Source organism: Hyperolius riggenbachi, chromosome 10, assembly GCF_040937935.1.
Source record: "Hyperolius riggenbachi isolate aHypRig1 chromosome 10, aHypRig1.pri, whole genome shotgun sequence".
Lineage (NCBI taxonomy): Eukaryota > Metazoa > Chordata > Amphibia > Anura > Hyperoliidae > Hyperolius > Hyperolius riggenbachi.
In genome coordinates this window covers 219089717-219145100 of record NC_090655.1, presented here as the reverse complement: position 1 = coordinate 219145100, position 55384 = coordinate 219089717, and the positions used below count along the sequence as shown (strand labels likewise).

Below are 55384 nucleotides of genomic sequence, written 5' to 3'. Positions count from 1 at the left end.
TAAAATAAAATTAAGACAAACATAACAAATTACTAAGGTTTTCAGTATCAATTTACAACTGTTTTGTTGAACAAAGATTGATAGTTTGAAACAGTTTTTATGTTAAAGGGTACCTGAACTCAGAAGTCAGAACTTCCTCTCTGCTCTAAAAGATACGCAACAGCATAATAGCCTTTAAAGAAAAACATTGCTGTTACAGCTGATACAAATCCTAAAATAAATCTCCAGTGTTTCTACTTCCTGCTTACATGGAAGAAGACATATTGTCAACATCCTGTGCTTTCAAATGAGCTTATCTGGCATGGCAGTCAGGTGACACAGGGGAAAGATCAAATTACAACTTGTGATTAGTCACAGATGAGGGGGAATTTGACAGGCTAAACTCTCTAAATACATACATGGTGCATTTCTCTATATTTTCCTTCTGTCCTGTGCAAGAGTTCAGGTCCACTTCAATGGACTACAGACGTTTTATAGGTTAATGGTGCACCTAGCTGTACAAAAATCGGTCATCGTCCAGGTTCATCCATACCGACCACATACTCTGCCCATTCCACACACCCTCTTTGTAGGCGCTTCCCCAAGGCTGTGTACAGGACCCTCAGCCAGGAGCATCAGTAGCATCCTTGGTATCCATGATTACAAATGTTTTCAAATGGCGCATACCCAGAATCCTCCTTGGGCTGTGGTGCAAAGCTGAGAGGAAGGTGATAGAAGAGGGCATGCAGTGAGCTAGAGTATGCACCCTTCCAGATGACCTGATGAAGAGGCAGATCCCCCAAATATCTAGTGAGTGACCCAGCTGAACAAGGAGTCGGTGAACTGCAAGTTACGTCCCCTTCTTCGTACATCTATTTCCAATCCGCTGCCCATGGTTAGGCGGCTTGTTGAAGGAGGTTCCTGGGTATGTTAGTATGTGCTGATTGTTTATGCACACATTGTAAATGCAATCAGGTCAGGTCAACATCTGCAACGAGTTTGTTTGCTCTTCCCGTGTCTGTGTGGGTTTCCTCTGAGCACTCCAGTTTTCTCCCACATCCCAAAAACATACAGATAAGTTAATTGGCTTCCCCCTTAATTGGCCCTAGACTACGATACATACACTACACTATACATACATAGACATTTGACTATTTTAGGGATTCGATTGTGAGCTCCTCTGAGGGACAGTTAGTGACAAGACAATATACTCCGTTCAGCGCTACAGAAGATATCAGTGATATATAAATTTTAAATCATCATTTTAGCAGACTTGTAAAAATAAACTGAGGATATGGTGGCTGGATAGTGTAATGGTTAAGGGCTCTGCCTCTGACACAGGAGACCTGCGTTCAAATCTCGGCTCTTCCTGTTCAGTAAGCCAGCACCTATTCAGTAAGGAGTTCTTTGGGCAAGACTCCCTAACACTGCTACTGCCTACTCTAGTGCGCTCTAGTGGCTGCCCCGCAATCGATTTGAGTCCGACTGGAGAAAAGCGATATACAAAAAAGGAATTATTACTTAATGAGGGCGCTCCCTTCTCTTCTTCCTTATGGCTGGGTCCACACTTGTCAGTGCGTAAAAGGTTAAGTTTTCTGTCATGTGCGTTTTTGCATTTGTAGTGCGTTTGCGTTTTTTTTTTCACAACAGGAAATGGAAATACATCAGAAAACATTTTTTCAAAAAAGCATGAAAAACGCATGCATGCATACATTGAATGACCATTGACTTTATGTGCGTTTTGGATGCACTTTTCAAAAACATGCAACAAAAGCTGCAGTTTAAAAAATGTATATTATAAAACGCATACAAAACGCATATGTGTTTATGTGCATTTTTTGATGCGGCCCATTGATTATCATTGCAGGCAAAAACGCTGCGTTTTCTGCAACACTGTGCGTTCCTAGCCTACATGTAGTACTAGCCCAACTAAGAAATTGTCTGAAATCCCGGTACTTATCCGTTAGCCGGGCGCATCCGGCAGGTGGCGCTGTTGATGTTAATTCCAATCATAATTACTTCACGTAACTGTGAATGTAAGCGCCGGATGCGCCCGGCTTAACAGATCAAGCCGCCGGCTTGCTTCGTGTCTCGCTCTCCTCCCCCCCCTTCCCCTCTCTCCTATAGAACACTGGAGAGGGGACACGAGTGTCCCCCCAGAGTCGTTCGTTGCAATGTTGCGACGAACGACTCTGGGGGGACACGCATGTCCCCTCCCCAAGGCTCTATACGAGAGAGAGCAAGAGGGGGAGGAGAGCGAGACACGAAGCAAGCCGGCGGCTTGATCTGTTAAGCCAGGCGCATCCGGCGTTTACATTCACAGTTACGTGAAGTAATTATGATTGGTATTAACATCAACAGCGCCACCTGCCGGATGCGCCCGGCTAACAGATAAGTACCGAAATCCCTTTCTGTTTTCCAGTACAGCAAGTTACAAAACTTGAGTTGCGTCTTTTCTATGTTACTTAAGTTTTACTTACCATTGGTAGTACACATACAATTAATGATCTCCTATATTTATTTTCACTTCAGGATCACTTTAACATGTAATGACAAGTTGACTTATAAAAAGTCCTGCTAGAGCCTCTTAATGGCTCCTGGACGTTTTTATAAGTCAGACAGTGCTGCTGCTGCTGGGCGCGTGCACACGTGTGCTCCCGCGCGTGCATTCCCGTGCACGTGAAAATAGTGAAAAAAAAAACCACCAAAGAAAAAATATACCTTTGGCCCAGTGCACACCGGGCGGATCTTTATGCGATCCGCCGGCCGCATCTGCCTAAAAACCCGCGTGGCTAATGTATCTCTATGGGCTGGTGCACACCAGCGGTTTGAGGTTTTTAGCAAACCGCAAACGTGCCTCTTGCTGCACGTTTGCGGTTTGGTTAAAACCTTAAAATCCGCGGATGCGGCCGGCGGATCGCATCAAGATCCGCCCGGTGTGCACTGGGTCTAAACTCTGTCATCCACACACAAAACCGCTAGCGTTTTGTGGATCTGCTAGCAGTTTTGGTGTGCCCCAGGCCTTTATTTCCAAATACTATATTGTCACCATACTTTGTACTAGGGACATAATTAAAATCTTGTGATAACCAGGACAAATAGGCAGATAAAATGTGTGGGTTTTATGTACAGTAGCAGTGTTTATATTAAAACTATAGGGGATGAAATTGGAGAAATAGTGTATTTTATCATTTTCATTTTTTTCTTGTTTTTCCCTTTAAAATGCATAGAAAATAAAGTAATTACTGAAAACAAATATCAACCCCAAAAAGCCCAATTGGCAGTGAAAAATACAGGATATAGATCATTTCATTGTGATTAGTAGTGATTAAGCTATTGGCAAATGAAAGAGATGAGCACTGAAAGGTAAAAACGCTTTGGGGTGAGGTGGTGAAAGGGAACCTAAACTGAGAAGGATATGGATTTTTTCCTTTTAAAATACCAGCTGCCTGACTCTCCTGCTGATCCGGTGTCTCTAATACTTTTAGCCACAGCCACTCAACAAGCATGCAGATCAGGTGCTCTGACTGAAGTCAGACTGGATTAGCTGCATGCTTGCTTCAGGTGTGTGATTCAGCCACTACTGCAGTTAAAGAAGTCAGCAGGGCTGCCAAACAACTGGTATTGTTTAAAAGGAAACATCCATATCCCTCTCAGTTAAGGTTCCCTTTAAAGTAAACCTGAGACAAACATACGACAAGGATTTATATCTACGTGTGGCTTCCTCCGGCCCTTGTAGTCCCTTAGCTCCCTCCATGTCAGTCTGGTCCCCTCTGTTCTCCCGCAGTAGAGTCCACAATCTACCTGCTTTGCTAGCCACTGCGGGTGGTGCTCCTGGGCCACCGTCCCCGCCTGATCATGTTCCTGTGGCCATAAGCATTCTCCGCAAGCATAAGCGCAATCTTGGCAAACTGTGCTTGCGCAGAAGGCTCTCAGCCATCGGAGTGTGATCTGGGAGTACTGACTGACTCAGAGTGCGGGGGGAACGGAGGGGACCAAACAGACACAGAGGAGCGGACTACAGAGGGGTGGAGGAAGCACCAGGTAAGTGTAAATTCTTGTCATGTGTTTGTCTCAGCATGTGGTGGTCCCCATTTGCAAAATCTTACCAGTTCCTTTCCATTCCTCTTGTAAATGCATGTCTGTCCTTCATACACACTGGTGGACCTAGTGGTGAGTCATTTACTAATATAAACAATGGAAGTGACATGCCAATATCATTAAACAGAGCAATTTTGTAATGTAGAGTATATTTCACCATTGATCACAACCTAACTTTAAAACATTTTAAAGTGAACTTGAATTGAAAAGGATATGGAGACTGCCATATTTACTCAGTTTTAAATGATACCAGTTGGCAGTCCTGTTGATCTGTTGCGCTGCAGTAGTGTCTGAATCACACACCTGAAACAAGCATGCAGCTAATCTAGTCATATGTCAGTCAGAAAAATATTCAGCCAATCAAGCTAGTTATGGTGGCTTTTACTAATGACTGATATCTAAATTGTTTTCTCATGTGAGGCTAATTTCCAGCAGAGCATATAAGGCTACTTGCACACCAAGACGTTGCGTTAGGTGCTACGTTAAGGTTGTATAACGTGCACCTAACGCAACGCCTGGTGCTCTTCGATGTGGACGTCAGAGTGAGCCGCGTTGTGCAGCTCACTCTGGCGTCCGTGATGCGTACTCTTGGACGCATGCGGCATCACATGGTCCCGCCGGCCAATCACCGCACAGAGCAGCCGCTCCAGGAAGTAAACAATGCACGTCACAACGTGCAGTGAATATTAATTAGCCATGTGCCTGGCCGCTCTCCGCTCCTCCCCAACATGACTGAGCATGTGCAAACAGTAACGCGGCTTAAGCCGCTCTAACGCCGTAGCATGCTGCACTTTCACTACAACGTGCAGCGTTACATGTAACGCAACGTGGGCAGTGTGAACAGCCCACTTGTATTACATTGCTGTGCGTTGGGGGAGCGTTACAAGCTGCACTAACGTGCGCCTGTAACGTCCCTGTGTGGAAGCAGCCTAATGGCTGTTTACAATCTGTATTTTTATAAAAAAAAAAAAAAAATATAGATGTAAAATCTATCAGAACATCAACAGATCATTCAGAAATGTAACCATGTATAACAAGTGCCTTGTGGTTATATTTGGTATTTATAATATAAAATGAAAAATAAAAAAACAAAAAACACTGTGCTAAGACATCAATGACCAATACAAAATTTTAAGTACAAACCAACTAATTTTAATAGTGTCTTTCTTGGCAGGTTTAGAGAGACTGTGCTTTTTCAACTAATCAAATTAAAAAACAAAATCATACAAAGAACCTAAAATGACATTATTTTCACTTAAAGTACCTATTATAAATATTTGCATAGAAAAAAAAAGCAAAAGGATTGTCCTTAGTCTTGGGAATATAGCACACCTCCAAATAACAGCGTCACATTGCAGTAGTCAAACTCCACCTAACCGAGGACTTTGGGATAGGATCAATAAAAAGACCCATCTACTTCAATCAGTTATTGCAATAAATCTGTGAATACTAGCTTCCCTTTGCTTATAATATGCTTTTAAATATTGCTGCTACTAAAAAATAGGTGTATTTTGAGGGCAACTTCATGAGATTTTTTCCTTCTATCTCCTGCTGTGTTATTTGTGATAGTCAGCTCATCTGTGTCACAGCTAGAGTCACAATAGTGTTTAAAGGATACCTGAAGTGACATGTGACATGATGAGATAGACATGTGTATGTACAGTGCCTAGCACACAAATGACTATGTTGTGTTCCTTTTTTTTCTTTCTTTGTCTGAAGGAGTTAAATATCAGGTATGTAAGTGTCTGTCTCAGTCCTGACTCAGACAGGAAGTGACTACGGTGTGACCCTCACTGATAAGAAATTTCCCCTTTTATCTCTTTCTTGCTCTCAGAAGCCATTTTCTGCTAGGAAAGTGTTTTATAGTTGGAATTTCTTATCAGTGAGGGTCACACTGTAGTCACTTCCTGTCTGAGTCAGGACTGAGTCAGCCACTTACATACCTGATATTTAACTCCTTCAGACAAAGAAAGAAAAAAAGGAACACAGCATAGTCATTTGTGTGCTAGGCACTGTACATACACATGTCTATCTTATCATGTCACTTCGGGTATCCTTTAACCACTTGCCGACCGCACGCTTATACCGTGCGTCGGCAAAGTGGCAGCTGCAGGACCAGCGACGCAGTACTGCGTCGCCAGCTGCAGGCTGATTAATCAGGAAGCAGCCGCTCACGCGAGCGGCTGCTTCCTGTCAAATCACGGCGGGGGGCTCCGTGAATAGCCTGCGGGCCGCCGATGGTGGCTCGCAGGCTAAATGTAAACACAAGCGTAAATAATCCGCTTTGTTTACATTGTACGGCGCAGCAGCGCCGTAAGGCAGATCGGCGATCCCCGGCCAATCAGCGGCCGGGGATCGCCGCCATGTGACGTCCTGTCACAGGCTGCACAGGACGGATAGCGTCCTGTGCAGCCCCGATCACTGGGGGGACAGGTAGGAGAGGGAGGGGGGTGAATGTCGCCGCGGAGGGGGGCTTTGAGGTGCCCCCCCCGCCAGCCACACGCAGGCAGGAGAGATCGGACCCCCCCAGCACATCATCCCCCTAGTGGGGAAAAAAGGGGGGTGATCTGATCTCTCTGCCTGCACCCTGATCTGTGCTGGGGGCTGTAGAGCCCACCCAGCACAGATCACATAATACAATGCTGGTCCTTAAGGGGGGGTAAAGGGTGGGTCCTCAAGTGGTTAAAGTGGACCCGAACTCTTGCACAGTACAGAAGGAAAACAGAGAAATGTACCCTGTATGTATTTAGAGAGTTTAGCCTAATCCCCCATCATCTGTGACTAATCATAACTGTAATTTGATCTCCCAGCTCAGGAATCTCATCTGCCACAGCAGAGCAGCTAATTTGTAAACAACGGATGTTAACCCCATGTTTGCTTCCATGAAAGCAGGAAGCAGACACACTGCAGATGTATTGCAGGATTTGGATCAGCTGTAACAAAGAAATGTTTTCCTTTAAAGGTTTGTATGGTTTTGCTTATCCTTGAGAGCAGAGAGGACATTCTGAGTTCAGGTCCGCTGTAAAGGTAAAGGTCGATGTACATTTATAGATGACTATCAGATAGATCCCTCTCTGATCAAAATGTGATCAGAAAGGAATCTATTACTATCGCACAGCGGGGTTGATTCACAAAGCTGTGATAACTCTTATCACGGTCGCGCTAGCGTTCTGCGCGTGCTATAACGCGCGTAATTGTTTTCGTGCGCAATCGTGAATTTCCACGCGTGTGAAAACTGTTACGCGCGTTATAGCGTGCGCAAAACGCTGGCGCAACCGTGATAAGAGTTTTCAAGGCTTTGAGAATCAAGCCCACCAGGGGTGTAACATTAGACCCTGCAAGGGATGCAGCAGCAGGGGGGCCCAGAAGCCACAGGGGGCCCTGTCCTGAGCAAAGAGAGAAAAAAAACTTTATGCTCTCTGTACAGTTGTTCTAATGCATCTGCACAGCTACTGATCACTGTTTCGCAGTAGGGCCTTATCCAAAGTTTCGCAGAGGGGCCCAGTGATTTCTAATTACGCCCCTGAAGCCCACTGTGCAGTAATGTCCTCCCCCGGAAACTTGCAGAGTGTTGCAGCAGAGCTTACACTCACCTGTGTGCCGGGGCACTCCACCTGTCTTCTCTCCATCGCCACCAGGGAGCAGCGATGGAGGGAGGACACCGGAGGCACACGCCAGCGGACAGGAGAGTTTGTTCTCTGCTGCCACACTCTCCATATGTCGGGGAGGCATGAAGGAATGGAAAGCTGTCAGTCATCCTGAAATCTACCCCCTGCGCACCTAACTGCCACCTTATGAAAGAGATCTTCCTAGCCTGCGTGACCGTTTTTGGACGAAAGTAGATCAACATCGATCTTTGGCAGATTTGACCATTATGATCTAATCTGCCAGGAATATCGAGCAAGTGCATTTGCACCTTTACTCTATTATGATTGAAGCCTCAACACAATCTCTGCTCATCTCCCGACTGATGAATAGCTGGCTGGAGGGTCTGAAACTTGCGCAGGTCATAAGGAATAAAAATTGATAAAAGAGAAAACATAAAATAAGTATAAATCAGAAATGAAATTCATACTAAATGCCCAATCCAAGGACACTCCACAGAGTTCATAAATGGGAACCCGTGTCCAGTTTAGAGTATAATACTATTTCCACTAAAAGATTGCTACAATCGTGTAAAAGATCTATACAAGTCCATATTTTAATTTAATGCTATTACAAATGATCTTTCCCTTTCAAATGACATCCACTTACAATTGTCTAAAATTCTCAGGACCGTCATCCTTCATAACCATCTAACATGGCAACAGTAAACTGGTGTATACAGTTCCCCCAAACTCCCATTTTCCAGCAGAAGTACACCTTGGTTGTTTTTACCCTTGCACATCTGAGCAAATCGATCACTGCAGCAGGCTGACAGTCCCATCTAGCGTTTTCTGCTAGGAATCCTTTGGAATAGCTTAGTTCATACAGACATGTAGAATTTGTAATCCTAGCTTTGGATAGCGAGGAAAAGGTGTTAGAACCTCTGAGTTTTTTACTGCTGTCTATGTCTCCATAGTAGAGATTGAGTCTTCACATCCTGTTCCCGGGATTTCAATGGCTTTAACATGAATCTTGTGAGTCTTGAGGACAGGAAATGGAAATGGACAGTAACAAAAAAGCTATTGCGAAAAAAATTTAAAATAAATGCATGTTTATGTATATGTGCAATTGTTCCAGAATAAAATGTTCTAAAAAATACTTTTTCCTATGCTGCTGTCACTTACAGAAGGTAGTAAAATCTGAAAGATCTGACAGGTTTTAGAGTAGTGCATCTCCTCACGGAGGATACTCAGGGATTTCTTTATTTTCAAAAGCATGGTCCAAGTGCCAAAATATGGTGCAAGCAAGTAGCTGGGCTTCCAGATGTGTCAGTAGTGAAAGGGATGATTTGGCAACCTGGGTTGCCAAATCATCCCTTTCACTACTGACACATCTAAGTTATACAAGTTCTGGGGCTAGTAACATTAATTGCCTAAACAGCATCTAACTAACCACAAGACCTGTATAATTCATATTTAAAAGAATGAGTTGGTAACACTGACCTATACTCCTTATCTTAAATGGGACTTTCCTGAAATCCCTAAATATATTTTGTATCTAAATGTTATTAAAAATGTAGGTTTGAAGACTTACTGTCTCAGGTGAATGATGACACGTACAAATCCATTGACCGCGTTTTGTTCTCTGCAGTTAGATGTGGTTTTCTCGCGTGCATGGCACATTGGTGCAGGTTTTTTGGGGGGCACAGGGTGAGCAGAATAATGGCTCTCGTTGCTGCCGCGCAAATTCGGGATGGTGTTAAATACTATTTCCCCTCCAAGTCGTTACCAACTCATTCTTTCAAATTACTTCTTCCTGCCTCGTAGGAAGAAGTAATTTGGAGTCCGGCAATCGCCGGACCCTCAAATTACCCATGCGTGGACCATACCATCACTGCAATAGCCGCACCAAGCTTTAGCACTACGTGGCGCGCGCCAAATAACCCTGCCTCGGTTTTTTTCACCCACACAGAGTTTCACAAGTTATTAGTGAGAGTTCTGCAACAGCCCCACCGCAGAGTCCTGGGCCTTTATGTAATTCACTTTCTCCTGAGTTTTTACAAAGGCGACATCTTCACACCGTATCATAAAATGCTTTTAACGCCACCAGCAAGCAAGAAAATACTCAAAATAACGATGATAGTACTTTTTCAACAACTTTTATGTACTTTTCAATGGTAAAATGCTTCAAAGTTATTTTAAAGAGAATATGAAAATGATCTCCTAAGAGATAACTCAGGAGAAAAAATTAATTGCATATGGGCCCGGGATTCTTCATCCTTACAGGGATAAAAAAACAAAAAGGAGCACAGCCTAGTTCTATGTAAGGTTGGGGCTGTTCATGCCCATGTTCATCTCATCATGTCTCTTCAGGTACCCTTTAATGGGGAATGTTAATGCTTCTCCATGGTTTCATCCCAAGCTTTAATGTATTGCCGTTTCTGTAGCCAATTTAGGGATTAAAGTGAGTGGAAAGTCTTCAAGCCATCCCCCGTCACCACTTCCCCTCAAAGCTAATACTCTTTCTTTCCCCCAACCTATGCTAATCTACTTCCTAACCTAGCATAGCCCCCACCCCAAAGCCAGGCCTTTGGGGCTTTTCAAGAAACTCCAGCTCTGGTGCTAAAGACTATCATAGCCAAAATCTTTCCTCCAATCAGAACTAAATATATCTGCAAACTTAGCATAACGCCTTCTAAAGCTAAAGGATGATCCCGCTGCCCAACTACAACTTAGCATAAAAGCCTAACCCTCTGATGCCAAATACTATTTTCCCTCCGAACCAAACATATTCTCGCATTAGTACCTAATCCCCCTCACCCTATAATACCTAAAAACCTAATATGCAGTCAACCTGTCAAAAATACTTCCCTTCAGAAGTCTGAAGATGCAGTCAGAAAAAAACACTGCATTAAAAAAAAAAAAAAAAAAAAGATTAAAGCCAAGATTACAGTCCAATGTGTACTTCTGGCACAGGCCTCTTGGTGGCGCATGCGTCCCTTTCTTCATCTCAGCACCTGCACGTCTTTTGGTGTAGTGGTGGAATCTTCATACATTGCAATGGTTCTGGTGCCAAAAGCACCAGGTACCGTGATTTTTACAGCTAATTTGGTTCAACAGACATATATAAACAATAACACATCCACGCAAGTATACATTGCGGAAGATAAGAATGGGGGTTTCCAACCTGCTCTTTTAGCAGTTATGCAAGGTTTAGTTTTGTGCCCGCCTACCCACACAAAGCTGTACAGTCAGATTTCTGTGATAGGACATATGCTTTAACCACTTCCTCTCAGGACAGGAAGTGAGGTGATTTCTCTCAGATGTGGACATAGACAGCATTAAAAACTTAAGAGTTACTAATTCCTTTCTGCTCTACCCATAAAGTAAAATAAACATTCATCCTGGAGCCAAGACTGAACTTGAATACAGGTTATCTGTTATCCACAGATTGTAGTCTCTGCAGATAGGCTCAGCAGATCTCTTTATGGTACTTTTGGGGAGAGATGTAGTCTGGCAGTCTTTCCCTCTCTGAAAAATATGTCAGGTGGAGATGGAAGCTGAGAAGACTAAGCTTTAATTTCCACAGGCTCAGATTTAGGACTAATTCCCTATGCCAGAAGTTGAGGGATTAAGAAAGACAAGCAGTCCAATGAAATGTGGTAGATGATGTCCAGAAGTCAGGTTTGACCAGGCTGCCCCTTTGAATTATCTGCACCAGATGAACTGAGTCCTAGATGGACACAGGTACGATGAAGTGTCTCATTCATACTCTCCAGAGTCTTTTGTTGCACCATCTCTATGCGGTTTTTCTCTTCTAGAGCTCCAGCAATCCTCTCCAAGAAGCTACTCTGCACCGAGGTGGCACTTGCCAAGGTCTGAGTGAGGTGGCAAACATCTTCATGAAGGGCGTTTAGCTTCCTCATCAACATTTTCCTGTGCATGATTTGCTCACGTAGAAAGCGTTTTTTACCTCGTTCATCCAATTTGCCGGTCTTGTCCTCTTTAGCAGTAGACTTTTGTCCACCAGTAGAGGAATGCCTTGGCCGAAGCACAGGACCACTTTTTGGAGACGTGGCACGTTCGCCAGAGACCTTGTGATGCCTCTGCTCTCCATTTTCTTCTAAGGATTCTGGAAACCCCGTGGTGCTATCCTCGTCGGCCTGAGAACAATGCCCAGTGTCCTGTTGTTCCTCTGTGCTGGGTGGACTTGGAATTGGACTGTCATGCATGTCAAAATCTAAGGAAAATAAAGCACACAAAGAAAATGATAACCATACAAGAACAACTCCAAAAGATAATTTTGATGCTATTATAAATGGATGTTTGTCTTCAGTTAAAATCAGGCTGACCTCCGTTTTACCCTCATTTTCCATTCACCAATATAGTGGGGCATGAACTCATTTTACAAGGAATAAAAACAGAAACAGAAAGCAAACTGATATCAAAGCCCCTATATACAAAGAGTTAATGATCCATATGGTACAAAAAAAAAACACACACACACACACACACACACACACAAAGTTGTAAAAATGCAATAATAAAGAAAAATACTCCAAAAATTATCTTTAGTGCTACTGTACATGGACATGAGAGATTTCAGTCTGATTTTGCTTCAGGTTGACCTCAGTTTGACCACAGTAGCCCATTCAATAAAGTAGTTGGGGCATGAACGGATTTCAAACTGAAACCAAACTAATTCCAAATCCAATCTACAAAAAGTACCTAAGATTATTTGAGCTCTTGAGAACTTTAGAGGTTAGATATGTTTATTGCACTCTCAAGTCTTCACCTCTGCTACAAGTGTATTAGGTCCTTCCACTCTGCTTACTGGAATTTGAATGTGTTATATATTATAGAAAATGTTACAGGAAGCATAGGGACATCCTAAAATTGGCAGGAACACCTGAAAGTCCAAAGTAAGATTTAAAACAGCCAGTTAGATGCAGGACGTTGCAACATTACTAGCAGATATAAGAGAATCCAGGCAGTGACCCCACCAACAATTAAAGGTCACTACTGCTTTGTCTGCCCGTTATTTGAGCTCATGTAGTCTTTGCATCTAATTAAACAGCTCAACGCATAAAAATACTTCTCAGAAGGACTAGAGGCGCTTGCAAGTCAGTCTGTGCAATCTGATACCTATACAGTATCATTTCAATAACTGGAGATAATTTAAGATTTTATCACAAATGCTTAACCACTTCGCCACTAGGAGGATTTCCCCCTTATGGACCAGAGCAATTTTCACATTTCAGCACTCCTCCCTTTCATTCGCCAATAACTTTATTACTACTTATTACAACAAAATGATCTATAGCTTGTTTTTTTTTGCCACCAGTTAGACTTTCTTTGGGTGGTACATTTTGATAAGAATTATTTTATTCTAAGTGCATTTTAATGGGAATCATAAGAAAAAATGGAAGAGATTATTTCTCAGTTTTCTGGCATTATAGTTTTAAAATAAAATGTGCTACTCTGGATAAAACCCACACATTTTATTTGCCCATTTGTCCCGGTTAGTACAATGTTTAAAATATGTCTCTAGTACAACGTATGGCCACAACATTTTATTTGGAAATAAAGGTGTAATTTTTTTTTCAGTTTTGGTTCCGTCACTAATTACAAGCCCTTATTTGCAAAAATAACAGTAATGTAATCTCATGACATAAATATTAAAAAAGTTGAGTCGCTAAGGTAACTTATTTATGTATTTTTTTAAAGTTTATTTTTTCAATATATACAAATGTTTTATTTTGGTAACTATGGGAGAGTTAGGAAGATAAGGGTTAATTTTAAAGCGACTCTGTAACAAAATTTAAAGCCTTATTTCTTCTATCCTATAAGTTCCTATACCTGTTCTAATGTGGCCTGTCTTACTGCAGCCTTTCCTACTTGCGCTGTCTCTGTAATAAAACTCATCTCCTTTCCTCTGTGGTGTCTGTCGGGCAGAGGCTGGAATGTGTGGAATGTGCAGCACTGCTTGTCATTGGCAGAAGCTTTACACACCCCCTCCAAGCTCTGCATGAGTCACACAGTAAGCTAGTTCTCAGCCTATGATACTGTGGTTAGAAGACAGTCTTTTGTTTGTAAACACTGCCTAAAACTGTTCATTACAAACCAGGATTGCAGCAGGGAGTGGCAGAAACAGCACAGAGGGGCACAGGAGAAAATAAGGAATAGAATGGTATGCTTTTTAATGTAAGAATATTAGAGTACAGATTCTCTTTAATGGGGAATTTATGTATTTTTATGTGTAAGGGTGTAATTTTACTATTTGGCCTCTAGATGTCCCCCACCAATTTATTCCTGTGTACTGTGAACCGTACACAGGGAATAGTGTGTGTGCTTACACTTTCATTTTCTCAAATACCACGGCAGTGGTCATTGATCACAGGCACTTTGATTGGTGAACTGTGTTCCCATTCACTGATCAGCATTCAACTACTCTGCTGGGGGGGAATTGGGGTGTCGCAGGCGTGTTAGAACGTGGAGACACATATCTAATACCCTGTTTGGGAACTGAAGTCCTGCGGGCGTAGATATACCGTCTCGGGCGGTATAAGTGGTTAAAAAATTTAGTACTTACCTTAATAGTCCAGAGGCTTTGCAGATCCTCTTCCATCCATCACAGGTTTGCTTTGTGACCTTCCCCCGGCAGAGCGGAACTGTAGTATTTATCGGCATTGTGTCACTGCAGCCTCGCCACACACAGGCTACATATGCAGAGTGTAGGTGTACGGCGGAAGCGTTCACTCACCGCTCCTCATCGGGATTCCCCTGTTTGCTTGCCGTTAAGTGTGCAAATCACGTTAAGTGTGCAAGTCTCCATAGACTTACATAGCCCTTGCAGCGGGGAAGCGCAATGCGGGGCAACGCAGTGTGCTGGTGTAAAAGGGGCCTCAATTATTCCAAACAGCATCAGTTATGAGAATATCACTAATGTACTGCAAGTTCCAATTCTGGGGATCCCTTTACTGGCACGTTGGGTCTCTTGCATGGAACATATCAGTGAAATGCAGACAAATAATGGCCTCAAAATAGTAAGGTCATTATTTCCTGTTCTGCCTAACCTAGTAAGCTCACCTGAGTCAGAAGAGTCTTCCATCATCAGCGTGTCCAGAACCTCTCGGCGTCTCGCACTTTTTGATTTGTATATGTACGGCTTCAATCTCTCTTCATACGAGTTGAGAAATATAGGCCGAGGACCACTGATTCCGGAAATAGCACTGAAAACATAAAAACAAAAAATCTGTACACCCAACAACACAAAGGTTTCTCAAGCATTATCACCCAGCTGAAGGGAACAAAATCCTAGTGGACCTACTTACCTGTGTCTCCTCTCCAGCGTGACTTTTTTTCTGATGCTCTTCTTAATATCTTGATACCTCTTCTTACAGTGGGCCACACTCCTCCTATAGGCGCCTACGGCATTCACTGACTCCGTAATCTCTTTCCACAGACGGTGCCTAACCGCCATCTCGGTTTTGGTGGACAGTTCACTGAATAAAGGTTCGAAATGACATATAACCTTCTCCACCAGAGCCATGTTTTCTCGGTCAGAGAAACGGACGTTCCTCAGCCTTTGGGAGCCTGCTTGCGCCATGCTTTCGTCATCTTCTCCTTCATCAAAGTCATCGCCTTGGTGCTGAAAGAAGCACGACTGAGATTGAGATGTAGAGGGATATGAATTGACAGGGGTTGAGGAGATCTGGCCCGAGTCTATCAGGAAGAATGGTGAGGATTCAGCTTGAGCAAGACTTGAACGGGTTATTCTACCGATAGCAGCATTGGTGGGGTGGTTTCTGGTCCTCCTACCTGGACTGGCTGCACCTCTGAGTCTAGAAACGTTGTCACCAAACTTGCTTTTGGGGCTGGTACTGGGCCTTAGTCTCTCCACCCTCCTCGCCCAGCTGGCACGTCTAGGTCTGCCACGCCGTCTCTCTCTACTTCGGCTTCTCTCACCACCATTTAGAGCGGCTCTCTCCAAGCTCTGCTCTCTGTTTTGGTTCCATCTATCACGCCAGCTGCTGCTCCCATCCTGTGAAACATTGCGAGTGTACTGTCCTCTCCTACCTCTCTCCTGCTCTGAAAACCTTAATCTTCCTGCAGTGAAATATGTATTTCCTGGCAAAAAAAAATAAAAAATACTAAATTAGTGCTATAGAATATTATCCCTCAAAATTATACTTTACAGCTGTGAAGGTTTTTAAGGCACTGAAGTTTTCTGAACGTGCATTAGAACAGCTCCTAAAATGAGAACTTGCTCTAGGAAAAAAAGTTTAATTTAAAGGATACCTGATTTAAAAGGAATAGAGAGGCTGCCATATTTATTTCCTTTTAAACAATACCAGTTGCCTGGCAGTCCAGCTGATCTTTCATTCATCGATAGTGTCTGAATCATACACCTGAAAGAATGCAGCTAATCCAGTCAGATTTCAGTCAGTTCACCTGATCTGCATGCTTGTTCAGGGTATAGGAGTAAAAGAAGCAGAGGATCAGCAGGTCAGTCATGCAACTTGCAAAAAAAAAAAAAAAAAAAAAAAAAAAAAAAAAGAGAAAAAAAGGGGCAGCCTCCATATGCCTTTCACTACCGGGGTTTATTCAAACCACACACTCTGCATTGTATTTCATCACATCACAATACGGATGCAGTGCAGTATCCCCTGCTCTCAAAAGGCTGATAACAGAGGAGCTACTGTCTCTCGTTTACTTCTAAAATATGTCTCCTGACTCCCCCACTGGACACATACTGTCTCCCCATTACTTCTAATAGGGGCTGATGTCTCCTGACTCCCCCACTGGACACATACTGTCTCCCCATTATTTCTAATAGGGGCTGATGTCTCCTGACTCCCCCACTGGCCACATACTGTCTCCCCATTACTTCTAATAGGGGCTGATGTCTACTGACTCCCCCACTGGACACACTGTCTCCCCATTACTTCTAATAGGGGCTGATGTCTCCCGACTCCCCCACTGGACACATACTGTCTACCCATTATTTCTAATAGTGGCTGATGTCTCCTGACTCCCCCACTGGCCACATACTGTCTCCCCATTACTTCTAATAGGGGCTGATGTCTACTGACTCCCCCACTGGACACACTGTCTCCCCATTACTTATAATAGGCGCTGACACCTCCTGACTCTCCCACTGGCCGCAAACTGTCTCCCCATTACTTCTAATAGGGGCTGATGTCTCCTGACTCCCCCACTGGACACATACTGTCTCCCAATTACTTATAATAGGGGCTGATGTCTCCTGACTCCTCCACTGGACACACACTGTCTCCCCATTACTTCTGTTAGGGGCTGATGGCTTCTGATTCCCTCACTAGGCAAATACCGTCTCCCCATTACTTCTAATAGAGGCTGATGTCCCGACTCCCCCACTGGGCACATAATGTCTCCCCATTACTTCTAATAGGGGCTGATGTCTCCCGACTCCCCCACTGGGCACATACTGTCTCCCCATTACTTCTAATAGGGGCTGATGTCTCCTGACTCCCCCACTGGCCACATACTGTCTACCCATTACTTCTAATAGAGGCTGATGTCTCCTGACTCCCCACTGGACACATACTGGCTTCCCATTACTTCTAATAGGGGCTGATGTCTCCTGACTCCCCCACTGGCCACATACTGTCTCCCCATTACTTCTAATAGGGGCTGATGTCTCCTGACTCCCCCACTGGACACATACTGTCTCCCCATTACTTCTAATAGGGGCTGATGTCTCCTGACTCCCCCACTGGCCACATACTGTCTCCCCATTATTTCTAATAGAGGCTGAAGTCTCCTGACTCCCCCACTGGGCACATACTGTCTCCCCATTACTTCTAATAGGGACTGATGTCTCCTGACTCCCCCACTGGGCACATACTGTCTCCCCATTACTTCTAATAGGGACTGATGTCTCCTGACTTCCCCACTGGACACATACTGTCTCCCCATTACTTCTAATAGAGGCTGATGTCCCGACTCCCCCACTGGGTACATACTGTCTCCCCATTACTTTTAATAGAGGCTGATGTCCCGACTCCCCCACTGGGTACATACTGTCTCCCCATTACTTCTAATAGAGGCTGATTTCTCCTGACTCCCCTACTGGGCACATACTGTCTCCCCATTGCTTCTAATAGGGGCTGATGTCTCTTGACTCCCCCACTGGCCACATACTGTCTCCCCATTACTTCTAATAGAGGCTGATTTCTCCTGACTCCCCTACTGGGAACATACTGTCTCCTCACTACTTCTAATAGGGGCTGATGTCTCCTGACTCCCCTACTGGGCACATACTGTCTCCCTATTACTTCTAATAGGGGCTGATGTCTCCTGACTCCTCCACTGGCCACATACTGTCTCCCCATTACTTCTAATAGAGGCTGATTTCTCCTGACTCCCCTACTGGGCACATACTGTCTCCCCATTGCTTCTAATAGGGGCTGATGTCTCTTGACTCCCCCACTGGCCACATACTGCCTCCCCATTACTTCTAATAGAGGCTGATTTCTCCTGACTCCCCTACTGGGCACATACTGTCTCCTCACTACTTCTAATAGGGGCTGATGTCTCCTGACTCCCCTACTGGGCACATACTGTCTCCCCATTACTTCTATTAGGGACTGATGTCTCCTGACTCCCCCACTGGGCACATACTGTCTCCCCATTACTTCTAATAGGGACTGATGTCTCCTGACTCCCCCACTGGGCACATACTGTCTCCCCATTACTTCTAATAGGGACTGATGTCTCCTGACTCCCCCACTGGACACATACTGTCTCCCCATTACTTCTAATAGAGGCTGATGTCCCGACTCCCCCACTGGGTACATACTGTCTCCCCATTACTTTTAATAGAGGCTGATGTCCCGACTCCCCCACTGGGTACATACTGTCTCCCCATTACTTCTAATAGAGGCTGATTTCTCCTGACTTCCCTACTGGGCACATACTGTCTCCCCATTGCTTCTAATAGGGGCTGATGTCTCTTGACTCCCCCACTGGCCACATACTGTCTCCCCATTACTTCTAATAGAGGCTGATTTCTCCTGACTCCCCCACTGGGCACATACTGTCTCCCCACTACTTCTAATAGGGGCTGATGTCTCCTGACTCCCCCACTGGCCACATACTGTCTCCCTATTACTTCTAATAGGGGCTGATGTCTCCTGACTCCTCCACTGGCCACATACTGTCTCCCCATTACTTCAAATAGAGGCTGATTTCTCCTGACTCCCCCACTGGCCACATACTGTCTCCCCATTACTTCTAATAGAGGCTGATTTCTCCTGACTCCCCTACTGGGCACATACTGTCTCCCCACTACTTTTAATAGGGGCTGATGTCTCCTGACTCCCCCACTGGCCACATACTGTCTCCCTATTACTTCTAATAGGGGCTGATGGCTCCTGACTCCCCCACTGGCCACATACTGTCTCCCCATTACTTCTAATAGAGGCTGATTTCTCCTGACTCCCCTACTGGGCACATACTGTCTCCCCACTACTTCTAATAGGGGCTGAGGTCTCCTGACTCCCCCACTGGCCACATACTGTCTCCCTATTACTTCTAATAGGGGCTGATGTCTCCTGACTCCTCCATTGGCCACTTACTGTCTCCCCATTACTTCTGTTAGGGGCTGATGGCTTCTGATTCCCCCACTAGGCAAATACTGTCTCCCCATTACTTCTAATAGAGGCTGATGTCCCGACTCCCCCACTGGGCACATAATGTCTCCCCATTACTTCTAATAGGGGCTGATGTCCCGACTCCCCCACTGGGTACATACTGTCTCCCCATTACTTTTAATAGAGGCTGATGTCCCGACTCCCCCACTGGGTACATACTGTCTCCCCATTACTTCTAATAGAGGCTGATTTCTCCTGACTCCCCTACTGGGCACATACTGTCTCCCCATTGCTTCTAATAGGGGCTGATGTCTCTTGACTCCCCCACTGGCCACATACTGTCTCCCCATTACTTCTAATAGAGGCTGATTTCTCCTGACTCCCCTACTGGGCACATACTGTCTCCTCACTACTTCTAATAGGGGCTGATGTCTCCTGACTCCCCTACTGGGCACATACTGTCTCCCTATTACTTCTAATAGGGGCTGATGTCTCCTGACTCCTCCACTGGCCACATACTGTCTCCCCATTACTTCTAATAGAGGCTGATTTCTCCTGACTCCCCTACTGGGCACATACTGTCTCCCCATTGCTTCTAATAGGGGCTGATGTCTCTTGACTCCCCCACTGGCCACATACTGCCTCCCCATTACTTCTAATAGAGGCTGATTTCTCCTGACTCCCCTACTGGGCACATACTGTCTCCTCACTACTTCTAATAGGGGCTGATGTCTCCTGACTCCCCTACTGGGCACATACTGTCTCCCCATTACTTCTATTAGGGTCTGATGTCTCCTGACTCCCCACTGGACACATACTGGCTTCCCATTACTTCTAATAGGGGCTGATGTCTCCTGACTCCCCCACTGGCCACATACTGTCTCCCCATTACTTCTAATAGGGGCTGATGTCTCCTGACTCCCCCACTGGACACATACTGTCTCCCCATTACTTCTAATAGGGGCAGATGTCTCCTGACTCCCCCACTGGCCACATACTGTCTCCCCATTATTTCTAATAGAGGCTGAAGTCTCCTGACTCCCCCACTGGGCACATACTGTCTCCCCATTACTTCTAATAGGGACTGATGTCTCCTGACTCCCCCACTGGGCACATACTGTCTCCCCATTACTTCTAATAGGGACTGATGTCTCCTGACTCCCCCACTGGCCACATACTGTCTCCCCATTACTTCTAATAGAGGCTGAAGTCTCCTGACTCCCCCACTGGGCACATACTGTCTCCCCATTACTTCTAATAGGGACTGATGTCTCCTGACTCCCCCACTGGGCACATACTGTCTCCCCATTACTTCTAATAGGGACTGATGTCTCCTGACTCCCCCACTGGGCACATACTGTCTCCCCATTACTTCTAATAGAGGCTGATGTCCCGACTCCCCCACTGGGTACATACTGTCTCCACATTACTTTTAATAGAGGCTGATGTCCCGACTCCCCCACTGGGTACATACTGTCTCCCCATTACTTCTAATAGAGGCTGATTTCTCCTGACTCCCCTACTGGGCACATACTGTCTCCCCATTGCTTCTAATAGGGGCTGATGTCTCTTGACTCCCCCACTGGCCACATACTGTCTCCCCATTACTTCTAATAGAGGCTGATTTCTCCTGACTCCCCTACTGGGCACATACTGTCTCCCCACTACTTCTAATAGGGGCTGATGTCTCCTGACTCCCCCACTGGCCACATACTGTCTCCCTATTACTTCTAATAGGGGCTGATGTCTCCTGACTCCTCCACTGGCCACATACTGTCTCCCCATTACTTCTAATAGAGGCTGATTTCTCCTGACTCCCCTACTGGGCACATACTGTCTCCCCATTGCTTCTAATAGGGGCTGATGTCTCTTGACTCCCCCACTGGCCACATACTGTCTCCCCATTACTTCTAATAGAGGCTGATTTCTCCTGACTCCCCTACTGGGCACATACTGTCTCCCCACTACTTCTAATAGGGGCTGATGTCTCCTGACTCCCCCACTGGCCACATACTGTCTCCCTATTACTTCTAATAGGGGCTGATGTCTCCTGACTCCTCCACTGGCCACATACTGTCTCCTCATTACTTCTAATAGAGGCTGATTTCTCCTGACTCCCCCACTGGCCACATACTGTCTCCCCATTACTTCTAATAGAGGCTGATTTCTCCTGACTCCCCTACTGGGCACATACTGTCTCCCCACTACTTCTAATAGGGGCTGATGTCTCCTGACTCCCCCACTGGCCACATACTGTCTCCCTATTACTTCTAATAGGGGCTGATGGCTCCTGACTCCCCCACTGGCCACATACTGTCTCCCAATTACTTCTAATAGAGGCTGATTTCTCCTGACTCCCCTACTGGGCACATACTGTCTCCCCACTATTTCTAATAGGGGCTGAGGTCTCCTGACTCCCCCACTGGCCACATACTGTCTCCCTATTACTTCTAATAGGGGCTGATGTCTCCTGACTCCTCCATTGGCCACATACTGTCTCCCCATTACTGCTAATAGGGGCTGATGTCCCGACTCCCCCACTGGGTACATACTGTCTCCCCATTACTTCTAATAGGGGCTGATGTCTCCTGACTCCACCACTGGCCACATACTGTCTACCCATTACTTCTAATAGAGGCTGATGTCTCCTGACTCCCCCACTGGCCACTTACTGTCTCCCCTTTACTTCTAATAGGGGCTGATGTCTCCTGACTCCACCACTGGCCACATACTGTCTCCCCATTACTTCTAATAGAGGCTGATGTCTACTGACTCCCCCACTGGGTACATACTGTCCTCTTATTATTTCTTATAGAGGCTGATGTCTCCTGACTCCCCCACTGGCCACACACTGTCTTCCCATTACTTTTTACTGACAGAAATGGGAGGAGAAGAGGTGAATCTTGCAGTACATTTGTATGCCTCCTTTGCATATTTAGAGTTTATTCCTTACCTGTGTTCATCTCTGGAGTAATGTCCTCCTCATGGTATGGCTCCTCCTCCCTCACATAAATCTGTTCTGCTCCTCCTTTCAATTCTCCTTTCATGTCACCTTTCATATCACCCATATTTTCATCCTGTATTACAGGAAGCCATACAAAGAGTATATTGTTACGATAAATATTCAATACATAGTCTTGTAAGACGCAAAGTTCAAGTTCACTTTAGTAAACATAATTTATAGAGATAAAAAAATGAGGTTAACTTACCTGGGTCCTCTACAAGCCCCTGCAGCTGCCCCCCCCCCCCCCCCCCCTCCCCCAGCCGTCACTGAACAATCCTCTGATTCTCCGCAGCACCCCTCTTTGCATGCGAAAAACTAGGACATGCACAGCCAGGGCTACGCATACACAGTGGCTCGTTGCCGAGTCGCCCAGTCGGAAGAGGGGCACTGCGGTGGACCAGGGGGGTAGTAGAAGCCCCAGGTAAGGTAAACTATTTTTTTTTGCGCAGTAGAGCAGACCCGACGACGATCGGGTATTTCCGCCTACTTCGGAGCCGACAGCCGTCAGAGCGCCTACGCAGGAGCCGGGAAGGTAAATATTGACGTCATCTTGCACGGAGGGCTGCAGCGAGACCCCTGAGGGACGGAGGACGGTGTGGAAAGCCTCATTAGGATCCGGAGGCTTCCCCCACCCGAGGTGAGTACCCCCCAGGGGACGTTTTGACGTTACAGATCCTCTTTAAAGTAACACTGAAGCGATTTGTAAAAAAATATATATACTCATTTATGGAGAGGGAAGGCCCTGGATCCTGTATGGAGCCTTCCCTGTCCTCTCTCTGTGTTCTTGGTCCCTCACTCTCTCCCCCTACTCCCATGTTAAAGCTATACGGCCAACAGAGGATCCTCGGAGGCACTTGTGTCTCTGAGTGCTTCCAAATAGGCCTACAAAGGTGAGCATCTGACTTGGTACTCAACAGCAGTCACCTGTCTAGTGCTGAGCTTTGTACATTCCGAGTTCTGGAAAATGAGGCGTGGCTGGTCTGTGGCGCACCACTCCTCATGATAAGGACACTAGGGCACAGTTTTAGGAGACTGCCAAGAAAAGATGTGTTTTTTTTTTTAGGGTATCTTTTTAGGCTTGAGTCACATGGTTGGTTGTGGAGCATTTTTGTTGGTGTGTAACAGAACGGTAAAGAGTAGAGCAACCACTATTCCATGGAATGAACGAGTCCTCATGGAGAAGTTTTTAAAAGTGTGGTGTTTGAAGGCGTTTGTGAATCACCACAGTGGATCTGGCTTTCATAGATGCAGCTTGCAACTACTAAGAAGCGGTTGTTGCTTTAACCACCTCAGAAGACGTCTGTTCTGTTTCGAATTCCCGCTTTATGTGTGAGGCATACTCCAGAAGACCCAGTCTGTATAGCAGTATAACTCCACACTGATTTAGAAACCTCCACAGGCAGTTTACTCGATGAAATAATGACTCCAAGTATAATCTGTAGTATCTTTACTTGCGTTGAAAGCATACAAAGATGTTTTTTAGAGCATATTCATAGGTAAAAATATGATGCGACTACAAGCACAGCAGGATCTCCTCACTAACTGAACTCAACTGTTGCAGAAACATCTAGACAAGGCTGTTGAGCAGGGAGTTACAGTTGGGAAATGCTAAATAACTAAATCTTGCAGGGGGACTGGAATATACTAATACAAAGAATATAAATAATGTTAAATAACATTAAAGGAGGCTGTTGTGACAGCACACTCCCCGCTTGGTATCGGTAGATACCACTATATATAATACAATTTAACATTGAAAACTATAAGTATAATTAAGACTTGTAGAGAAGAGAGAAAACAGAAAACAGAAAACATAAAACATAAACATTAATTCTTGAATGCAGATCTTTGAAGAATCTTCCATCACTGGAGAAAGGATGTAACTCAGTAGACTCGAAGACATATCAGGCTGTTCCCTTGGATCGAGTAGATAAGACATCTTCATTTGAAGGCAGGAGTAAGACTGTCTCCGTGATGGGTCTAAACAAAGTCTTAACACTACCATTTCTTGCTGTCTTCACTTTCACCTTGCGAACCTTTCCATCATCGCTAGTGATTGCCTTTATAAAGTGATCATTCATATCGGGTTTGTTCTTCAGAATTTTTTTAAGTGAAGTTAGCCTAGAAATAGCTTGTTTCTTGTTATTTGGAAGTCTAATTCTTGGTGAACGAAATGGTAAAGGAGCTACCCAACTGTTAGTTTCATCCTTGAAGAATTCATTATTCAAGAGGTTTATGAACTCTTTATCCTCAATGGAAGGAACTGTCTTATTGTCATCACGAGTTATTTGGAATATAGTGTCACCAAAGTCTTGATGAGAACTGTTCTTACAACTGATTTGCTTTTGTACATCGCATGAAGTCTTTAAACTGAAACTCTCCTGAACTTGAAAGTTAAAAGGATGTTTAAGTGAATGAAAGGTGCATTCAGATTCTCTGATGCTGGTCTTGCATGAGAACACATCATAAGACTCTTGAAATGTATTTAAGTAAACATCTCCTATTATGACCCATCCAAAATCTAATTTCTGTGCATAAGGGGCATCATTTGGTCCATTGCATTGTTGTCGCACCTTATGGACTCTTGGGATATCTCTGCCTAAAAGAAGGAGAATCTTTGCATCATCATCAAGCGGTGGAATGTAACTGGCTATGTGTTTCATATGAGGATGATAAAGAGCCGCTTCTGGTGTAGGGATCTCTTCTCGATTGTTTGGCAACTGATCACATTCGATAAGTGTTGGAAGTGAAAATTCTGTGTTTCCATACTCAGATGCTACCACAAAACCATGTGCTCTTCTTCCAGATATCTTAACCAGGCCTGAGCAAGTTCGTAAAGTATAGGGCCAGGTTTCTCCTTGAATATTGAACACGTTGAAGAATTCTGGACTTGCTAATGAACGATTGCTCTGGTCGTCAAGGATAGCATACATCTTCACTGCGCTCTGTGGTCGTCCTTCTGGATATACCTTGACCAGACATATTTTACTGCATGACTTTCTGTGGAATCCTTCTTCACATACCTCAGTACATTTTGTGGATACAGATGCTGTCATTTCCTCAGTACTCTCCCCGCCATAACTTGGTGTGGTCTTTGAGGCTTGAGCAGTTTGAAGCACTTCTTTGGGAGAACTAGGATGATAAGCCGTTATGTGTTTATCACTGTTGCAGTCAAAACATTTGACAGGAACTTTACAGTCTTTAGCAAAGTGGTCTGTAGATGCACAACATCTATAACAAATATCGTGTTCTCTGAGGAAAGACTTGCGCTCTTCAAAGGGCATTTGTTTAAACACACGACAATTTCTAAGAGGGTGTGGCTTGTTATGAATAGAACATTGATACCTAGGATCATTTTCCTTGACTTGCTGTGGTTTAAAATCGGAGTCTTGAGAAGTTGAGAAGATTCCAGTATTCTTGACATAGATAGAGTTCCGTGAGTCCTTAAACTTGCCTTGAGTATCGCAATTTAAAGGTGTTGAAGGAAGAACTGTAGTATCAAAAAATAAAAAGCTTGGGTCATTCTTTACAGTAGCTATGTCTCTAATGAATTTGGAGAAAAAAGAAAAAGGTGGAAAGGATACTTTATATTCCTGTTTATATTTAGATCCTTTCTTTGCCCATTCACTCTGAATATTCGGTGGCAACTTCTGTACAATTGGGTTTACACCATGAGCTGTATCCAAGTAGACAAGACCTGGAAGGTGTGGGTCTGCCTTGGCTCTTTCTACTTCAAGAAGAAGGTCGCTTAATTCTTGAAACTGGTGGTTGTCCTTGTTAGACAGTTTTGGGAAGTTTCGAAGTCTCTTGAATAAGGAAAGCTCAATAGCTTCAGAACATCCATAAACTCTCTCTAATCTCTCCCAAACTATGTTAAGACCCGTTGCTGGATCATCGCAATGAACAGATTTCAGTCTTTTAACTTGTTCTGATGACTGCGGTCCCAACCATTTGATAAGTAGATCAAGTTCTCCTATAGGTTCAATCTCCAGGTTCTGGATTATAGTCTTGAATGTAGCTCGCCAACCTCTGTAGTTTTCTGGTTGATCATCAAATTTCGTTAGTCCAGAGTTAAGAAGCTCTCGGCGAATCATATACTTGCCAACTTCTTCAATTTCAGACTTTTCTGATTTTATTTCTGTACGTGGAAATGCGTCACCACTGCAGACAGTATGTGGCTTGTGCTGTTCCAGTGGTGATGTAGAGAATGGAGATGCAGATGCGTTTACTCCAGGCGAGGGTTTGATCTGTGTGATGTTTGGAGCATGAGAGCTTGAAAAAGACTGTTATGAGATTCATGGGATTTGTTCCAATTGGTTGTGATATTTCTTTGTGATTATATCTTGCTGAGGTCTGACAAGGTGTATAGATTTGTTCTCTTGGACTTGTAGTGTTGGACAGCATAGCAGAATCCTTCAAAGGTACAGTGTTAAACTGAGATTCATGTTTTAACGATATGCATTCTGGCTGTTTACTTGCTGAACAGGTAGGTGCAGAGACTTCAGCTGTAAGTAGGGGAGTATATCCATTGTTCTGGTTCAGAACAAATTGCAAAGTTCGTTTAGCAGGATCGTCAGCAGACTTTAGGCTAGGGTAATTAATTCCTTCTTCCTCTTCCACAGCTTGTTCGAAGACCTTTAACCTTGCTAGAGCTGCTGCTTCTTCTCTTTTCTTTTGCAGAAGTTCTAACTGGGCCTCTGTCTCTGCCTGCACACGTGTTGCTTCTGCCTGCACACGTGTTGCTTCTGCCTGTGCTTCTGCCTGCACACGTGTTGCTTCTGCCTGTGCTTCTGCCTGCACACGTGTTGCTTCTGCCTGTGCTTCAGCCTGCACACGTGTTGCTTCTGCCTGTGCTTCTGCCTGCACAAGTGTTGCTTCTGCCTGTTTGCATGCTGCTTCCGCCTGTTTGCGTGCTGCGTCCGCTTTAAGAGTCGATTCTTGTTTAAAGCAATAAGATTGTGCTTTCGCAGCCTCTGCTTCTGCACGGGCTTTGACTAACTGAATGCTTAATGCTGACCTCTGGGAGAGTGACTGCAGCGATTTGCTTGATCTAGTAAATCTGTGAGAGGTTGCTTGCACTGACAGTTTTTTTGAGTGTCTAGAAGAAATAGAGGTACAGGATGTAGTTTCGATCAAATTTGCTATCCTATTCTCTAACTGTAACTTCGCTTCCATAAACGCAACATGTCTCTGTTGATCAGCGGTGGTAAAGTCATCCAACTCTTTTGACGCTTGTTCTGTACTAACTTGCGATAGAAAGGAAGAATATTTTTCAGAGAGTTTCCTGTAATTTTCATATGTCTTCTTAAGTCTTGTAAGTGCATTGTTTAATTGCTTTCCATTACTGCCAGTCTTCTCAATATCAGATATGTGTTGCAGCGTTTTTATCCACAATTCAGACAGACTATGAAACATTCCTTCACTTTCTGCTTCATACCTCTCTCTTGCCTTTAGAGAAAGATGTATTGACCGCCTTGGTCTCTCAGGTAGTACAACATGTTTATCTGAATCATCTTGACCGAGAATTAATTCATCTTCCATGTTAATAGAATGCGCAGAAATAGACATGCTCTATGGTTGCAGATATGATGCTTATGAATCTTATCACTGGGTGATTTTTTTTTTTTTTTTTAAACTTAATAGCGATAGTCCCAAACAGAAGAAATGTACAATTTCTGAAGCAGTCTGTACTCACTGTATTCACTGTAGGAAGGCAGACAGGCAATTCTTGTACTTTTTTGCTGAACGTCTATTTACTCTTTGTAGACTTGTGTTTGAGGTGTAGCTAGGTAATCCTTTATCGTATTGCAGATCAGTCCTTTACTGATGAGATGACAGGAAATCCCATTACCTTCTTGCAGATATCATATTTTTACTGTTCTGTTTCGAATTCCCGCTTTATGTGTGAGGCATACTCCAGAAGACCCAGTCTGTATAGCAGTATAACTCCACACTGATTTAGAAACCTCCACAGGCAGTTTACTCGATGAAATAATGACTCCAAGTATAATCTGTAGTATCTTTACTTGCGTTGAAAGCATACAAAGATGTTTTTTAGAGCATATTCATAGGTAAAAATATGATGCGACTACAAGCACAGCAGGATCTCCTCACTAACTGAACTCAACTGTTGCAGAAACATCTAGACAAGGCTGTTGAGCAGGGAGTTACAGTTGGGAAATGCTAAATAACTAAATCTTGCAGGGGGACTGGAATATACTAATACAAAGAATATAAATAATGTTAAATAACATTAAAGGAGGCTGTTGTGACAGCACAACGTCAATGTCCTATGCTTCTCATAGAAACTGCTTTGACAGGAATTTGACAATTTCTCCTAAATGCCTACAATTCTGCAAATGTCTGGGCAGTTGAAAGAAGTCGAGAAGTTGTGAACTTCACCTCCACTTGTGTGAATGAATCCTTTGTAATCGCAAGTTAGTGTGACGGGGAAAAAAGGGCTTCTGCTCAATAAAAGATCTGGCTAGATACAGAATTATTCACTAAAGCATCACTTCTACCTACCTGATAATGGTGAGGGATGTTGAGGTGTTCCTGTGTGGAATCCCAGGTATAAAAATTTCCAGCACCTCTCCATGGCGGGTTTCTGTTAATTGAGCCATCTGTTGGAAACACAGATACAGTCACATGTGTAAGATACATTTCCAGATAATATATTATGCAGATAAATGGGAGAGGACAACCCCTAAACTGAGATGTAGGATAACCACAAAAAAAAAAAAAAAAAAAAAATATATATATATATATATATATATATATATATATATATATATATATATATATATATATATATATATATATATATATATATATATATATATATATATATATATATATATATATATATATATATATATATATATATATATATATATATATATATATATATATATATATATATATATATATATCTCACTTCCCCACTGCCCATGTTTTGTCTTCCCTTGACTTCCGGGCGACTCCTCAATCAACCATCCACCAACAACCGAGCATATCCAATCTCAAACTCCCAAGCCTATATACTAACTGAAGGTTGTAAGTATGCAAGAGACCACTAGCTACGCCACCACCCACCCACACTAAGCCACCGCCCACAAGAAACACAATCTTCAGTTACTAAATATAGGACAATAGTACTAATCTGCCCCCCAACTGCCTACACTAAGTCACCGCCCACCTACTGCCAGAGCACCAAGCCTAGCCCACCTTAAGCTGCTGCCCACCTGTCCAAAGCCAGAGCACTAAGCTGCCGCACAAAGCCCCTGCCTGCACTAAAGCTTGTGCCGCCCACAATAACCCATTACCGAACATCGTCACCGCGCAGTGACGCTGCGCTAAACAGCCACAAACACTTAGGCCTGCCCTGCCCATACTAAAAGAGGAATAGAGAAGCAAAGAGGAAGAGGGCAAGAGAGAATGGTGGAAAGAGAGAAAACAATGGAAGGGGAGAGAAAAAAAGACTGTCAGCATTAAAGAGCAATAACTCATTGGAAAGAAGAGAATGGGAGAATGGGAGAGAGCACTGCAAGACTGACTGAGAACCTGGGGGAAGGAGGGAGGGGGATTAGGGGAGAGAGAGAAAGAAGATGTGAGGAACGTGAAAAAGCAGAGAAAGTGAAAATAGGTAAACGTGTGACAAAGAAAATGAGAAAGACTGGGGTACTGGAAGGGGGAGTGTGTAAATATACATGAACAATAGTAAACCCCCAATTACATCCTTCAATTAGTACCGTATAGTACGCCAGTAAACCCACAGATCTTGAAGGTATTGCATGCTGGGATGCACCTGCACACGGACCTAACAACCACTGGCTGCAATGAGAATGTCACTGCCTGCCAAAGCCTGCGGTTGTGGTCTCCATCCGTGCATGCGATTCTTTTGAGAATCAGGAATTTACTGGTCACTTCTATTTGGGACTAATGATTACCGAGTTATCCACTTGGCACATAAAATTTCCCAATGACTTCTATTTGGGTCTGATGACTACTGACTTCCCCACTGGGCTCATACTGTCATTCTTTCATTTCTGATAGAGGGTGGTGGCTGCAGACCCCTCCCACTAGGTACAAACAGTCTACCCATTAATTCCAATAAGAGAGGACAGTTTCTGATTCCACCACTGGCCACATACTCTCTACATACAGAGCAGAGGCAGGAGAAAAGATTGTTGTAGTGTCTGCACAACGAGAATATTTTCTGTATACAGTATAGAGTTCATGCCTCACCTGCATTGATCTCTGGAGGAATTTCCTCATCATTAAATGACTCATCACCCCTCATGTACGCCCCTTCCACTTCCTCTTTCACTTCGACTTTGATATAATGGTCCTGTGGGATGTTGTGATGCTCCTGTGATGAATCCCAGGAATAAAGAGGACCTGTACATCTGTCTGTGGCATTCCTTAGACCGGATTCATCTGAAGCAAACACACACACTCAATGAAGAATTGTATTTATATCAGCGGATGAGTGTATCTATCATATTGCTCTTACAAGGAATTAAAATCTCCTCTTACCCATCTGATTCTCCATCTTGTTGTCAGGGTCTGTACGGTCAGGGGAAACGGCTGCCCTGTAGAAGGTCAAAATACAATACAATAAATTTTGAATATAAATGAAAGTACATGTTCAGTCACAAAAATGAAACTGTGCAGCTTCCAGTATGGCCAGGCTGAAAAATATCTTAATGGATTACATACAAGCTAATTGATTTATTGATAGAGTATAATTTTAATTGATTGTGTGTGAGGAGGGTGACCAGACACCCTAAAAGAGAAAAAGCACAGAGACAACGGGAGAAAGGATGGTCTCTCCTGAATCAACATAAAATAGTAAGAAAAAGATAACCAGATAATTCTTATAACTCATACCATGTCACCAGCATTCTGGGAAGTGCAAAAAGGCACCTTGGTGTTATTTCTTTCTGCAGACATGGGGCTTGATTCACAAAGCGGTGCTAACTGTTAGCACGCCTGTGAAAACCCCCTTAGCACGTCTAAACCAGCTTTTTGCGGGAAAACTTTATGCGTGTAAAACTTTACACGTGCACTGCACAGAGCGCAGGGCACTCCGCACAAAGTGCCCATTAAAGCCTATGGGACTTAGCGTGCGCATAGGACTTTGCGCGCGTAAAACTTTGCGCACGATCTGATTGAGAAATCCAGTGCTAACCTACTTAGCACGTCTAAAGACTTTAGACGTGCTAAGTAGGTTAGCACTGCTTTGTGAATGAAGCCCATGGAGTATTTAACCACTTAAAGAAAACCTGAACTGACAATTAAAAGTCAAAATAAGCATACACAAGTCATACTTACCTTCCATGTAGTCTACTTCTCAGTGTCTTTCTGCTGTCCCGCATCCTGTTTGTTCACTGTGATCAAGGGAATTTTCTGTCCTCCATTTTGAAAATGGCCATTACCCCATAACAGCTTCCTGGTCACCACACAGTTAAACTGTAACATCGCCCACTTGAGCCATAGGGAAACATGGACATTACCTGGTACATCTGTTTTCCTCTCAGCTATAACTGACAGCAACTGATATTTTACTGACAGCAACTGATATATTTCAGATCTGACAAAATATTGTCAGAACTGGAAGGGATTATTGTCAGAAGAAAATGGTGAGCTTCTGAGAGGAACTGATGGCAAGGTAACTATGTAATGTTCATTTGAAGTTACCTCATGTGTTTATTTTAAATGTTTTTACTCAGTACAGGTTCTCTTTAAGGACCGGGCTGTTTCGCTCAGATCTGTGCTGCATGGTCTCTTTAGCCCGCAGCACAGATCGTGTTAAAGGCAGGGCGATCAGACTTCCCCCCCCCCCCCTTTTTTCCCCACTAGGGGGATGACCTGCTGGGGGGGGGGTCTGATCACTGCCGCTCCATGTGGCCGAGCGGGGGGAGCTCCTCAAAGCCCCACTCCGCAGCGCGATTCCTCCCTCCCTCGGCGGCGCAGGACGGAGATTCGTCCTGCGCCGCCTCTGATAGGCTTCAGCCTATCACACAGCGGCGATCCCCGGCCAATCAGAGGCCGGGCCTTTACGGCGCTGCTGCGCAGCAGCTCAGTATTGAGGTAAACAGCGGGGATTTCTTCCCCGCGTGTTTACAGTTAGCCTGCGAGCCACGATCGGAGGCTCGCAGGCTATTCACGGAGACACCCTCCGTGAACTGACATGGAACGGCCGCTCGAACGAGCGGCCGTTTCCATGTAAAACCACAAACGACCAGCCGCCGCCTATCGGCTTTAGCTGGTCGTTAAGTGGTTAATTTGCTTGGGGTAAGAGCTCTGTCTGCACTCCGCTGCTCTCCATCACTAACTCCTTTGACCTCTCCCAAAACTCCAATGGCCCCACTTATCTTCATAGCCACACCCTCAACCTCGTCTTCTCCAAATCCACCACACTCACCGACCTTGACACCACACTCTTCTCCCTCTCTGATCATCACCTACTTACTTTTTTGCTCTCCACATCCTGCCTTTCCCGGCAAGGCCGGATTTATACTTTTTACGCCAGTAGGACCAGCATGTTGGGGTTCCGCTTGCAAGCAGAGCAGTGCCCCTCCCATTCCACGTGTAGCCTCCTCTTTCATGCATAACATTCATATATTGCAGCCCCTATCTTCCATCTACAACTCTTGTACATCAGCTTCCCTTTTCATGTGTTGCTCCCCATTTGCAGCCTTCTTTTTCATATGTAGCAACCCTTATTTCATGTCTAGATGTCCCCTTGAGCTTCAGCTGCCCAAGTCTCAGACCTTTGTGGCTTTTCTAGAAATCCGGCCCTGCCTCCCGCTCTCCATCTACCCCTGGCAGTTGGCAGAGCAATTTTCGCAACGCCAACCCAAATGTCCCCTCCAGTGCTCTCGACTTGCTCTCATCCCCCCCTCCAGAACCTGTCCTGCCCCAACCAAACCGCTGTCTATTACAACCTCTCTCTCACATCAACTCTAGATGAAAAGTCAATCTCTCTATTTTGTGCCCTAACACCCCCCAAACAACCAGCACACCACTCACACCCAATCCCTGCCATCCAGTTACTGCTCCGTATCACCTCTTCAAACTCCTTGAACGCCTGGTTTACAGTGTGGAGTCTGAGTCTGAGCAATTTTTGGGTACCTGGAGTCAGAGGTTTCATAAACTGAGGAATCTGAGTCAGATGATTTTTGTACCCACTCCATAGCCCTGCAAGGAGTGGGTACAAAAGGAGTCGAAGAGTCAAGAATAATTTTGGGAACTTGGAGTCAGTGGTTTCATAAACTGCAGAGTCAGATGTTTTTTGTACCGACTGCACAGCTCTGCAAGTGATTCTCCAATTTTCTTGGGTAGGACACTTATTCGACCACCTTCAATCTGGATTCCGCCCTGCCCACTACACCGAAACAGCACTCATTAAAGGGAAGGTTCAGGGACGCCTTGAAAAAAATAAAAATCCATATCCACTTACCTGGGGCTTCCTCCAGCCCGTGGCAGGCAGGAGGTGCCCTCGCCGCCGCTCCAGAGGCTCCCGGTCGTCTTCGGTGGCCGACCCGACCTGGCCGGCTGCCAGGTCAGGCTCTTCTGCGCTCCAAGGACGGGCTCTTCTGCGTCCCACGCGGGCGCGCTGACGTCATCGGACGTCCGATGACGTCAGCGCGCCCGCGTGGGACGCAGAAGAGCCCGTCCTTGGAGCGCAGAAGAGCCCGACCTGGCAGCCGGCCTGGCCAGGTCGGGTCGGCCACCGAAGACGACCGGGAGCTTCTGGAGCGGCGGCGAGGGCACCTCCTGCCTGCCACGGGCTGGAGGAAGCCCCAGGTAAGCGGATATGGATTTTTATTTTTTTCAAGGCGTCCCTGAACCTTCCCTTTAAGGTCATCAACAACCCCATCCTGGCCACATTGAATAACCTCTATATTCCATTATTTTCCTCCTGTTCCAAACCCTGAATTCAGTCGGTATCCTAAGCTCAGCCCTGACCAGCTTCTCTTACTACCTTACTACCTCTCTGGCTGCCCCATCCAGACCTCTTTTAACTGATCCTCCTCCCTCTCCACCCCCCTTACTGTTGGAGTTCCCCAGGGCTCTGTCGTTGGCCCCTACTCCTCTCCCTGCACACCTCCTCCCTTGGCAAACTAATCTCCTCAATTGGCTTCAACTATCACCTCTCTGCTGATGATGCGGCACATGAAACATGCACATGAACATGTAATGTAATATTTGCACAAAGTAATACAGTAGAATCCCTTTACAGTAAACTCCAAGGCACCAGGAAAAGTAGTACTATACTATTTACTATATCAGAAGTTTACTAGATCAGAATTGGTCATACATTGTATATTTATATTTATTTTAGAGGACTGGGTTTACTATATCAGTTTACTATAACGACATTCTACTGTATAATATACAGAGAAAAGAGCACCAGTCACCATGGTAATTCTATGGGAGATATATGAACTTATAAATGTGTATATATAGAGATTTGTATATTCTCAAGAAAGGAATATATGGACTATTTTCATATATATGTGTAATGAATAAAGAGAACATGGCTTTGTTATAAATAGAGATGCAAACTTATACTGATAATCTGTTTAATTATTCTGTTATTGATGGAGTGTAATGGATTTTATTGGGGTAATTTTATTAAAATAATTATGGCTGGGATTTATAGGATTTTTATATGATTTTAAAGGTGGATGTTTTACCTAAGCAAATACTTGTTGAATACTTTTTTAGGCACTTGCCTTTGTAATTGACCTATAGAAGCAGGCAAACGACCTGTGAAAGGCGTTTCCACCCTTAACATTGTGCTCAAATACATTTTTTTTTCCAATTTATTGGCGTTATGCATCCAGAGAAGTAAAATGACCTCTTTCATATACCTTAGAGCACAGGTGTCAAACACAAGGCCTGCAGTGCGAATGCAGCCCTCCTTGCCATTTTATGTGGCCCTCAGGGCTCGTTCACACTACAGGCATTTTTTGATATATTTTTTTTTAAGCGATGACGATTTTTAAATTCGCCCTGATAGCACTTGTGCGATCATTCTCTATGAGATAGTACACATATGAGCGGTTTGTTTCCGATCCGCTCAGGAAAGAGTTGCCTGTACCATTTTCAGGGCGATATGCCCTAATTGGAAGGTATAGGAAAAAATGCAAAACGCTCACAAAATCGCTTTGTGCAGCGACTGCGTTCACGTTTTTAAGAATAAATACATTGTACACATTAAAGAGAACCCGAGGTGGGATTACATTATGCTAGTGGGGCACAGAGGCTGGTTGTGCACACTAACACCAGCCTCTGTTGCCCCATGGTGTGCCTCAAAGACCCCCCTGCGCGCCGCTATACCCCCGCAGTGCTGGCGACAATGTTTACCTAAGCGCTGTCTGTCAGCGCTGCTTCCCCGCCTCCTCCTTATCGGCGCTACCCGCCTGTGTCCCTTCCTTCCCGCTGATTGGTGGGAAGTGACCCGGCGGGTAGCGCCGATACGGAGGAGGCGGGGGAGCAGCGCTGACAGACAGCGCTTAGATAAACATTGTGCTGGCGACGCGCTGCGTGTCGCCAGCACTGCAGGGGTATAGCGGCACGCAGGGGGGTCTTTGAGGCACACCATGGAGCAACAGAGGCTGGTGTTAGTGTGCACAACCAGCCTCTGTGCCCCACTAGCATAATATAATCCCACCTCGGGTTCTCTTTAAGAATAAATACATTGTACGTCAAAGAGTTCACTTCCTGGCTTGCGTCAGGGAGTGAAAAAACACAATCGCTCTGAAAAAGTGCTTAAAGTGGCAGACCAAGAAAAATCTTGGATAAACAGAAGCGACGAATTGTGAGAACAGTCAGAGGCAACCTACAGACCAGCAACAAAGACCTACAACATCATCTTGCTGCAGATGGAGTCACTGTGCATCGTTCAACCATCCGGCACACTTTACACAAGGAGATGCGATGCTGTATGTGAGAGTGATGCAGAGAAAGCCTTTTCTCCACCCACAGCACAAACAAAGCCGCTAAAGCACATTTGGACAAGCCAGTTTCATTTTGGAATAAGGTGCCGTGGACTGATGAAACTAAAATTGAGTTATTTGGGCATAACAAAGGGGCGTTATGCATGGAGGAAAAAGATCACAGCATTCCAAGAAAAACACCGTCTACCTACAATAAAATATGGTGGTGGTTCCATCATGCTGTGGGGCTGTGTGGCCAGTGTAGGGACTGGAAATCTTGTCAAAGTTGAGGGACGCATGGATTCCACTCAGTATCAACAGATTCTGGAGACCAATGTCCATTAATCAGTGACAAAGCTGAAGTTGCACTGGGGCTGGATCTTTCAACAAGACGACCCTAAACTGCTCGAAATCCACTAAGGCATTCATGCAGAGGAACAAGTACAACATTCTGGAATGGCCATTTCAGTGCGTACATTTGAATACGGCGCTGGTAGACTTGGGCGCAGGATCCAGCTGTTAAATGGCTGGTCCTGCTTCTGCACAAGTCCGGGGCGTTTTAATTACTATTCCCCCTCCAGGCCGACATGGATAGTGGGGGAATGAAATAATTCGGCTTCCAGCGATTGCTGGAGGCCGAATTATTGTGTTTTTTAAACAACTTCGGCTCCGTCTTCTGACGGAGCCGACCTTCCTCACTGAGCGCCGCTATAGACTGATTCCTATTACAGTCTATGGCGGCGCTGGCTGCGCCCAAAGCTAGCAGCGCTGAAAAGCACTGCTCCGATTTCAGTCCCCAGACCTGAATATAATGGAAATCTGTGGTGTGAGTTAAAGAGAGCTGTCCATGCCCGGAACCCATCAAACCTGAATGAACTAGAGATTTTTTGTAAAGAGGAATGGTCCAAAATTTCTTCAACCAGAATCCAGACTCTCATTGGAACCTACAGGAAGCGTTTACAGGCTGTAATTTTTGCAAAAGAAGGATCTACTAAATATTGATTTCATTTCTATTTATTTAATTTATGCACCTGCCTAATTTTGTTTAAAGCGGATCCGAGATGAGAAACTTACTATAACAAATAACTTGTCTATATATCTTATCTAAAGTTTAGATAGTTTACACATAGCATATCTAGCTGCAAACAGCTTTAACATTTTATGATTATTTATTCCTGTGATACAATGCCATGTTCTGTTTGTCAGAGGCTGAGGACTGGAGACGCTATCAGCTTGCCTGTGTGTAAATTCAGTCCCCTCTCCTCTACCTTCCTCCCCTCTGCCTCTGAAATCTCTGGCTAGTAACCTCCTCCTCCCCAGACTGAGCTCCCATAAGCCCTTGCTACAGTGCCAAGCCACTGTGAAAAGCTGTGGGGAGGCTTGTTTAGTTCATAGGGAATTAGAGTATCAAAACAAAAAAAAAGTATTTGGCTTGAGGAATGCCCTATAAACTATATGAAAGGAACACAATTATGCAATGAGTAAAAGTTTATCTCAGATCCACAATTATTGCACACTTTCTGTAAATCCAATAAACTTAATTTCACTTCTCAAGGTCGACCAGTCTTTCACATACATACATACATACATACATACATACATACATATATATATATATATATATTATAAATTTACAGGTAATTAATTACAGGTATGTCCCCTGCAGGTTTGCATGGATTTCTTTCAGGCACTCTGGTTTCCTACTGCATCGCAAAAACATAATAGGCTCCCCAAACCCCCACACAATTAGACATATGGCTACGGTAGGGATTAAACTATAAACTCTTCTGAGGGGACTAGAGATAAAACTATATTTTGTAAAGTGCTGCAAAAGCTGTTAGCGCTTTATAAAAAACTAACAACTAATAATGAATAACACAAATCAATATATAAACCAGTTTTCAAATTCTGAGAAGCCCCCCTGCAAAGATCCACTGCAACCCCTGCTTATTCCAATTCCTTCAGAGCTATCAGAGATACATAAAGTTGATCTTTCCTGAATAATTATTTACAAAGTTATGTATGGGCAATGTTCTCCTACTATATGGGACAGACTTATTATAAAATGTCCTCTGGTATTTCCCAGGGGATGATCTGGCCTGCACTGTACACGGTTTAGAGCTATAACAGCACACTGAGGTGGCAGCCACCAGCCCATAGCCCAGGTATGAGGACGATCATACAATGCAGAGCTGAGGCTGGGCTCCAGAAACAATGAATGCAGGGCGGTCAGAATACGCCTAGTTCATTTATATGCTATCCCAGCTGCGATAAGCATACGTGATTTCATTATATCATAAGATAAGACATACCCTCCTCATCGAACAGCCATCCTCCAGCCCGGAGATCTCATAAACATGCCAGGAGGATCCTGGGACGGGGAGAAATTCCCTATGGGCGTCAACAAAATGGCCGTCACTCGTCAGCCATACATTTTTTCCCTCACAGATAAAAGCATAATAAGGGCTTCTTAAACATTTTTTTAAAAGTTTGTATCGAATACAATAGCATGATATCAGAGCACACGAGACGGGAATGTAGACTTGGAAATATTTTTATGAGTAAAAAAACTATACTGTCTACAAGAAAATGGACGCCGTCATTCCTGCATTGAGGACATTTTAATCAAAATGAATTTTGTGCAGCCTGCCTGTTGGGTCAAGAGCCAATAGGAGAGCAGGAAGCCACAGCATGCAAATATAGGAGGGAGGAGCTTTAGTTCATTGTTCAAATCCTTTGGCGAGAGTTACTATGGCAACCAGGCAGTAGCTGGGGAATCTGTGGAACGCATAGAGCGGAAGTGCAGAAAGAGACACAATAAATTAAAGTGGCATACGTAATAATGATAAACAAAGAGCTAGTACTAATAAGAAGTACAGACTAACCAGCGAGCTAATCGTTAACCAGAAATCATTGGAGTGTGTGAGGGGCTACAATAGTCCTAAAAGCCTGTTTACTAAAATGCTAAGCAAAAGAAAAGTTTACAGCGGTTCTGGAGGTGTGTTTAGCTTCTAAGGGTACAATGGTTAATTTGCATATATTCAGCAGTGATGCACTGGGAGACATGTCATGCTCACTCCAACCTAAATTATCGCAAATTCTTTCTGTAATAATAAGAATAAAGAGTTAGGCTAGTTGAGGGGAGCCAGTGGGAACCTTCATAGACTGTGGTCACACTTGATGCCGTGAAAAAAACGCAGTTTTCTCATGGCCGAATCAGATTTTTGGCCGGCAGCCAGCTGAGAACAGTTGACTTTTGGCAATAGGGAATTGCAGGCATTGTGCGAAAAAGCAGCAGCACCGTCTTTTTTTCCCCCACTGCAAAAAAACGAACATTGCTCCCACTACACTGCAATCAGGGCCGGCCTTAGGTTTCACAGCGCCCTGAGCGTAACCAGATTTTGGTGCCCCCTCCCCCCCCAAAACACACACACTTATCCTCTTCGCGTGTGAGCGCACCACACACACATAATAAATACATACATACATACATACACTAATGGGGGGGCAGATCCCCCTTTAGTGTATGTAGGCTTAGGCTACTAGTCTTGCAGTCGCAGATCACCTTTTAGTGTATTTAGGCAGCAGATCCCCCAACCCCCCCACCCCCCCCCCCCCCCCCCATTAGTGTATCTACTCTAGCAGCATAAGCATATTCCCCTTTTAGCGTAGGGATATTGGGGAGCCTTACTTCTTGCTGGTCAGTCTTCTCTTCTTACTGTCTGCAGAGCAGTCTGCAGACTTAGTGCCAGTGTAGGTGCCAGGATTCTGGGAGCAGGAGAGAAGGACTCGTCGTCACTCAGGACATGCTGCACGCTTCTCTGCAGCAGCCTGAGGCTCAGCGCGCCTTCGTCCATCCTGATTCCTGACATATGGCTATAAGTCCTACCAGTATAGGTAGCCAGGCATAGGTGACCCAGTAAAGGTAGCCAGCTATAGATCCCTCCAGTATAGGTTAGCCAGGTAGGTACGGTGACCATACGTCCCGCTTTACCCGGGACGCGTCCCGCCTTCGGGGGGCGCTGTCCCAGGCTGCATGAGGTCCCGGGAAACGTCCCGCTTTTAGCAGCGGGACGTCTCGGGACTCTGGCCACCGTACAATGAACTAGCCGCAGCGTCTACTAGACGCTGCGCTAGTTCATTCCCCGCAGCCCCGCTCCAGCCTGCAATGTCCTCCTCTGGCAGGCACAGGCAGAGCAGGGCTACAGGAAGATGGCGTCCGGGGGCGGAGCCCTGTATTGGAGACTATTTGTGTCTCCAGTACAGGGCTCCGCCTCCGGACGCCATCTTGCCGTAGCCCTGCTCTGCCTGTGAGAGGCTGAGCGGGAGATTGAAGATCATCCAGGCCAGGGGGAGCTGCACACACCAGAGGCCGGCTGCGTGAGGGGACGTCTTCTGCCAGGTGAGTAAATGCTTTTTCTTGCAGGTGAAGTGTTTGCCCAAATTGTGTTCATTTTGTACTGACATGTTTGCCCAAATTGTGTACATTTTGTACTGACATGTTTGCCCAAATTGTGTTCATTTTGTACTGACATGTTTGCCCGCAGTGCGTTTATCTTGTACTGACATGTTTGCCCACATTGCGTTTATCTTGTAGTGACATGTTTGCCCGCCGTGCGTTCATTTTGTATTGACATGTTGCCCGCCGTGCGTTTATTTTGTACGGACATGTTTGCCCAAATTGTGTTCATTTTGTACTGACATGTTTGCCCACAGTGCATTTATCTTGTACTGACATGTTTGCCCGCAGTGCATTTATCTTGTACTGACATGTTTGCCCGCAGTGCGTTTATCTTGTACTGACATGTATGCCCGCAGTGCGTTTATCTTGTACTGACATGTTTGCCCGCAGTGCGTTTATCTTGTACTGACATGTTTGCCCGCAGTGCGTTTATCTTGTACTGACATGTTTGCCCGCAGTGCGTTTATCTTGTACTGACATGTTTGCCCGCAGTGCGTTTATTTTGTACTGACATGTTTGCCCGCAGTGTGTTTATTTTGTACTGACATGTTTGCCCCCATTGCGTTTATTTTATGCTGACATGTTGCCCGCAATGCATTTATTTTGTGCTGAAATGTTGCCCGCAATGCGTTTATTTTGTGCTGAAATGTTGCCCATTGCGTTTATTTTGTGGTGTCTGGGGTAACTGTTGCTGCATTTATTATTTAATGGTCATAGTTGGCTGTGTTTGCTGCTTTGGGGTTATGGCATACTATTAAATAGCATCACACAGTTTCTGCACACCTATGATGTGAATCCACGTTTGACCACATCACGGCGTAAACACTGCTTTCTTATGCCTCGCTGTTGCATCATTACGTTAGCTCCGCCCATAGAATGTCATGGCCATGCCCCTTTTTCGCGCGCGCTGCAGACACCCCCTATTTTTCGCCGCGGCGCCCCCCCCCCCCAAATTCCCCCCGTCCCAGGATGAGCCTACAAAAATCTGGTCACTCTAAGGTAGGTGCCCACAGTATAGGTAGCCAATATACTTGCCCCAGTATAGGTTAGATAGGCATTTGTCCCAGCTATAGGTTAGATAGGTAGGTGCCCCCAGTACAGGTTAGATAGGTAGCTGCCCCCAGTGTATAGGTTAGATAGGTAGGTACCTGCAATATAGGTTAGATAGGTAGCTGCCCCCAATATAGATTAGATAGGTAGCTGCCCCCAGTATAGGTTAGATAGGTAGGTACCCGCAATATAGGTTAGATAGGTAGCTGCCCCCCAGTATAGGTTAGATAGGTAGCTGCTCCCAGTATAAGTTAGATAGGTAGATGCCCCCAGTATAGGTTAGATAGGTAGGTGCCCCCAGTAAAGATTAGATAGGTAGGTGCCCCCAGTATAGATTAGATAGGTAGCTGCCCCCAGTATAGGTTAGATAGATAGGTGCCCCCAGTATAGGTTAGATAGGTAGCTGCCCCCCCCCCCCCCAGTATAGATTAGATAGGTAGCTGCCCCCAGTATAGATTAGATAGGTAGGTGCCCCCAGTATAGATTAGATAGGTAGGTTCCCGCAATATAGGTTAGATAGGTAGCTGCCCCCCAGTATAGGTTAGATAGGTAGCTGCCTCCAGTATAGGTTAGATAGGTAGGTGCTCCCAGTATAGGTTAGATAAGTAGGTGCCCCCAGTATAGGTTAGATAGGTAGGTGTCCCCAGTATAGGTTAGATAGGTAGGTGCCCCCAGTATAGATTAGATAGGTAGCCACCCCCAGTATAGGTTAGATAGATAGGTGCCCCCAGTATAGATTAGATAGATAGCTGGCCCCAGTATAGATTAGATAGGTAGCTGCCCCCAGTATAGATTAGATAGGTAGCTGCCCCCAGTATATATTAGATAGGTAGGTGCCCCCAGTATTGGCTAGATAGGTAGCTGCCCCCAGTATAGATTCGATAGGTAGCTGCCCCCCAGTATAGGTTAGATAGGTAGCTGCCCCCCAGTATAGGTACGATAGGTAGCTGCCCCCCAGTATAGATTAGATAGGTAGTTCCCCCCCAGTATAGATTAGATAGGTAGCTGCCCCCCAGTATAGGTTAGATAGGTAGCTGCCCCCCAGTATAGATTAGATAGGTAGCTGCCCCCCAGTATAGATTAAATAGGTAGCTGCCCCCCAGTATAGGTTAGATAGGTAGCTGCCCCCCAGTATAGGTTAGATAGGTAGCTGCCCCCCAGTATAGGTTAGATTAGGTAGGTGCCCCCAGTATTGGCTAGATATTTAGCTGCCCCCAGTATAGATTAGATAGGTAGGTACCTCCCCTCATAGTGGAGAGGGGAGCCGCAGCCGCCGGGAGGGCAGCCCGACCTCTCCCTCCCTTCCTCTCCGGGCCACCCTCCGTGCTCCCCCCTCCGATGCAGAATCAGAAATGCAGAGAGAACAACTCACCTCCCTGGTTCCGATCGCCGGCGCCTCTCACTAGTGATGGGTCGTTTGCGGCTCTTTGCTGCGAACGACAAGAGCTGGCTCTCAGTTTTGAAAGAGCCGATGCCTCAGCCGCCCCACACAGCTCTGATTTGCTGTGTAATAAAGGGCGCTGAGGCATGCTGGGAGATGTAGTCCTCCTCTTGCAGCTTGTAGGAGTGTATGGGGCGGAACAGAGCAGAGAGCAGTAGCAGGAGGGATTGCCCCAATCAGAGAAGCCGTCTGGAGTTGTCATGGAGACGGGGGCGGGACTTTTACTCCGATTCTGAGTGGTGTCTAGAGCCGATTCAGAGCCGTAAGAGCCGGCTCTTTAATGGGAGCCGATTCAGAAGAGCCGATTCTCAGAGAAGAGCCGGAATTCCCATCACTACCTCTCACTTCCCGCTGTTCGCCTCTTCTACATGTCGCTGATACACACTAAACTTCCTGTTAAGCAGGAAGTTTAGTGTGTATCAGCGGCTATGTTAGAAGAGGTGAACAGCGGGAAGTGAGAGGTGCCGGCGATCGGAACCAGGGAGGTGAGTTGTTCTCTCTGCATTGCTGAGTCTGCATCAGAGGGGGGAGCACGGAGGGTGGCCCGGAGAGGAAGGGAGGGAGAGGTCGGGCTGCCCTCCCTGCGGCTGCGCGCTCCCCCCTTCATTTACGGCGGCCGCATGTTAGCCTCCCATCACCCCCAGCAACGGCACCAGGGGGCGGAGCGAGACGGACCCAGTCGGGGCCCGCAGCAGCCACATGCAGCCAGGTGGCAGAAGCGCCCCCTGGAAGCCGGCACCCTGAGCGATCGCTCCGGTCGCTCAGGTCAAAGGCCGGCCCTGACTGCAATTGGGTATTGGGAAGCATTATGTGCATTTGTGAGGGTGTTTTCAGTAAGTGTGACCCCTGCCATAGACAGTTTGTAAGAACTCTACAAATTGCACACCAGGACCTTCAGCGGCTCAGTTTCAGCACGTGCACACTTCAGCTACTTTCTCCGCTCACACAACTTTACTAAACCAGTTTGGTTGGTGACATGGATAGTGTTTCTAGCTGGGTCCCCTATTTTTACAATTGGTGGTCATGACCAAAATTAGTGAATTTGCCACGAACGCCGTCACATTCTGTTTCACTGCTGCTGCTGACCTCGCCGCTCGGTCCACTGCAGGGGAGAAGTGCCAGTATACAGATCATAGCCGCGGCAGAAATGTTAGGCTCCCATTGGATATCAAAAGATCAAAAGGAATCCTACCTGAGCACCAGTGAGAATTCTAATTGGTCCACCACTCAGTGATACAATGAGAATCCTCCCTGGGGAGGGAGAATTCCCATTGGTCTGTTGCAATCCAGTGTGGAGCCCCATATGATCCTGCCAAGGCTCTGATCTGTATATCCGCAGTTGGACGTGAATGAATGGCCGGCCTTTGACCTGAGCGACCGGAGCGGTCGCTCAGGGCGCTAGCTTCCAGGGGGGCGCCTATAGCTGATTGCCTATACTGAGGGCACCTACACCTGACTTCCTATACTGGGGGCAATTTTTTTTTTTTTTTGGTGCTGTGCTATCATTCGAAAATTGGGGGGGGGGGGGACTACCTGAACTAATGATTGTTTTTATTAATATTCCTAAAAGGTTCTAACCTTCATTTTTAAGTACAGTATATTCAGGATAATGCACTCTTTCCATCCCTTCGTGGTTATTAATAGTATTTTTCTATTATACATACGTGATGTGTCATTAGATCTGAGCATTTGGTGTGATGAGTCATGACGTCAAAAAGGTTGGGAACCACTGTCCTAGGAGATATCACAGGAGAAAAGGTGAATTGCACATGGACCTGTGTGAGTGTGCGTACGTGCGTGTGTGTTTGCGCATGCAGGAAGGGGATGAAGGGGGGGGGCACAAAAATCAGGTTTCGCTCAGGGCGCTGTGAAACCTAAGGCCGGCCCTGCGTGAATGTGACAGTGGCAGATGAAGTTGGTGGGTGGCGATACAAGCTGACTGGATGTGCAACGAAAGGTAACTCGAACCGAGTGGATACAGACATGAACCAAGCAGATATGCTGTGGTTCATCACATATCCGCGTGCATCAATTTACCCTTCAATCAGATACGCTGTGGTTTCTCATATGTCAGCGTGTGTCAAATTACCTTTCGAGCAGATACATAGTGAAGTGCATTTGGTACAGTGGGCACTTAGACTAATAGCTGTCACAGCTAGTATGGTTGCCATGAACCACTGGGAAACCTGGGAAACCTCAAAGGGAAATTGCCATTGCTTGATATTTCTACTGGAGAAGTCCATTAATTCCCAGAACAACTATCATGGTTGGTGACAGCTTGGACGGCTGGGTGGCTGCGCACCCTAATGAGTTTGAGTAGCCCAAGGCAGTTCCAGGCTACAGTAAAGCACAGCTCATACTACTTAGGCACCTCAAACATATTGGGGCACACAGCCACTCCAAGCTGTCCAGCCTGTCACCTTTAGGGATGCTCATTTGGATTCCGCGGAAATGCAATTTCCGAAATTCCGACCGGAAATTGCATTTCCGCATCGGAATGCGGAAATCGGTAATGCAAGTGCCGTAGGCGGATTTCCGCCGGAAATCGCGGAAATTCCACCCGACTTTAACATCGATTTTCTCAAAAACTATAAGGTCTTTTTGAAAACTTTTTTTGCATCTTGTTCACAAGATTCGGTTTAATAAACCCTGAAAATTGGTGTTTCTAGGACTTAAGGGGGCTATGCTATTAACCGCTAAAGTCGGCGGATTTTTACTGTAATGTAAAATGCAGAAAATCTGCATCTGCCTATTTTCTGCATTTTACATTACAGTAAAAATACGCCGACTTTAGCGGTTAATAGCAAAGCCCCCGTAAGTCCTAGAAACACCAATTTTCAGGGTTTATTAACCTCCTTAGCGGTAACCCCGTGTGTGACACGGGGTAAGCCGCCGGAGGGTGCCGCTTAGGCCCTGCTGGGCCGATATTCATAATTTTTTTTTTTGCTGGATGCAGCTAGCACTTTGCTAGCTGCGCCAGCACCCCGATCGCCGCCGCCGTGCGCCCGATCGCCGCTATCCGGTGCGGCGCGCGGGCCCCCCCCCAGACCTCTGCGCTGCCTGGCCAATCAGTGCCAGGCAGCGCCAAGGGGTGGATTGGGTCTCCCAATGACGTCCCGACGTCGCTGACGTCGGTGACGTCATCCCGCCCCGTCGCCATGCCTGGGAAGCGGCTATCATGTAGCGAGCCCTGGGCTCGCTACATGATTTAAAAAAAATAAAAAAAAAAAAAAAAAAAACTGCTGCGCTGCCCCCTGGCGGTATTTTTCATACCGCCAAGGGGGTTAAACAGAATCTTCTGAACAAGATGCAAAAAAAAGTTTTCAAAAAGACCTCATAGTTTTTGAGAAAATCGATGGTAAAGTCGGGCGGCATTTCCGCGATTTCCGGCGGAAATTCCGCATTGGAATGCGGAAATTGGTAGCGGAAAGCGGAATCGGTAATCGGTACATGCCGGAATGCGGATTTACCGCGGAATCGGAAATTGGCATTCCGACCATCCACTCACCTTCCATGATAAAGTCCAGGGCTAGTTGTTCCAGATAATTACAGACTTTTCAAGTAGAAATAGTGGGCACCCTGTGAGGTAGTGGGTCCAAGTGGGTCACCTCCTCAACCATACTAGCTCCCAGCTGCATATCATGTTTATTTTAACAGTGATTTATCTGCATGTGCTGATCAGTAGGATACAACTATTGTTATGAACTGTGTCTCCAATTTGCTCTGAGTTTAATTTTAAAGGGAAGGTCCGAGGTGATAAAAAAACAAAAATCTACTTACCTCGGACCAGTGGAGTAGCTAGACAGTATGGGGCCCCATAGCAAAATTTCATGGGGCTATAAAATGTAGGCATTCTTGAGAAATGCCACCTACCTCCACCCTATGGATATGAGGTAAATGGGAGATTTGCATTCTCATGTGATCTACGCTGCATAGAGTCCATGGGCACTTAGATAAAATCACAGGGTGGAGGAACACAAGAAAGTTGGTGAATACATCAAGTATCACCTGGGCCCCCTCTTCTCTCCACGGCCGCATAGCAGCTGCTATGGCTATTGCTACGCCCTTGCCTCGGGCTTCCTCTAGCCCCTTGCAGCCATCCTGTGCCCTCGCTTCGGTGGCTCCTGGTCCCCTCCAGTGCAGATGCCGACCTCGCCAGGACGGCATCTACTGCACTTCAGCATGCGGCTCACGGACAACTGTGCCTGCGCAGTACAGTCCGGATGACGTCAGCGCGACTCCGTCAGCTGCATGCTGAAGTGCAGTAGGTATCTTGTACCGGAGGGGACCCCGGGCCCTCCGGGAAGACACAGCACGGCTGCAAGGGGCTGGAGGAAGCCCCAGGTAAGTCGATTTTTGTTTTTTAATCACCTCGGACCTTCCCTTTAAGAGATGGAGGCAATAAGCATGTTTACCACATGGTACATGTAAGTCACATGCTAGCAGTGGTGTAACTACAATTCATGGGGCTTCCCAGCAAAACTTTAATGCCCCCCCCCCCCCCCCCAATGTCCACACTCCTTCCCTTGTTTCCACTTGGTGCCTTCACAGCCTTGGTGCCCATCTCACAAGGGTCATAAAACAATTGAGGCCATCAAGATCTTCACACCCATAACAACTGTAGCCACAAAACTCCCTGATCTGAAGTATAGTCCCCTGTATGTATCAGAGGAAGGGAAGGTTAGTAGTTGTGGCCCCCACAGCACTGGGCCCCTCCTGTGATCGCAGGTGCTGCTCTGCTCTAGTTATGCCCCTGCATGCTAGCACAACAATATTGCTAAAGCATAACACTCTACTCTTCTACTTTTGAAACCTTTGTCCCTCTTTCTACTACATTTTTTGAAGTCTGATATACACATCCATGTAAACATTTGTACTTTTAAAACAAAAGCGTGTTAATGTGTTTCAAAAGTTTGTTTTAGAATTCATAAATTGATTTATTGCTTAGTTATGAAGAAAAAGAAGGGAAGATATGAAGCACAATTGTGGTTTTACAAATATTTATTTTAGTTCATTTTTCTCTGAGGTATTTTAACTCAGGTTATATCTTAAAGGTATCTAAAACTGGTAGGTAGAATAATCCAAACATTTGTATAACGCTTTTCTCCTGTCAAGAGCTGCAGCCACTGGGACGCGCTCAAGAGGCCACCCTGTAGTGTTAGGGAGTCTTGCCTTGAACTCCTTACTGAATAGGTACTGACCCTAGCCAGAATTCATGCTATGTCAAAGGCAGTACACTATCCAGCCACTGTATGGTATGGTATGGTTGAAGAAGCATACTGTATCTCTAGAGCAATGTTTCTCAACATTTTTATATCATGAACACCGTTATTTATGGCGGCATTGACCAAGTACCCACTGTTGTTATCAATATCCTCTTACTTAAAGAGAACAAGAGATGAAGCACCCTCATGTATTTTACCATATATATCAATGGGAACATGACAGTAAACACCTACTCTGCTCATGTTTCATTCTTCACTGCTCAGTCTGCCAGTTATCAGCTCTGATAATCTCCCCGACTGAGCATTCAGTCTAGCTTTGCCCCGGAATGTTATAGCTGAGACAGACTTCTGTGATGTCTTTTCAAGCCCAAGCCCACCCCCTCCTGGCTCTGCTTTCCTGCTAGGAGGATACATAGCAGGAAAGCAGAGCAGCCACAAGGGAGCAGACATGGGCTTGAAAAGACATCACAGAAGACTGACTCAGCTATAATCATTCCGGGCAAAGCTAGTCTGAATGCTCAGTCGGTGATTCTTATCAGAGCTGATAACAGGCAGACTGAGTAGTGAAGAATGAAGCAAAGAGCAGAGTAGTAGTAGTACTGTCATATTCCCATTGATATATATGGTAAAATACATGAGGGTGCTTCATCTCTAGTTCTCTTTAAAGTCAGGGGCGTAACTATCACTGGGCCCCCCTGCGAAAATTTGGATGGCCCCCTCCCCCATAGACGCCAAATAATCATAACGGGGCAGCGTTTCACCATAAAATAATCGTAATGCGGCAATATTTCACCATAAAATAATCATAATGCGTGCAGCATTTCACCAGAAATTAATCGTAAAGTGGGCAGCATTTCATCAGAAATTAATCGTAAAGTGGGCAGCATTTCACCAGAAAATAATTGTAATGTTGGCAGCATTTCACCAGAAATTAATCGTAAAGTGGGAAGCATTTCACTAGATATTGTAACGTTCGGTGAAGCACAGAGAGGTCTGATTACCGGTGAACTGCAGTATCACGGGAAATACAGACGTATATCAGATTATATGTGATCTGCAGTATCACCGATAATCCAATATACTAGCTAACCTCTGGTCACCTGAGTAGAGTGTAGTGATTGGTGCAACAGTAATACGGAGGACAAGCCTCAGTGCAGTAAGGAAAACTGCACAGATTCCTTCCACAGGTCTGAGCTCTCCGAGACGGGAGGAGTCAGACTTACAGTGGGAAGGAAAGTCCGAAAGTGACACTCAGGCGTAAGTGTCACTAACGGGACAAAGAACCGCCTCCAATCGTGAGGTCGGTTCTCGAGGTCGGGCAAGCCAAGTCGTTAACACACTGACAGATAAGGTACAGAAACAGTAGGCAGAGGCGGAGTCTAGGTACAGGCAGGGTTCGGCAACAGGTATCAGAAATATCGGAGTACAAAATCAGGAGGCAGAGGCGGAGTCTAGGTACAGGCAGGGTTCGGCAACAGGTATCAGAAATAACGAGGTACAAGGTCAGAGTTCAGACGGATAGTCGAGGCAGGCAAAGGTCATAACATATAATCACAATCAAACTAGTACTTTAAGCTATCAACAGAATCTAACTTAGTGTAGGATTACAGCTCCTGCTGGTCCCGGCACACTAACGGATCTGACTAACGGATCTGGGTGCTCCCACATATGTGAACGCAACGCCAGACACGGAACAACTGAACCACCAGCAGTATATATACCCTAAGTGCCTCCCCAGCACCTCCCTAAGTGGAGGACCAATAGGGAGAGGTACTGGAGTCAGCTGACCAGCCTGGTCAGCTGACTCCCTTCAATGTGTCATAAATGATTCCCTGAGTGCGCGCGCGCGCGCGTCACTCTAAAACCCGAGGGACTACGAGTCCCAGCCACAGCAGCCCTGCTCTGTGCCCCCAATGCGGAGGCATGCGGCCCAACCGCCGCGTCTGACGCGGCGGTTTCTACGCTCTCCGCATGCCTCTGCACGGGGACAGCCGCCCCACGCTGAGAGGAGGCGGCTGCCTCTCCGTGCATGAGGCTACTGTCTGCGGGAGGAGCCGCCCGCCGCTGGCTCATGGCGGCGGCTCCTCCGCGCTTTCTCACAGTACCCCCCCCCCGAGGAGTGGACTCCGGACAGCTCCTTCCAGGTTTCTCTGGGTGTACAGCATGAAATTCTCTCACTAACTCATCTGCATGCATGCGGTTCCCAGGTACCCATTGCCTCTCTTCAATGCCATACCCCTTCCAATGTACGAGATACTGCACCGAGTTCTGAACCATACGTGAATCTATGATTTTTTCTATCTCATATTCGGGTTGAGCATCGACTAAGACAGGAGGAGGAGGAGTGGGACCCCCCTGGACTGCGGGTTTGAGAAGTGATACATGAAAAGACCTCACTCCCCGCATGCTGGTGGGGAGATCAATGGTATATGTGACATTGTTGATCTTCTTAGTCACAGGGAAGGGGCCCACGAACCTGGGACCAAGTTTGTCAGAGGGTTGTTTCAGAGCCAAATGACGTGTAGAGACCCAAACCATGTCTCCAGGTTTGAAGTGCCACTCTACTGAACGTCTTTTATCAGCTTGACCCTTCTGATTAACAAAAGCTTTTCGTAAATTATCCCCCACTGTGCGCCAAATCTCTTTGAAAGATCTCTGCCAGGCTTCCAAAACTGGAAACGGAGAGGAGACCACAGGTAATGGTGAGAACTTGGGCAATCTTCCAGACACCACCTGGAACGGAGAGAATCCGGTGGAGGAGCTTTTTAAATTGTTCTGTGCGAACTCCGCGAAAGGCAGAAATTTGACCCAGTCGTTCTGTGTCTCCGCAACATAGCACCTCAAGAATTGCTCCAAAGACTGATTGATTCTCTCCGTTTGCCCATTGGTCTGTGGGTGGTAGCCCGATGAAAATGACAGCTTCATACCCATTAGTTGGCAGAATGCCCTCCAAAATTTAGAAATGAACTGGACTCCCCGATCCGACACTATGTTCTCCGGAATACCGTGCAGCCGGAACACATGTGTGATAAACAAATCAGCCAATTCCTGGGCCGAGGGGAGACCTTTCAAGGGCACGAAATGGGCCATTTTACTGAAGCGGTCGACTACCACCCAAATGACCGACATGCCTTCTGACTTGGGAAGTTCACCTACAAAATCCATGGACAAATGGGTCCATGGCTCACTCGGGGTGGGCAAAGGCTGCAAGGTACCCACAGGTGCCAGCCGGGAGGGTTTACTCTTGGCACAAACCGCACATTCCCTCACGAATTCCTTGCAATCAGCTGCCAAGGAAGGCCACCAAGCACATCTGGCTACCAGATCCTGTGTTCTAGATGCTCCAGGATGCCCAGCATTCTTATGTGTATGGAACATCTCTAGAACCTGAAGACGGAACGGTAGCGGAATGAACAACACTCCTGCGGGCTTTCCTTCTGGAATGTCTTGTTGGAAGGGAATTAAAGTTCCCTTCCAATCCTCCCAAGTCTCTGTTGCGGCCAGTACCAACCTTTGGGGAATAATAGTCTCTGGAATGGAGGACTGTGCTGTCTCTGACTCAAAGCACCTGGACAAGGCATCCGCCTTAGTATTCTTGCTACCCGGTGTATACGTAATAATGAAAGAGAATCGAGAAAAAAATAATGACCAGCGAGCCTGGCGTGGGCTCAACCTCTTAGCTCCCTCGATGTATTCTAAATTTTTATGGTCAGTGTAAACCGTGACCGTATGCTCCGCTCCCTCTAACCAGTGTCGCCATTCCTCAAAGGCTAACTTAATGGCTAAGAGTTCTCTGTTGCCGATATCGTAGTTTTTTTCCGCAGGGGAGAATCTGCGGGAGAAGTAGGCACATGGGTGCATTCTACCCTGCAAGCCAGATCGCTGAGACAGCACAGCCCCCACCCCGACCTCTGAGGCATCCACCTCAACAATAAAAGGAAAGGACGTATCCACATGTCTGAGGATGGGTGCAGAACAAAATAATCCCTTCAGGGTGGCAAAAGCCTGTAACGCCTCGGGAGACCAGTGAGTTGTATCTGCACCCTTCTTAGTGAGGCTGGTAAGTGGAGAAACCACCGAAGAGTACCCCCTTATAAACCTCCTATAATAGTTGGCAAAGCCAAGAAACCGCTGAAGCGATTTCAAGCCTACCGGCTGAGGCCATTCTAACACAGCGGAGACCTTGGCCGGATCCATGGACAGGCCTGTAGTAGAGATTATGTATCCCAGGAAAGCGACAGATGTTACCTCGAAGATACATTTTTCTAACTTTGCATACAATAGATTCTGCCTTAGTCTGTTCAAAACGAACCTCACGTGGGTTCTATGTTCAGAGAGACTGTTGGAGAAAATCAGGATATCGTCTAGATAAACTAGAACAAATCTTCCCAACACCTCTCTGAAGACCTCGTTGATGAGTTCCTGGAAGACGGCCGGGGCATTACATAACCCGAAGGGCATTACCAGGTACTCGTAATGCCCGTCTGGTGTATTAAAGGCCGTCTTCCATTCATCGCCCTTTCTTATGCGTACCAAGTTGTACGCACCCCGCAAATCCAATTTAGAAAAGATCTGGGCGCCAGTAATTTGTGTAAAAAGATCGTCTATCAAGGGTAGCGGATAGCGATTCTTTACTGTAATCTTGTTGAGACCGCGGTAGTCAATGCAAGGCCGCAGACCTCCGTCTTTCTTTTTTACAAAGAAGAAGCCTGCCCCAGCAGGCGACCGGGACGGCCGAATAAAGCCTTTGGCCAGATTCTCCCTAATGTACTCCTGCATCGCCAATTTTTCGGGCCCCGACAAATTGTACAACCGACCCCGGGGGGGTACACAACCAGAACGGAGGTCAATGGGACAGTCGAAAGGGCGATGTGGAGGCAATTTATCGGCAGCTTTAGGGCAGAAAACATCCGAATATTCAGCATACTGGTCTGGAACCCCCTCCACCTGAATTCTGGTCTGCCCCAATGTTAGCTTCCCCAAACACTGATGAAAACAATGGGGAGACCAGGAGGTTAACTGACCCGTGGCCCAGTCGATGTGTGGTGAATGGACTTGCAACCACGGTATGCCTAAGATAATAGTGGAGGTTGACATGTGCAGTACAAAAAATTGTAGCTCTTCCCCATGCAGAACCCCTATGGTAAGTCTCACCATCGGAGTCTGTGACAGGGAACGATTCCGTTGCAGAGGGGAATCGTCCACTGCCGTAACCTGAATGGGGGGTCTCACAGGAGTGAGTGGGAGGCCCAACTCCTGAGCAAATTCGAAGTTCATAAAATTAGCCGCTGAGCCAGAGTCAATAAAGGCTTCGGTGGCTACAGATTTATTCTCCCATGTAACCATACAAGGGAGAAGTAATTTCTTCTCTTTAAGGGGTGCAATTTGCGTGCCCAGGGTGTCACCCCCCACTACTCCTAGGCAAACTCGTTTCCCGACTTGTTAGGGCAGTTTCGCACTCTATGTCCTGCCGCTGCACAGTACAGGCACAGCTGTTCTGTCATTCGTCGCCTTCGTTCTACCTGGGTCAGTCTTGACCGACCAATCTGCATTGGTTCGGGCGGTGGCAAGGCCGGGGAGGGTGTGATAGGCGGAGACGGTGCCACTAGGGGTGTAGCGGATGGTGCCGCGTATGATGTCACCCTGACCCGGTGACTGCCCCTAGCCTGCCTCTGGTGGCGCAACCTGCGATCCACTCGAATGGCCGAAGATATGGCCTCATCAACCGTCTTGGGCTCAGGCACGGTTAACATTAAGTCAGAGACCTCCTCCGACAACCCAGACAAGAAGTAATCCATTAAGGCAAAGTTGTCAAACCTAGAAGTGACTGACCACCTGCGGAACTCCGCCGCATAATCCTCGACCGAACCTCTGCCTTGCCGCAAAAGTTTGAGCTTCCGCTCTGAGGTCGCAGCAAGGTCAGGGTCGTCGTAGATTATGGCCATGGCCTTAAAGAACTCGTCTACCGAGGTTAGAGCGGTATCGGTGGGACGCAGGTTATATGCCCAGGACTGGGAGTCCCCAGTCAACAAGGTTTTAATAAAGATGACCCGTTGGGTCTCAGTCCCCGAGGATCGGGGTCTCAATTCAAAATATGACAACACTCTACTCCTGAAATTCCGGAAGTCAGACTTGTGGCCGGAAAACTTATCAGGCACAGGCATGCGTATGTCATCACTAGGAGGGGAACGTACTGAATCCACTGACGTCTGAAGGGTTTTCACAGAGCCTGATAAGGCATCGATTAGGGCTTTGTACTGGCCCAGTGCTTGATGAATGTTATCCACCGAAGTGGCAAGCACCGTCAGAGGATCAGCGCGTGATTCCATCTGTTTTGTGGTCTGGCGTTCTGTAACGTTCGGTGAAGCACAGAGAGGTCTGATTACCGGTGAACTGCAGTATCACGGGAAATACAGACGTATATCAGATTATATGTGATCTGCAGTATCACCGATAATCCAATATACTAGCTAACCTCTGGTCACCTGAGTAGAGTGTAGTGATTGGTGCAACAGTAATACGGAGGACAAGCCTCAGTGCAGTAAGGAAAACTGCACAGATTCCTTCCACAGGTCTGAGCTCTCCGAGACGGGAGGAGTCAGACTTACAGTGGGAAGGAAAGTCCGAAAGTGACACTCAGGCGTAAGTGTCACTAACGGGACAAAGAACCGCCTCCAATCGTGAGGTCGGTTCTCGAGGTCGGGCAAGCCAAGTCGTTAACACACTGACAGATAAGGTACAGAAACAGTAGGCAGAGGCGGAGTCTAGGTACAGGCAGGGTTCGGCAACAGGTATCAGAAATATCGGAGTACAAAATCAGGAGGCAGAGGCGGAGTCTAGGTACAGGCAGGGTTCGGCAACAGGTATCAGAAATAACGAGGTACAAGGTCAGAGTTCAGACGGATAGTCGAGGCAGGCAAAGGTCATAACATATAATCACAATCAAACTA

The 55384-nt window shown here is 45.9% G+C and overlaps 1 protein-coding gene across 3 annotated transcripts; it reads right to left on the bottom strand.

Moving 5' to 3' along the window:
* Nucleotides 1-11225: 11225 nt before the first annotated feature.
* On the bottom strand, nt 11226-38686 carry LOC137534523 (uncharacterized). 3 transcript variants are annotated; one of them, XM_068256061.1, is made up of 8 exons: nt 38569-38686; nt 30843-30898; nt 30552-30743; nt 28830-28927; nt 22254-22377; nt 14999-15794; nt 14754-14896; nt 11226-11904 (listed from the first exon to the last, which is right to left on the bottom strand). In XM_068256061.1, exons 2-8 carry the CDS (start codon nt 30856-30858, stop codon nt 11345-11347), a joined length of 1929 nt encoding a protein of 642 aa, XP_068112162.1. In that variant the 5' UTR covers nt 30859-30898; nt 38569-38686; the 3' UTR covers nt 11226-11344. The 3 variants fall into 3 exon arrangements, with proteins under 3 accessions (XP_068112162.1, XP_068112163.1, XP_068112164.1); XM_068256062.1 differs by lacking the exons at nt 28830-28927; nt 30552-30743; nt 30843-30898; nt 38569-38686 and adding an exon at nt 23593-23685; XM_068256063.1 differs by lacking the exons at nt 28830-28927; nt 30552-30743; nt 30843-30898; nt 38569-38686 and adding an exon at nt 23229-23583.
* Nucleotides 38687-55384: the final 16698 nt, after the last annotated feature.

Bases quoted from the DNA above. Each gene is read 5' to 3' on its own strand.
- LOC137534523 (XM_068256061.1), bottom strand. The intron at 15,795-22,253 runs GTAAGGAATAAA...TTTTTTTGCCAG, and splicing joins TACTCCAGAGATGAACACAG to GAAATACATATTTCACTGCA. The intron at 11,905-14,753 runs GTGAGCTTACTA...TATTTTCCTTAG, and splicing joins GGAAGACTCTTCTGACTCAG to ATTTTGACATGCATGACAGT.